The 60948-nt window shown below is 39.1% G+C and overlaps 3 protein-coding genes across 6 annotated transcripts in view; all 3 read left to right on the top strand.

Moving 5' to 3' along the window:
* aqp4 (aquaporin 4) overlaps positions 1 to 8229 on the top strand; it is an 11044-nt gene extending 2815 nt beyond the window's left edge. Inside the window, exons 2-5 of one of the 2 annotated variants that reach the window (XM_084432530.1) lie at positions 883 to 1303; positions 1774 to 1938; positions 3051 to 3131; positions 7297 to 8229. In XM_084432530.1, coding sequence (XP_084288656.1) covers positions 883 to 1303; positions 1774 to 1938; positions 3051 to 3131; positions 7297 to 7569 — 940 coding nt within the window. In that variant the 3' untranslated portion in view covers positions 7570 to 8229. The remainder of the gene's footprint in view (positions 1 to 882; positions 1304 to 1773; positions 1939 to 3050; positions 3132 to 7296) is intronic. The other variant, XM_084432529.1, reaches the window with a different exon arrangement.
* An 11591-nt stretch (positions 8230 to 19820) lies between these two features.
* kctd1 (potassium channel tetramerization domain containing 1) lies at positions 19821 to 41032 on the top strand. 2 transcript variants are annotated; one of them, XM_084431946.1, is made up of 5 exons: positions 19821 to 20288; positions 34373 to 34563; positions 37006 to 37150; positions 37408 to 37713; positions 40059 to 41032. In XM_084431946.1, the coding sequence occupies exons 1-5, from the start codon at positions 20280 to 20282 to the stop codon at positions 40221 to 40223; spliced, it is 816 nt and encodes a 271-aa protein (XP_084288072.1). In that variant the 5' UTR covers positions 19821 to 20279; the 3' UTR covers positions 40224 to 41032. The 2 variants fall into 2 exon arrangements, with proteins under 2 accessions (XP_084288072.1, XP_084288071.1); XM_084431945.1 differs by lacking the exon at positions 19821 to 20288 and adding an exon at positions 28439 to 29160.
* A 719-nt stretch (positions 41033 to 41751) lies between these two features.
* Positions 41752 to 60073, top strand: taf4b (TAF4B RNA polymerase II, TATA box binding protein (TBP)-associated factor). 2 transcript variants are annotated; one of them, XM_084431455.1, is made up of 15 exons: positions 41752 to 42483; positions 42633 to 42772; positions 43449 to 43784; positions 43999 to 44112; positions 46267 to 46389; positions 46476 to 46565; positions 46792 to 46962; positions 47861 to 47984; positions 51024 to 51132; positions 51331 to 51500; positions 54162 to 54292; positions 55129 to 55254; positions 55336 to 55392; positions 55956 to 56072; positions 59745 to 60073. In XM_084431455.1, exons 1-15 carry the CDS (start codon positions 41865 to 41867, stop codon positions 59874 to 59876), a joined length of 2559 nt encoding a protein of 852 aa, XP_084287581.1. In that variant the 5' UTR covers positions 41752 to 41864; the 3' UTR covers positions 59877 to 60073. The 2 variants fall into 2 exon arrangements, with proteins under 2 accessions (XP_084287581.1, XP_084287582.1); XM_084431456.1 differs by having other exon boundaries at positions 47870 to 47984.
* Positions 60074 to 60948: the final 875 nt, after the last annotated feature.

Consider the following 60948-nt stretch of genomic DNA (forward strand, 5'->3'; position numbering starts at 1 on the left):
ACATGAGAAATCAAATTAGAGGTCTTTGTGCCATTAAAACATCTTGCAAGTTTCGTAACTTAAACCGTCCTCCAGAACCTCCAAAAACTACTCATTTTGATATTGAGGGATCTGTGACATCTCATGGGCTATATGTTGCGTATGACTGTGTCCAGAGAGGCATGATACAGTATCCAGATGTGCGTTCAGTTTCTGGCATACTCCACGCACTTTAGTCTCCTGACAACAGGACAAATGGAAGAGTGAAAGAACATTCGATTTGATGCTTCCAGTTTAAACAGCTTGTTTGCGTCTTTGTACAGGCTTCAGAAAGATCCCGGCGTTAGAAACAAGTGGATGGTTTTATTGGTTTATTTTAATGCCCTCCTGGATCTCTTCGGAGTATTATATTGTTTGTTCGGAGCCTATGGTTTTGTCAGTGAGGCACAGTGTAATGGAGAGTTCGCAAACAAACTTTTGTTGAAAGATAAAGCAGCGAACTGTATTGGATCTGACAGCAGAGTAAATGATTTCATAATGTTTTGTCTGTAAATGATGGTTTTATATGGATAATGTTTATGTTTTCAAAACACTTACTCACACATGCAATAGCGAGTGGGTGTTGATACTGTTTCTTATGCAGTGACGTTAGCTAATCATAAAATCAGCCGTTCACTGACAAGCCTTAAATGAGCCATATATATATATATATACTTTTTTAATTTTTTAGTGAACATCAAGGAACATGTTAAAATAATAACCCCTTTAAAGCAAAAGTATGACATTCCAAATTCAGAAAAAATGTACACCAGAAGTGTACTCGTGGTCTTATGGTATGAATGGGTATGAATCACAAATACATATCACTAACATTTTTTCTCTCTCTTATTTTATTCCTTTAAGGAGGTGTGTGTCGTCTTGCTCATGCAATAACCGTGTCATGGCAGCCTTCAAGGGTGTGTGGACTCAGGAATTCTGGCGAGCGGTTTCGGGGGAGTTTTTAGCCATGATAATATTCGTGCTGCTTAGTCTTGGATCCACAATCAACTGGACAGCAAAACAGGAGAACCCTCCACCTGCCGACCTCGTCCTCATCTCTCTCTGCTTTGGCTTATCCATCGCAACCCTCGTCCAGTGTTTCGGGCACATCAGCGGTGCCCACATCAACCCGGCCGTTACAGCGGCGATGGTTGCCACGCGGAAGCTGAGCCTGGCAAAGGGTGTTTTTTATTTGTTGGCACAATGCCTGGGGGCAATAGTGGGGGCGGCCATCTTGTATGGAGTGACACCAGAATCAGTGAGAGGAGGATTGGGAGTGACTTCTGTGAGTATTTTTTAATTAGAGGGATAGTTCACCCAAAAATGACTTGTCTTTTTTTTTTTTTTTGTCCGTGCAATGAAAGTCAATAGGGTCCTGTTTTGTTTTGGACCCCATTGACTTTCATTGTATGAGCAAAAAGCACTCGAGTCATTCTTTAAAATATCTTCCACAAATGTGTTCGGCAGAAGAAAAAGTCATACAGAACAACATGAGGGTGAGTAAATGATGACAGAGTTTTTGGTTTTGGGCAATCGCTTTAAGGCAGTTGATTAGAAGTTTTACACCTGGTTAAACTCATCAGTCATTAGTAGAGTACTCAATAACCTAAATTAGGCATGTCTCATTAATGTGATGTGATCCTTAAAATTTGTATGTGGTAGGGGCCTCCAGGAGAATGATTGAAAAACACTGGTGTCGAGCAAGTATTCGATAAAGCTCACGCTATACAAATATCTCACTGTCGCCCCTTGCAGGTCAATACTGAAATCTCCACTGGTCATGCCATTGTGATAGAGCTCATAATCACTTTTGAGCTTGTCTTCACTGTCTTTGCCACCTGTGACCCCAAGCGCAGTGATCTTAAAGGTTCGGCAGCGCTGGCTATTGGTCTGTCGGTGTGCATCGGCCATCTGTTTGCTGTGAGTATTTCCTGATTTGCACCACTAGAAAACATTCAATTAATTGTGTAAAATTGCATTGCCATTTCATGCGCTTTCCGAAGCATGTTTCTTATGAGCGCTTTAACTTAACTGAAATTTTCAATCCTGCACTGTCAAGCACATTTTTAAGCAGTGCTTGAAGATCTTTATCCTATAAAGATTAGTCTCTTGAGGTGTATCTGCTTAGTTCTCCTTTGGAGAATTTGTAGCCTAGCTACAATCCCAAGTGATAGTGTTATTTCCATGCCAATAATCCCAGCAGAATCTGCAGGTGAGGTGTTTATATGAAAGCTCATCTGTGTTGCTAAGAAAGTTGGCATGAGAGCGGGATGCCCTCTACATGCCCTCATGCATTTAGGTCTGGCACTGAGACAAACTCTACTTAAGACCCTTTAGAGCAGATTTATGATTTAAAGAGCCAAACCACTGTCACTCTGCTCACTCATTCCTCCCATCTCTCACATTGTTTCTTTGCATTTCTTCTGCTCTTCCTTTTAGAGTCTCTTCTCAAAATTCCATGCCAGGCTCATTTGAAATGTGCCTGTGGCGACTTTTCTGCGAAATAATATCATGTTGCTTCTTGCATATTTCACAACCCTCTCAGAGTGAAATGTCCAGTGAGTGGTGCTAAAAGTGTGTTGGTTTTAACATATGAACATGATTCTGGCAAAGTTTTATTATTTTGGTTTATTACGTTGAATGGAGATAAAAGGTCAATGCTCAATTGTGTTTGAAATTAACGTACCACACTAAACCTAAATGATAGTGTTAACAAAAGCAAGCATGAGATAACGTTCTCTGAAGGAACAATGCATTTTAGCCTACTTATTGAGTGTTGAGGAGTGCTGTATCATGTAAGTTGCAAAGCAAGTTTACTACATCAGAAAATCCATACGTATGGAGCTGGTTATGTGATGTAAATGTCAAAATGTATTAGTATACAAATCACGCTGTAGGGTAAAAGTGTTTTGAGGTCATACTCATAATAACATAGTGCTGTGCAAGAAATCGCACAAAATTTCCAATAAACCTTTGTTGCAAAATTCATGCAATTCATAACAAGTGTAACACGTTTTGTCTGTGTGTTTCAGATCCCGTACACTGGAGCCAGTATGAATCCAGCTCGCTCTTTTGGTCCTGTGGTCATCATGGGAAAATGGCAGGACCATTGGGTAAGATTCACACAATATATTCTCTGTGTGTGGAGAAACTATACGAAGACTCATTAAAGGGATAGTTCACCCAAAAATGAAAATTCTGTCATCATTTACTCACCCTCAAGTTGTTCCAAACCTGTATGAATTTCTTTCTTCTGCTGAACACAAAAGAAGATATTTTGAAGAATGTTGGTAACCAAACTGGCCCATTGCCCCATTGACTTCCATAGTATGGAAAAAAATAATACTATGGAGGTCAATGTGGTCCATCAACATTTTGGTTACCGACATTACAACTTGAGGGTGCGTAATTTTTGGGTAAACTATCTCTTTAAGTTCTTTCTAAACCCTACATTGATATTTATGTGCATAAAGATTCAAGGTCAGCAAGGCCTTTGGAACTGTGATTGATAAAAGTGAAGCTGACGAAAATTTGATTCAATGCCAAAAGTTTTTTAAGAAGAGAATTTTGGCTTTGTTTCACTCCTACAAAGGAGCCTGAACTATATCTGGCGCATGAAGACATTTATCTCTGACCTACCACAGACCTTTGGCATGAATCTTGATATACTGGATTCATTCATTTTGAATATCTCAGTGTAGAACTGTTGTATAAAAGCACCATACTCTCAATCCTGCTGTTGTGCTGAATATCAAACGGCTGCAAGGCATACTGCAGCTCTCTTGCTTGTGCGATTTTCAAATGTCATTCTCCTTGAAACATTACAAAGCAATCTTAAAAGCAGACAGATGTGGCATTCAAAATAACACCGGTACATGACACTGGTTGGTGTGCTCCCTACATGCACATATGAGTGTTATGTATCTTCATGAGTGGTGCGTCTGAGTGACTGCTGCTGTCATCAGGGTTGATACAGGGTCTCCCCTGTGGTGCTGTAACATTAGAAAGGTCAAAACATTTCTTTCATGGAGTGTTTACCGCACTTGCAGCATGCTACACACAGTACCCTTTTCAAGTTGTTGGTGTTAGTTTCATCAATGAAAGATTTTAGAGATTATGAATAAAAGCAATGCATCAGGCGTGAAGCCACGAAGGCCACTCTGGTACTGTTACACTAATGAGAGCTGCTGGTGATCATTATACTGTATATATAATCATTTGGAAATAATGAGATAAACAAAATGAACGGCATTTTTGGACATTGTCCAGGGTTTTGCAGGGTAAATGTATCTGGCCTGTGCTATGCAGTCAGTCGCACCCACTTCTATTTCTGTCATCACAGCAGTTAGTAATCCAGTTTTGGCACACTTTTGGAGTCAATATCCTTGTCACACTGATAAAATGCATATGTCAGACACGGATATAAGAGCAGGACAGATTATTTACTCGGCTGAAAATATAATGAAGGAAAGGAAAGGTAAGGGCATACTTCATAACAAAATTGTTTTTTTCACAATATATTCAATCATATACACAAAATGCAAAACATGATTAACACAGTGGGGTCCAAACATCTGAGACCATATGCTATTTCACATTAAATTTTATTAAATTCAATAGATTTTTCTTTTCATTGCAAATTATAATATTAGCATAATAACAATTTGTGTGAAAAGTTTAATATTCATTATATATAGAGAGCTTATTTATTTTAAATGAATTAAAATAAATATTAAATATAATATTGTATATATATATATATATTATTATATTATGTTATTTATCAGTTGTGGTCAGAATTATTGACACCCCTGGTAAATACGATCAAAGATGGCTGTAAAAATAAATCTGCATTTTTGTATCCTTTTGATCTTTCATTCAAAAAATTTGCAAATATCTAACCTTTCATTGATGTAAAATAATTGAAAGTGGGGGGAAATCACATTATGAAATAAATATTTTTCTCCAAAACACGTTGGCCACAATTATTGGCACCCTTAGAATTTGTTATGAGTAAAATATCTCTGAAGCATATTCCCATTAATATTGACTCAGCACACCAGGGTAACTAGGAACATGAAATTGTCTGGCTATGACTTTTTGTTTCACAGGAGTTTAAATATGAGGAAACTCAAAGGCCAAATTCCCTTAATCATCCATAACAATGAGTAAAACCAAAGAATATAGTTGCAAAACATTGTTGAGCTTTACTACATAGAAAGTGGCTGTAAGAAAATAGCTAAAGCATTGAAAATTCCCATTTCCACCAAGTTTCCAAACTTCCAATCAACTAAAGATGTTATGAATCTGCCAGGAAGAGAAGGAGTGTCTATATTGTCTTAATGCACGGCGAGGAGGAGAGTTTGAGTGGCCAAAGACTCTCCAGGGATCGCAGCTGGAGAATTGCAGAGATTACTTCAGTCTTGGGTTCAGAAAGCCTAAAACAAAACAAAAATCAAACAACCCCTACATCACCATATGCTGTTTGGGAGGGTTTCAAGAAAAATACTCTGCTCTCATTCAAAAACAAACTCCAGTATATTCAGTTGTCAAACTTTAACTTCAAAAGGGACTGGATTCTATGGTCAGATGGAACTAAAAAGAATAGATTTTTGGCAGCAGATCCATCAGATGTGTTTGGTGCAAACAGGGATAAAAGTACCCTATGCCTACAGTTAAATATACCGCTGGATCTTTAATGTTGTGGGCCTATTTTTTTGCTGGAGGTCCTGGACATCTTAGAATAGAATAGAATAGAATAGAATAGAATATTTATTTGTCATTGTAACTGGTACAACGAAATTAAGTACAGTCCTTGTCAAGTGCCAAACATCTAAAAATACAAAAATACTACTACTACATTAATACTAAAAACACATAGGAGACACACTCATGCAGACATCCACATTTAAAAACAGGGCACATGGCCCTTTTGACACAGATCAGTGGTGGGGACTATAATTTAGCAGCATTATTTAATGCACTTATGGCTGTTGGATAAAAGCTGTTTTGTAGTCTATTTGTTCTTGTTTTCATGGACCTATATCTCCTGCCTGACGGCAATAGTCTGAACAGTGTGTGACCGGGGTGTGATGAGTCCTGTATGATGGTTTTGGCTTGTATCTGTATCTTGTATCTTGTTCAGATACATGGCATCGTGGATTCTAGCAAATACCAACAGATTAAAAAAAAGCCTCTGCTAGAAATATTATAAAGGCCCGTGGTTGGATCTTCCATCAGGACAACGGTCCAAAACAAACATCAAATTCAACAAAAATGTGTCACTGAGCACAAAAATAAGCTTCTACCATGACCGTCCCAGTTCCCTGACCTGATGAGTGGGCTGAAGAGGAGAAGCACCAACATGGATCTGGGAATGTGAAGGGTCTGGAGAGATTCTGTATGGGGGAATGGTCTCTGATCTCTTGTCAGCTGTTCTCCAAACTCATCAGGCATTATAGGAGAAAACTGTTTCTCTGTTTCTTAAGCTGTTATGTTGGAAAAAGGAGGTTGCAAAAAGTATTTAATAAAAGGGTGCCAATAATTATGGCCAACATGTTTTGGAGAAAAGCATTTATTCATAATGTGATTTCCCCCCCACATTCAATTATTTTACTTCAATGAAAGGTTCGATTTTTGCGAATTTTTTTGAATGAAAGATTAAAAGGATAAACAATGTAAATTACTTTTTACAGCCATCTTTGATCATATTTACAAGGGGTGCCTTTAATTCTGTCCACAACTGCATATAAATGCAGATATATCTATATTAAATATTTCTTATTATTTTTACATAATAAAATGTCTTAATTGTTTTCATTATTTAATTAATTTAATACATTTAAAGTAAATGAATGAAAAGAAACTTAATTGGTGCAGAATCTGAAATATTTCTTATTAATTTTACATAATTTTACATAATAACATTTCTTCATTTTTTTTTCAAAATCCTAAAACTCACAATTTGAGCGAGAAGTTAAATTAATTAATACAACTTAATTAAAAGAAGTGTATTAGAAGAAATCTTAAATATTATACACTGGTGCAGTATCTTTATATATATATATATATATATATATATATATATATATCATTGTATATCTTAATTTTACAGAATAACATTTCTTTAATTCTTTCTAAATCATAAAACTCACAATTTGTGTTAAAAGTTTAATTATTTAATTACATTCAATTAAAAAAAAATACCACAGTATATTTTTGAACAAGATTTATTATTTCTTATTATTTTCTCTCTCTCTCTCTCTCTCTCTCTCTCAGGTATACTGGGTGGGCCCTTTAATAGGGGGCATCCTGGCTGCCGCTGTGTACGAATATCTATTCTGTCCCGACCCTGACCTGAAGCGGCGCTATGCCGACGTCCTCTCCAAGAGCCCCTTCCAAATCGACCCGTATCGGGTTGTGGACACAGAGACGTACCCCAGCGATCAAGCTCAGCTCATGGCCAAGCAGGCAGCGATCCGAGTGCTGGACCTGGAGAGGGCAGAGAAGAAGCGGAGGGAGTCTGCTGGAGAAGTGCTGTCGTCTGTATGACTAGTGAGAGCCACTGAGGAGGAACAGCACAACATTAATGAGCTCAAAGAAACAGATCTGATCTAGAGTCACAGCGTGCTTTTGTGTAGAAATCTTCTACCGAACCACTCCGAACACTTGACTTTAATCATTAAGAATGAGCTAAACCACCTAATGGTCTGTCTTTAAACTCGCTTAAAACGCTCTTCCCTGAATGCCAGTCACAGCCCATAGATCTCATATCCAATAGAATCCACTTTGAAGATTTTAGCCAGTCACTGAACATCCTTTAGCAGATGCACCTCATCAACTACAGAATCAATAACTAAATGGGATTCTCACATCTAAGCAACTGTGACGGTTTTCTTTGGTTTACGGGTTATTACCTGGCAATCAGGGGTTGAGATTAGATCATCACCATAGTAATGCAGACCATTTTCCTTCTCAGTGCACTCTGTATGAATATTAACCCCTTCTGCCCTTTACTTCTGTCCTCACCTTCTCCCTTTTAAATTTAATGTTGTATAGAGAATTTTTATATTTAATTTTTTCCTTAAGGTTATGGATGTTATGTCTTTGAATGTCGCTGTCAGAAATCTGTATAATTGCAACCCTGCATGACTTTTATTTTATTTTTGAGCCTAAAATGCATGACTTTCCCGACACATGCACACAAAACCCGAACACATTGTGTCCCATTGTGTCAGTTCTTTCATATCCAACTCCTAATTGCGTTATTTTAGGCTGATTTATTATCTAGCCATGTGTTGGATGCATACAATTATTTATGTAATCAAGTGATGTATATTAACTGTTTAATAATAATTTGAAAACTGGAGTATTATATTATATTAAAGAAAAATAACGAATTTCTTACGGAAGCCCATTTTACCCACAGAGTTAAAAAATAATAACAATAGGCTTCCATAATAATTCCTTTTTCAACAGGCATTTACATCTCTTTACCAGCAGAGGGCAGCACATCCTTAAACTGCGGCGTAAACCTGAAACTCCAGTTTACCAGATCTTTTTTTTGTACCAGATCTTTTTTTTGTTTGTTTTTTTCTTATGAAATATTGTTTCGGGGACGGTTTAGCTCCTCTTTCCTCTTACATAAATAATTCTCATTTTCAGTTTCACTTTTATACCACTCCCTTCTTTCACTTAGTCAGAATAAGTGTGTATGGTCATGAAAAACCTGGATAGGCCTGTATTGTTTTAATCATTTTAATATTGTTTGATTTCATGGCTTAAAAAAACAGGTAAATTCATAAAAATGTAAAAAGTTGTGTGAGTTACTGTTGAATATAATGATGTTCTAATTATGCTCAGTTAAAAAAAAAAAGTAGTTTGCAATAATTTGTTCTTTACATTTGCAATAAATTTTTGTGATTTATTTTTTAATGTCCTTATCCCATACAACTGAGAAAATAATGGAAAAATCCTGTAAATTCATTGGTTAAAAGCTGCAGCAATCATGGTGTGTATGTGTAGCCTATAAATCAGAATGGGAGGGAGCGAGGAAGTGCAATTTTTTATATTTTTATTTATAATTAAGAAGGTGGTTAATCCCAAGGCTTTTGTTTTGACTGTAACAGAGGCAGCCCTCCACTCTTCAATCCCTCCCTCAGCTATTTATGGAAATTTAAATCTTAATTGCTCCATTTAAATTAATTGGAGAAAGAAAAAACTCAGCAGTTAGTCTGTTAAAATATTTATTTTCCCATGTGACTAAAGGAGATTCTCCATCACAACGCACATAAAGCTGCCCAAACTATACCAGCATCAAAGCTGTGTGTGTGTGTGTGTGTGTGTGTGTGTGTGTGTAAATTATTGTGCATTAATCCAACTTCACAGGCTCAAGTCATTATAGACATTATTTAAACCCCAAAACAAGTGATGAAAATTGCAAAAGCACAGCAAGTCATTTAGACCAATGCACACAGGAAACATACAAAAACATACATGTTTATGCACATACACAAAAGTTGTATGTGACAGTTGAAGCCAGAGGCTAAAAGCAATAAACAATCTGACTATGAATATTCATGCAAGCTCACACTGGGGTTTTGTGTAATATTAAGCAGCCCAATGAATATTCCTGGAGACAAATTAAAGTGATGGGCTGTGTGTGGAAGGTTGTGTCTACATCTTCAAGAATGCCATTCAGATCTGAGAGTGTGACACACATATGGTTTGAGTGGTAAACAGTTTGAGGACTTAAAGAGGCCTTCTTTTACAAAGCTTATTGACGTTTAAGGAAACTGTATGAGTGACTGAAAGCACAAATCACAACCCATTCTCACTCCCAAGGCGTCAAAAACTGAAGCATGGTCAAGCGTCACAATGAAGACGCCAAAGGTGCCCTGCTGCGTCACTCCATGGACGAATTGGGAACTCCATTGCATTCAATGGGAAACCTGTGGCGTCAACAACCCACGTGAATTGTATCAGTAGGAAATCGCGCTGAATAAGTCTCATATTGAACACATCGCGATATTTGGCATCAGTTCCGTGTGCCATATGTTGGTAAGTAGTCATAATATGCTGTCCCAATAATGTTTGATATAATGTCTTTTCTGTTAGTCGATATTAATCAGATTAGCTCCCTCATGTTCAGTCACTGCATTATATCTGTCATTCCACGGAGGCTTTTCGTTTCATTGCTTTCTTACTAAACTACGGTGATTAAACAATGCCTGTCACGTGACGTGCAATTGACCTTCAATCAGTTAAAGTGATGGTTCAGAGTAAAATCAACCTAGGGTCCTTTGCACCATGACCTCGAGCCAAACACCCCCTCAGAAGCTTTTTTTTCCCATTGGTTGAACATTATTAAAGTTAGAGCTTATTTAGAGAAATCAGACGGATGGCTTAGTGCAGGCGCTAATGGATCCAAGGATGTATCTCGTAAATTACCCCACTAATAATGCCCAGAATGGTACCAAACTTCTACAGTAGTACAAATAGGTTCTGTACTCATAAAACGAGGCATTGGAAAGTTTGTAAGTACATCAGGAGTTTATTTAAATAACACTTGCCTGACGGCTCATGCTACTGCTAACCCGGACGTCAACGTCACTTAAGTGGTTTTGGAAAAGCACGTACAGTAAAAGTCGTGGCAGAAAGCGATGCATAAGGATTTAGTGTAATGACGAATTATTCTTTTTTCCGAAGTGTTAACAACTTAGTGTTAACTAATAATTGTTGCAAACTGGCACTACCGACAAAATATTAGTGCATTCCTGGAACTGGGCGTCCAAATGAAGCTCTAAATAAGCTCTAACTTTAATAATGTTCAACCAAGGGGGAAAAAAGCTTCTGGGGCCGGGGGTGTTTGGCTCGAGGTCATGGTGCAAAGGACCCTAGGTTGATTTTACTCCGAACCATCCCTTTAATCATATTCATATCAGGTTCAAAGTAGTACAATTAGTTCCAAAGTGGTATTTGTAGTAGAAGCACAGTAAAAACAACACTTATCATGCTTTTAACCTCAGTAACCTTAGTTTTACTGTGATGGGTGTAGTAAAGGACAGTAATCACAAAACTTACCATGCTTTTACCACATTATTGGTAGTTTTAATGTGACATTTGTTGTAAACGCACAGCAACCACAACACTTACCATGCTTTTACCACAGTAACCTTAGTTGTACTGTGATAGGTGTAGTAAAGGGATAGTAACCACAAGACTTACCATGCTTTTACCTCAGTATTGGTAGTTTAAAAGTGATATTTGTTGTAAATGGATAGTAACCACAACACTTACCATGCTTTTAATGCCTAATGTAAAATCCAATATTTGTTAGGTAAATCAGTACTTTTTCCTTTAAATAATCCTATAGGGGCCTATATTTGACATAATGATATTTTCTTTTCTCTTTTTTCAGCTGAAAAGACCAAAAGGGCCTTTCGGACTTAGTCAACCCATTATTGTTTGAGGAGAAGAAAACGGAGGAGGTGGAAAGCTACAAAGGCAAATATTACCTATGTATGTGTTGGTTTTAACCCTTAATCAAACATTTTATCAAGCATTTGTTGTTTCTTAAAAATGTTCTTACAAAACCCATAGCCCAATCAGTACGAACATAGTCTCAAAGTCTTAATAATTCACAAGATTTAACAAGTTCGTATGATACTAGTACATTTGTACGATACTAGTCAGAGGTGGGACAAAGTCATTGTTATGCAAGTCACAAGTAAGTCTCAAGTCTTTGCCCTCGAGTCCCGAGTCAAGTCGAGTCAAAGATGAGGCAAGTCCCGAGTCGAGTCAAAAGTCAAAGCCAACAAGTCTCAAGTCGAGTCCAAAGTCCTACCATTTTAGTTTCGAGTCATTTCAAGTCCTCTTACCACAGAAATAAAATGTATACAAATCATGTACGTCTGTAAGATTTGTATTTATTTAAACCTCTTTTTATACTTTGATTTATAATCAAATACAGTAAAAAACAGAAAATTTTATTTTCACAAAAAATGCTTGTATTTCAACAGCATATTGCACTAGAACAATGCACAGCATGCAGCTTCAGTCCTGTATTGTATTAACCTCATATTGCAAAACAGTTTAACTTTCAAATAGACATGGGTCGTTTTAGCCTAAACCTTTTTAAACATGTCATCAATAAAATCCTCACTCCTCAAAATTATCACTTCTGAAAAACTGGACCAACCTGATAATATAATTGGAATGTGTGTTGCAGTGCATATGCGGTGCAAGACCAGCACGCGCGATAGTGCTTTCACATATGCTGCGTTTGCAGTGCGTGATCCGCAGCTGTACCACAAATACATACTCACTATTTGTATTTCAAATCCAGAAGTTATTAGCATCTTTTATTTAAAAAAAAAAATTTGTCAGCATTGCGATTCTCTTTGTATACACTCTTTAAAAGACGTATTCACGTTTACTGTAAATACAATTTAAACAACGTATTATTTAATGCATTACTCTTATAGAATTATAGCCTATATTAAGTTGCTCAAACAAGTGGTAAAATATTTAACCATGTACTTATATTAAAATCGCATAGCCTACATTTTAAATAAAAACTTAAAATTGACAAAAACAGCAGACTCATACTCTTTCTTTTGCATAATTTAAATCTTTATACAATAAATCTCGCATGTCACAAAGAACTTGTTTTTCCACCTCCACGAATGAGACGAGTGTTATGTTGCCTTGTTGAAATATGTATTTTCCCTTGATTTAGGCTACCCCGGTCTTACGTCTCAGCATTGCGATTCTCTTTGTACACATATACACTCTTTAATAGACGTATGCACGTTTAAACACAATTTAAACAACGTAGGCCTATTATTCAATGCATTACTTCTACTTATATGAAGTTCCTAAAGCAAGTGGTCAAATATTTAACCATAGGCTACTTATATAAAAAAACAGCCGACTCTCATGTCTTTTATTTTATATTTAAATTAATACAATAAATCTTGCATGTCACAAGGAACATGTTTTTCCACCTCCACGAATGAGACGAGATTTGTTCATTATGTCGCCTTGTTGAGGTAAATTGTAGTTTTCCTTGCTTTACCCTGGTCTTAAAGTGAAAATAGTATTTAATTAAATACAATTATGGTGAGATTACTACATTTTATTTAATTAATCGCATTTATGGTGAAATTACTACATTTTTAGGTCAATCTGTGTTCATGTTGACCACGAAACATGCGCTGTCACTTTAATTCAGCGCGTGCAGCACATGTGCAGCACAGCAGAAATAGACTCGGTGCGGAAACGATCGCGGCACTGCTGTATACGCACCGCACCTGGAACGGATCGACGGACTGCAACCGCGTGCAGTGTGAAAGCTCTAACCTGTTAACATGGGTACGGAAAAAAATACGCACCCGCTGGCGCATACGCACTGCAAACGGAGTATGTGTGAATGTGAAACGGGCGTTAGATGCTGTCGAATCAAAACAACGTGGGACTACAGTGATTGGATGTCGTGCAGGCAGCGCGCGCGCTCGCTGCATGCATACAGGTGGTGCACATTTTTTTCACAGATGCAGATAAACTGAGAGCGGCGCGGCCATGTGGACATTTTTCCCCCCAGTTTTCATGGGAAGTATAGCAAGTCTTCTCGAGTCAAAAGGCGCAAGTCCAAGTGAAGTCACGAGTCATTGATGTTAAAGTCCAAGTCGAGTTGCAAGTCTTTGTACATTTTGTCGAGTCGAGTCTGAAGTCATCAAATTCATGACTCGAGTCTGACTCGAGTCCAAGTCACATGACTCGAGTCCACACCTCTGATACTAGTACAATCCTGCAGCTTTTACTCCTACTGCTGTCATTGGCTACTGCCTCAATTCCTGTACATATTCATCGCGATATTTGTAAATCAGTTGTGCCCCTTCTTGGAAAGTAGTCGGATGTCCCACACACTGTCAGAAGGTTTATATTAATTGCATTGTATTCTCTAAAATTATTACAAATTGGGCCCTGTCTGTTCATGTTCCAATGATACATGATGTCTCAGTCTCCACACCTCATAACCTCTGTTTGCAAGAGTGGAAAAGCTTGTCACATGACATCAGATATTCGATTATTTTGTCATAATCAGAACAGTTACACTGCTGATAACTGTCCTGTTTGCATTTAAATCATGTTATTTTTAAATGATTTCATATGATTATTGCTTGCTATTAAAGACATACTTTTAATCATGCCCACATATCAGTGACCTTATTACATACATGCATTTAAATTTTTTTTACATTTATAATGACAAACAGCACCGCGAATTGGACAAAAAATGCCATAGGCGGATCATTTTGTGTTGTGTGTTGTCATGTTCAAAGCTTCATAAATACATCATTCCACAGTAAAAACTGCTTAAATTTTGGATTTAATTAGAGGAGCAGCTCTACTATAATGGGCTCATGCCCACTTTAACGCACCCTCTGAGGTGACTGAGAAACACCACTGCGAATTGGGCTGAAGGCGCAATAAGCGGTTATTTGTGCTTTGTGTAATGTCAAGTTCAAAGCTTCATAAAAAAAGAATTCTACAGTAAAAACTGCTTAAAATTTGGATTTCGTTGGAGTAGTAGCTCTACTATGATGGGATAATGTCCACTTTAACGCACGCTCTGAGGCTGCTGAGAAACAGTGCCGCGAAATGTGCAGAAAATGCCATTGGCGGATCATTTTGCATTTTGTAATGTGGCAAATTCAAAGCTTCATAAATACATAATTCCACAGTAAAAAATGCTTAAAATTTGGATTTAATTAGAGGAGCAGCTCTACTATAATGGGCTTATGTCCACTTTAACGCACCCTCTGAGGCTGCCGAGAAACAGCACTGCGAATTGACCGCAGTGAATTGGGCTGAAGACGCAATAGAAATGCAGAATGTCTTCATTCATTTCTAACAGAGCTTGGTGCAAGCAATGCCATTCACACAGAAGCGTCGCGTCATTTAAAGGGGAGGTCCACGCGTCAATAAGTAACAAACGAATAAGTAACTGTATTCAGCCTCGTGCATAAGCAGTTGTCCTGCCGATTTTCTCTTTGATACACTAACATTGAGTTACACCCATTTGAAATGTTGGAGTATTTTATCTTTTCCCACCTTTTCTATTCTAACATGGGTATTGTGAGACCATCTGATATGGAAATATTTTAAAGAAATGCTGTAATATAATATAATAATAACAATCATCATTATTTCTTTGCTTTTTGTATGAACACCAATAAATATAATGTATGGCAGTAAAAAAAAATCTATTTATGTATTTACACTATTACTATTACATAAGGATAATGCACCATTCAGTTAAACCCCAAAGAATCAGTGCCAAAATGTCCTCTTCCCACATGCCTGACATCAGTAATGTCTGTGCTTTCATTGTTAATGCAGTAGTAGATGTACTAGATTGATCAACATGGATCATCTTCAATTAAGCTTGAAGTGTTTGTAGCAATATAGCCCACTGCAGCCTCTTGTTATTCACATACCTTCCCTTTAATTCACTGAAAACTGGCATACTTGTCACAACATGCAAGTATGTGCAGCTTTTGGTGCATTGTTGTCCCAAATATCATTAACCAGATCAAAAATGTATATGTCCTAAGTAAAAGAATCATGGTAATTAATTATATGTAGTTATTTTAAAATGATTAAATGAAATTAAAATTTCTCAAATACAATTTTCTATTTACTGTACCAAACACCACTTTCAATACACACTATTCACCATACTTTATTACACAGCACTTTATTGCAGGGCACAGCATAAAGTTGATTAAGTAGCATAAAGACAAATGAGATTCAAGATAAATAAAAATGGGTCTTCAAAAATACATTAACATCATCAATTCACAGCTGCTGAAGCAACAAAAATTAGTGCCACAGAATCATATTCAGTCACCTATGATACAGAAAACAGATTTGATATTGTGTTGGAAAATAATGATTCATTATCATCACAGCTAAACTGGTTTCTTGCTCTTCCCTGCATGTCTCTATCATGTTCATGTTCTTCTTCCTTGTCTAAACAGTTTGTTCAGTTGTACCCTACAGTACAACTGAAGAACAGAAGATGTGACCACTGATATGGTGTAGCTTTTCTCTCAACCAGAGGAAGAAGTCTCAACATCCCATTGTCAGGCGTTCTCCAGTCCTGGTCTGAAAGTAAAACAAAAAACACAAACGATTCAAATTAAGTTGTTTAATGTTCAGCGTATGTTCTGCATGATTTAAAGCCGTGATGGGCTACTGTGGCCCTCAGCGTCCACTCCACTGTCCTGCAGATTTAGCTCCGACCTCAAACCCTCCTGCCTATTGTCTATAAGTAAACCTAAAGACTTTGGTTAAAATTTCCAGGTGTGCTCAATTAGGGTTGGAGGGAAACTCTCCACCTCAAAAAAGGAGAACGCAAAAGAGCCGGAGTTGTCCGTTCCTGATTTAAATTTACAAAGCAGCAGTCAGTACATTATATAATATACACATTGCAGTATTATATACAATAGAAGCACATAATATGTGACCCTGGATCGCAAAACCAGTCACAAGTCGCACGGGTATATTTGTGGCAATAGCCAACAATACATTGTATGGGTCAAAATGATCGATTTTTCTTTTATGCCAAAAATCATTAGGATATTAAGTAAAGATCATGTTCCATGAAGATATTTTGTAAATTTCCTACAGTAAATATTTAAAACATTTATCTTTGTGAGTGAATGCAGCACAATCGCAAACATAAATGGACAACTTTAAAGGCGATTTTCTCAATGTTTAGATTTTTTTGCACCCTCAGATTCCAGATTTTCAAATAGTTATATCTCGGCCAAATGTTGTCCTATCCTAACAGCTTATTTATTCAGCTTTCTGTATAAATCTCAATTTCAAAAAATTGTACACTGGTTTTGTGGTCCAGGGTCACATATAAGCTAAGACCTGAACAAAAACTGTTTTACCCATATCAACAACAACCTGTTTTAAAAGATCTTTTAGAAAGGCATGGTCTCTTTGAGCCTTCACCACTGATGCTTGATTTCTTTCAAGACAACATACTCTTCTGTTACTTGTTTCAAGAGCTTATAACCTGTACAATGTAAAATTGTTATAATACTGCAATACAGATGTCATGGCAATAATGAAGAAATGGGTACAGAGGCACAGGACGTACTATGTTCATAAAGCACCCATGGCCATACTTCTCAGAGACTAGAGACTGGAGTTTTTGCCTCTTGAAAGTTTGTGCATCTTGCCATCCATCTTAAAGCACAAATGCAATGTTTTTGGTCTGTGCAGTATAAGGCCTTGTTTAAGCCAAAGAACTAACCAGATATTACACATAATTCAAAGAACATTTACTATTTGATTCCTAATATATGCCACAACTCAATATCTTCCAAAGCTTCCCAGAACACCAGCATTTATAAAACAATGGAAAAATGTAACCTGTTTATATTAACTAAATGCTTTTTATCACGCTTGTCTAGAAAAATAGAAGGTGCCATTTTTAAGAACTTAATAGTGCTTTGAGAGATCAACATCAAATTATGTACTACATATTACAGCATCGTTTCAATACTAGACATACCAATGGACTCGTACACCTTTCTGTCTTCTTTGGGCACCAGATGTTCCTTCCTCACCCTAAACAAAGGACTTATTCGATTAGCTTGCGTTGATATAAGGACTGGTCTTCCTTCTCTGCTGTAAAACAAGAAGGCTCTACTTACTCTATGCGCAATTACTATTGTTCTTGAAACATATCAATTAAGACAGATATAAATAAGTTAATTTATTCAGGAGAGAGCATTTGATGAGTAAATACTGATTGAAATATAGAAACTTGGCACTTAGAGGCTTTTGCATTTTAACTCTTATAAAGATATATAGGCAGTAAATAGCATGGTTTATTCTTAAAAACAACTTCTCCTTTTTTAACAATATAGCTTGTTTCACTGATAAGCCTAAATGTCAGATAGTATATGTGTGTTATTCCTAAAAAAGATTAAAATGAAAATCCCAGATGTGCTTAAGCATTTAAAATGGCCTGGAATACGGCTCAATCAATCAAAATTTGGTAGAACTTTATTTTGATGGTCCCTTTTGAACATTATGTTGACTGTAGCCTAACTTTGGAACTACATGTCAACTAACTCTCAATAGAGTATTAGAGTATTACTCTTTTTGATGGTAACTTTGCAACTAGCCTATGTCAACTAATCTAACCCTATACTCTTTTAACACTCTAACTCAGAGTTAGTAGATGTAACGTTACCAGCATGTGTTAAGGGACCGTCAAATTAAGTGAAACCCAAAATGTAAATGCGGAAGTAGCAATCCGTTTTATAATTAAGGTTTTAAAACGAAAAGCAATGACATTTTCATTATCACCTTAGCATGTTAACACCAGGGATTCGCGCAAACACTCGTTGTCTGCAGTTGTTCTCGTGCGCACGTGTATGCATCATCAAGCACATCATGCGGAAACTCCGAGAAATAGCCGTTACTTAGGGAATTTTTGAATTTTAAATGGCAAATCTAGCATTTAACACTTTCACCCTCCTAATAATTTATACAATAAACAGGAGCCTAAGTCACTTCCTTAATAATTTAGACATAAGCTAATGTTGATTTATTCAGCAGGGCTAGTGCCAGCAGGAGACCCGGAGGATCTGAAATGTGTATTAAAGTAGGACAGAGGCAGCCGGCGCCATAATAACATTTGGATAATTTTATTATGGCTCACGGCTCAGTTCATTTCCCCTTCTGCTCGCTGCATGAAATTGTTTGATTCTCACAGTGCCTGGAGTGAACTGAGAAGGTGCCACACGCACATAAACATATGCAAACACACTTTTTCGCGCAGTTCGCAGGCAGCACACCTACTCCCTCATACCTTCTCTCTCTTTGCCATGAGTTCCTGACTGACACGTGCTAAAATCTCTCTCAAACACTCAAAGAAGAGAACACAGGCAGATAAATGATGCGTCTCATTACAGGCGATGCGCGAGTGGCAGCACTTTAGATGAGAATGGACTGAGATTAATACCTTCTGTCATACCTTCTTCTGTCAGAAAGAAAGAAAAAGAAAGAAAGAAGGCTGAATTTGTTTAACTAAAAGATAGGATGCTGATGGTAAAGTCTGTCTCCATAGAGAAAGACTGGAACAGTGGAGTCAGCATGCTCCTGCCTCAGGGCTGAGTGTGTGTGTGTGTGTGTGTGTGCAACGATTTGAAATGTCCTGTTGCCATTCACTATCCTACCATCTTTTCCAGTCCCTTATCCTTTTTTCTTAGCATGCGTAATAGCCTAGAATCTCAACATCAATTGTGGATTTTATAAATGTTTTGAATGGCACAGCCTATTCAGTGTGTGAGTGAATAGGCCTATATATTGAATTCATACGCCATTTTATTTAGAGTGATGTTTCCAATGCAATAAACATATTTAGCGAGTCACACCAAAACACTTTGGTTCACAGTTATATTTTGCACAAAAATGACATGCAGAGTTCCCACATATTTTAAACAATGAATATCCATTACCTTTCCAGTTAGATTAAACGGATAAGGATTTTTAGAAATAATTTGATAGAAACTGCACTCAAAATGGCCCTCAAATAGAGCTAAGCAAAATGAGGTAAAAAATAAATAAAAATAAAAAAAATACTATAATGCGTTTAAAAAAAACTCATTTTTTAAAGATTTGGTTCATTTCCACTACGTTTCGATATCTCAATTTTAACAGGTTTTGCATAGTCGTGATATAGGTTTCAATCTGTGTAATGGCCCTCTCCCCCTCTGTGAGCGCGCCCGTGCGCGCACTCACCATCCATTTGCAGGAAGCGCCTACGGCAGCGTTCCATCAAAACTAATCATAACCATTCAAATCTGCCTCCCCGCTGCAAGATGTAGGAAGGAGGACGACTGTTTTACGCAGAAAAATCACCAGACCCCCCTTTTACATCATAGAATAAGATAAACTGCACATTTATGTGTATTACAACTAGCTTCTTGTGATCGGTTAATTCACTAGTTGTTCTGAAGTGAGCAGAGATCTGCAGGGGCGTTTGTTTGAGAGCGCGGCGCTCTCTCTCTCTTTTTCTCTATCCGGGTCTGGCCCAGAGGGGTTGTGAAACCCCTGGAGCGACTCTCTGTGATTTCAGCTTCAGCTGGGCTCCATTCCTCAGCGCTTGAGCAAGGGGCGCGGACAGGAGCCCAAACACGGAGAGGTGACACGTCGCTGGATGTCCCATGTTCCAGGTGAGTAGCGCCAGATTGGGCTTTGTGGGTTTTTTCTACAGAGAGAGGCAGTGGGTCTTCAGAGCGCAGCTGCATGTACGCATGTGCCAGAGGATGAGCGCGTTTGGGACAAAACAAATATTTATCTTCTCCCAGTTTACATCCTGTCGCTTCCCGATATGTGTAATGGCAGCGCAAAAAGACACCTGAAGCAGTTTACGTTGTCACATGTAAAACTGTTCTGTAGCGTAGCCTCGAATAATTGACTGATATTGTAATGGCGTCCTCGATTAGGTTTCGCGATGTGATACGATGTGAAGTCGCAAGCTCCAAATGAGAGGCGATTGTGGAAAGCGATTTTGAAAGTCTTTCTTTAACACAGCGCTGCTTTGATCTTCCCACTTATAAGGGTTTGTGGTTAACGGCTGGCTTGATCGCAACTACAGTGCGTTTTCACGCATTTGCTACACTTTTGAATGTGGCTGAGGATGTTTTATTGTTTTTTTTTTTTGTGTGTGTGTGTTTAGCGGCGATTGCTATTTTTAACCGCGATGTTTAAAGTCGAGCATTCCTTCATTCTCATCTTGTAGCCGAATACCATGCAGCTGCTGCACGCTCAGAGCGCGAGCGAGAGGAACAAGACGCACGTGCGCATGTTACAATGGAATCGCCTTTTACGTGCATTGATTGACGCATGATTCACTTTAAATGTATTCTCTGACCGGTGTATCGTATCTTGTAAGTTATGTTATGTTGGCTTACAGCTGTGATGCCACATGTTACCAGCTCGTGGAATTGGCATTGTTGTCCAAGTGGATGTGTGTGGTACTGTCACCTGACATTTCAGTCTAGATAGACGGTCTAATTAGGTTACCTGGCCAAGGGTTGTCATCAAAACGGGCATAGTGTGCACTAGAGGGGGTATCTATCTATTCATCTACCCATCCATCCATCTATCTATCCTTCTGTCTATCTGTCAGTGCAATATACATGCCGATGAAGACAAAAATAACCCTGAGATTTAATTTATTTTTTCAACTTTTTTTTTTTTATCTCAGGGCTCTTCAGCTCATGTTGCCTTGTGGGATAGCAAAGTGTCCATTGGTACATCATCCTGGGATTGTTCACCTATACTGTGTCATGAAAACGTTTTGTACTTACGTGATTAACAAAACAGAATTCAACATTATTTTCAGAAATTATCATGCTAGTGAATTACTGGTCATGCTCTTAAAAAGAAATCCATTCCATTGCGCAAAAGGTTATTTCTAATGGAAAAAGTGTACTTTAGTTTAGGGTGTGTTCACACTTGTAGTTCGGTTCGCTTGGTTTGTTTGGTCCGGACAAAAAAACAAAACAAAAAGTCCTGGTTCGCTTAGCTTTTACAATTTCACATTAGGCATTTTAACGCCAAACCTAAAGATACCAAACCTAAGGGCATATAGGGATATGTTCACAACCAGATTGGTCGGCTTTCATTATGCATATTTAATTTATCGAATATGCAAAACAATGTGTGCTGGGCTAAATGCACTTAATCTCTGAACTTCCTATGATGGTATTTTGACCAGCTGATAACCTGTGAAGAGCTTATTAAATGTGTAAAGGAGTCAAAACACGCACACAAACGAAGATCTGCTGCGAGGAGACACGCATCTGATGCCTGTACTGGGCTGTGATGAGCAACATTGTGACTACGACGGTAAAAAACAGGTATGCTTGAGCATTCTGTCCTTTTTAGGGTCACATCTTGTGACATCTTGTCCCGTTTTTGGTTCGTTTACATATCTTTGGTGTGTTTTGCGTTCATATTTCATTCGAACCGCACCAGAGTTTGTTTGGGAGTGAACCGAGATCCAATTTTTCAGCGTCTTGATCCGCTTGTTTGATGTGCACCAGGATATAGATGGCAGTGTTCACACTTATTCAAACGAACCGCACTAACAGAGCACTCGCACCAGGGTTGGTCTTAATCGAACCAAACATGCCAAGTGTGAACACACCCTTAGATTATTAAAAATGTTTTTCACAGTTATTTTAAGAACTATTATGTGGTATCACTGCAAAACATGCCTTTTGGAACATTCCCCTGGTTTCACAGACAAGGCTTAACCTTAAAATGCATCTTTGAGCTGTTTTAACTGAAAGTAACTTGCACTGACATATCTTTAAATTTGTCAGTGCCATTGTTTTTTCTCGATGCCCACCAGTAATATTTTTTTCCAAAGGCAAGTTTATAAAAGCTACTTGTCCTAATTAAACTAAGGCCTAATCCTGGCTTAATCTAAGCCCAGTCTGTGAAACCACCAGGCCCTTGTGTGGTGAAATTGCGCATATAGCCAGATTTGACCTGAAGAAATTAAAGGTTGCTGCTTCCTGAGAAAGCTTTGCACAAACAGAATCGGCATGTGGACGGCACAGCCTCATCTGTTAAATCTGGTATAGGAATCTTGTATAACTGTAGGGGATCATAAAGTACAAATGTAATTGGTCTCATAGAGAACACAAGCATTCCTGTACAGAACACCATCACCCACTAAAAACGCACACAATGGATCGCACGCAGCGAGCTGAATTGCTGCCCACGGACAGGGCAGAGTTGCTGAGTTTTCTGACTCATTCTTGTAGAATATTCAACATGTTAATGTGAGCTTGGAATCACCTCAAACACAGGTTACTAATCCTCAGTCTGTCTTCAGCGCTTCTCCGACACATCCATACTTTGCATATGCACCCATGAATATGGATAAGATTAAGAGTAGGATGTCATGCAAGTCTTTCCATCTTTCCGTCTCTCTCTGAGTCCCCTGCGCCACAAACATGTGAAATCAACTGCAGCCTAATGGTCAGACTTAAATGGGAACCAGCCAACACCAGGGTTATTATCATTAACTATAACCATAACAATTTTTTTTTTTTTGAAATAAACTTTAACTTAAAAATAAATCTATAAAATAAAAAACATTTAAACTTATTTTAGTTCAGCTAGTTGCCAAAGCACCATTTCTCATATACATTTAACTTGAAGTAAATGAATAAAAAAACTAGAGGACAAAAACAAACAAAAAAATTACTCAAATTAAAATGAAAAAGGAAATATATAAAACAAATTCAAACGATTAAAAAACTTTAATAGTATATAAAATGATAATAACATTGTCTAGCACACAGACTGTTGAATATATATATATATATATATATATATATATATCAGTGCAATATTGAAGCAGTGGTCAGAGAGGACCGTCATGTACTACAGGTGCTCGATTTGATTTCCATCTCTCCCACACCGGATGGCTCGCCACATTGGCGTGCTCAAAGATGGTTTCTCTCTCTCTCTCTCCGAGCCGTACATACCCAGACACACACTCGCACATTCAGTAGTTACTCTTTTTTTGTCAGCCTCGGGCTCTGGCAGTAAGTTCAGCTATATCGCACCTTGGTGTTCCTCTCTCTCGCTCGCTTTCATTCTCTCCCAAGCCTCGGAGGTAGAGGCGATTTGTGATGCTGCGCTCACACTGTTTTTTAAAAAGTGCTTCCTGTGAACTTCTCTATCTCTTCAGATTAGTCAGGGAACAAATTACCTGCCTGCACATAAAAAGCCCCTCTCCAATCCTCCGCACAGCCATGTAACGAGCCTGATCTCCCTTTTGAAGAGTGGGCATGTTATTTTCCCTCTCGCCTGCAGGCTACCCTGCCATGCAAATGATTATGAAATTAAATTTAAAACTATACATGTATTCAGCCTCTCTCTTATCGCTATCTGCACAAAGCGCATACAAATCAGGCCGGGATCAGGGCCCCGGCTCAGGACTGCACTTTAAAGCTTTGCTAATTGCTAATTGGGTATCTAGGTGTGAAATGGGCTCTGCTAACGAGAATTTAAAATGTGGAAAGGAGGTTTTCTCTTCTTTTTTTTTTTTTTTTTTCCTGTTCTGCTCTCACTCTCGCTCCGTCTTTCTCTCTCTCCTTCTCTTTCCTTTGAGAGATGTCAGAGCTGTTTCTGGTGACATGCCTGTGGGCAGGAATGACAGAATGAGACAAAAGAAGAGAGGTCTCTCATTTCAAAATGGAGGCTCATCCTCACATAGGGATATATGTGTGCTGTGTGGAGGAGAGAAATGAGATACGGGTCCAACGTTACCTCGGCCGTGCGAAAAGAGGGCCGGTGGCTTAACAAATGCTGTTGGTTGAGTTCTAGCGGAGGGTAAACCCGAGGACTCGAGTTACAGAGAACACCGTCCTGTTATATTGGCATTATGGCCTCGGGCGAGAGACTTTATGCCGGGTTTCTCCCAAGGATCTGTGAACCTCGGGAACCTCGGCGCTGCACATTTGAGGTCTTTCTCATTCGACACACCTCTTTCAGGTCATGGAGCTCTCTAATGATGAGCAGAGATTTGAATCTGGTGTGTTAGATGAGGTAGACGTCTACATTTTTCATGCTGGAGGGTTCCAGGAGACTGCTAAAAGTGCGAAAAGCCCAAAAATCTGTGCTGCTTATAGCAAGTGATTAAAACTAACTACAAAACTGAATTTAAAAGACTGAAAGACTCTTCATTGTCATTGTTTATTCTCAAAGTTCTATTCGTGGTACTTGCAATGACATGATTTTTTTCCCCCCTCTGAAATCTATTAATTAATTAATTTTATTTATTTAAAAAAAAAAGAAAATGTAATTCAGACTTACAATCATGACTTGAATATGTAGACTACTGTATTAAAATATAATAATAAGTAATTGTTTTGGGGGAGGGAAGGCATAAAGTCAAAAAAGAAAAGGAAACGCCTCCTAAGGCTCATTTTTGAGTTTAATCACATGGTGCAAACTAGCAGAGAAAAATAAAACAGGAAATTATATCATCATCTCTTTTTACGACAAGGCGAGGTCAAGTCGTAAATGTCATGTGGTGTGAGTCGTGTGACTTCTCCAAACTATATATTTATGAATTAATTCATGATATTTGTAAAAAATAACATTTTAAATATATATATATTTTTTACTTTATAAAATATTAAAAAATTAGTTTTACATATTTATATATTATATTTCATTATATAAATATATTGTATTCAAGGTCTAAGGAAAATTGAATTAGTTTTACTTTTATCGTTTTACTTTGTTACGCCACATGACACGTTATAGAGTCATTATGTAAACTTTCTTTTAAAATAGCATGAACATTTTCAAAACCATCACACTCTTATTTGCTACGGACCCATATCTTTTCCTTAAAGAAATGTTCACAAGACTATGGAAAGACTCTGACCGTATAAAGTTAATGAGTCAGATGATCGCTGTTGATTTGCTGATGGATGAATAGAGCTTTTTTTTCATCCCTCCTCTAGCTTTGAGCCCTACTGAGCTCTAAAATCCGCTTCCTCATGCGTTGCCTCTCTCGGAGGCACAGCGCCGGAGACAAACATCTGCCTTATTCTCCAGAGCCAAACCTCAGCTCTGTGCTGTTCATACTCAGACAGCGGTTGCCTCGGGGTTCTCACAACACACACACTAACACAGGGGAGAGGAGAGAGGCGTGAATGTAGGAGCACTTAGAAATGTGTTCTTGATCAAGGTCACTCATATAGGATGATCTTGTATTAGTCTAATGACTCAAATGAAAACTGGCATATTTTGCCATATAAATTGTATTTAGAGATTAACAGGGCCAAAAGCAATTTCATCCGGAGTACTCTAGAATCATTCATACATAAAAATATCAATGTATAATCGAGTGAGCCCTGATATAAACTATGATGCATTTCAGAGGGGCTCCGTTTACAATTGCCTCTATTGCTATACAGACTATAAGAGAGGAAAATGAAAATCTGCTCCAACCTGAGAAAGTCTGCAGTGAGTTCCAGCTGAGCTGTATTTGCAAATCACACATTCGTGTTTATCAGAACAGCAGAAGTTAAATACAGTCCACTCACACTGTCACATCAGTAGCAAGTCATATGAAAAACTGAAGCCGAGTTCAGCAAAAAATGAAAATTGTCATCATTCATTCACCCTAATCCGTTTCTTGATTCTGTGGAACACAAAAGGCAACATTTTGAATAGTATTCACTCTTTTCCATGCAGTGACAATGAATAGGGACTGGAGATTTGAAGCTTCAAAAAGGATGCAAAAGAACCATAAAAGAGTCAAATGGACCATTTAATGATACAAGTGCTATATTGCAAGATGAGCTCAGCTGGTAGCCATGCACGTTGACTGGATCATTGATCAAAATCAGAATTGACTCTGTTTTGTAAACGACATCAACTGGTTCACTGAAATGCCGCCTTAAACGAATGATTCGTTCACAAACCAGACATTATTCATTCTCTCAAAATGGATCTCAAAATTTTCAGTAAACTTAGATTGTCTTTTTCTGGTATTTATTACTTCTAAAGACTTTAAAGATGTCTATGTGTAACCGGCCCTACTCGACATGCTCCGAGCGAGATTTGAACCGGGGTGTCCGGCGTGGGAGCTGGGCATGTCAACAAGACTGCAGCCTGTAGCGCGCCTGTTGAGGCCAGGAGAGTGAGGTTTACATGCACAGCTCTTACTGGCCTACGTCTGTTTTATGACCACTTTTGATACATTTATGGTGCTAAATTATGTGTAGCTTGACAGTCTCAGTTCTTATTCACTTTTATTAAATTGCAAAAAGTGTGCAGGATATTATTTGAGATAATATTGGGTTGGAGTGAGAAATAAGTTATGACACAATATTCATTTTTAGGTGAACTGTTCCTTTTACATGCAGTTTCACCTGTTTAGAGTAGGGTTGTCTGCCTACTGGCTATCATTGCATACACAGACCAGTGGCTTGCTTTATGCTGTGTCAAAATTATTCTTACCATACACAGAAATATCAATTAGCTCACCACAACTTCAAATCTCTCTCTCCCTCCCATCTGTCACATTCTCTCTTCCTCTCACACATACACAAAAGGCTGTATACACACACACTCGAAAGTATATGGATGGCCTCAGGGTTAGACATGATCACAGCTGCTTCTGGAAACTCCCAAATCAAGTCAGCCTGCCTGAGCTACATAGCCCTTTAATAATTAGCAGGTGTGTGTCTGTGTGGGTGTATTAAAGACATAATTTACTGCTTAATTCAGCTGCAGTCCAATACAGAGTATAGCTGACCGTTTGCTTCTTTCTCTCGCTTTATCTCTCCATCCAAGTTTGAAAGTGTGTGAATGAGAGAGTGCGTTTTAATTATTAGGCAATCTATAGCTCCCTTTCCCTGCACCTTTAAGAGCGCGTGCCTGTTCTGGTAGCTGAAGGTCACTAAAACGCACAAAAAGCTCTCAGCTCTGCGGTCCAATATAGCGCATGCGCAGTGCCTCGGGACTCATACACTGTCAGACTGCAATATGGCGAGAATGCCTGGCAGCGGGGACCAGTGCTGTAGAGATGATGAACCGGACCCGATGTCGGGGGATCGGGAGAGAGACGGAGGCTCGGGCGAGGAAGAAGAGGAAGAGATTCAGGAGATCCAGATCACAGGGGAAGAGGGAGAAGTGTCAGAAGAAGAAGCCGAGTTAGAGTGGGAGGAGTGCGGGGAGCCTGACAGCTGCGCTGCTGCCGTGGAAACGGGGGAAGCGGTCCTTATGCGGAATACGGACCAGCTCGAGTCGGGGGCTGGGGACCCGCTTTTCGCCGCTTTGGACTCGGGACCCGAGGGAGACATGCACCGCTCCAGGCTCAGCGAGAACACGCGCCTGGCCACCCGGTACGCGGTGCGAATCTTCCGGGAATACCTGACGGAGAAGGCGCAAAGTACGGACTTTGAGAGCATGGACAAACACGCGCTATGCAAAGTCCTGCGCTCGTTCTACGCGGAGGCGCGCTCCAAAAGCGGACAGCTGTACAGCAAGTCTTCCCTCATCAGCATCCGGAGCTCCCTCAACCGGTACCTGAACGAGCCCCCCTTTTGCCGCACGCTGGACCTCACCAAGGACCCCGAGCTGCGCAGCGCCAACCTCGCGCTCGCTGCGGTCATACGCAAGCTGGAAGAGCAGGGCGCCGGTCCCGTGGTGCAGAAGCAAGCCATCACGCGCTCCGACCTGAGGAAACTCTACACGTCGGCCGTGTTCAGCGCCAGCTCGCCGTTCGGGCTGCTCAACAAAGTGTGGTTCGAGACTTGCATGTACTTCTGCACGAGGGGGCGGGAGAACCAGCGCGAGCTCGAGGAGGACTCTTTCGGGCTGGCCGTGGACGAGGACGGAAGGAAGTTTGTGTACTTCAAAGCGCTCGGGCCGTACCACAAGTCTCGTTCCGCCTCCTGGACGAAAAAAAGATCCGACACGGACGATGACAATCTTCCCCGCATGTACGAGACCGCCACGGAGTTTTGTCCCTACGCGAGCTTCGTAAAGTACCTCACGAAGCGCAATCCTCTCTGCAAGGCTTTTTTCCAGCGCCCACGGGATCACTGCAGCGAGACCGACACGACCTGGTACGAGAATAAAGCTATCGGCAAGAACCTGCTGGGCACGAGAATGCAGATGCTGTCGCGGGCCGCCAAACTGTCAAAGACCTACACCAACCACTGCATCGGCGCCGTCTCTATAGCAACGCTTAACGGCATTGCGGGCATCGGGTCAAAGTTAGCGCCTCTCCACGTGTCCCCGGAAACGGTCAACAACGGAGCGCACCTGCAGCACGCGCTGCACTGCGAGGACGAGGCCGAGCTCAAACCGCAGAAGGTGATCAAACGCCCGCGGACGCTCGTCTATCCGGTTAGCGTTTCGGGACCGGGGGCATCGCCGAAAAGACTCTGCGCGCGCGCCGCCGTGGAGCGCGCGGACACTCCAACGGTCACCGCGCTAGTCTCCTCTCATTGCGAACTCAACGGAGAGAGCCCTCATATGCTCCCCTCACAGGTAACAGCGATTTCATGTCTTTAGCACATCGGTATAACATAAAGACAAAACGCTTTTGCCGCGTGACACGGTCTTAGAATAGCGCTTAACAATTTAGGACCAGTTTTACTAGCGGCCCTGTTGTCTGTCAATCACATCAGTCAGAGGACAATTGTTTTTTTTCACACCAAGTGTATTTATGCAAATGAACGCATTAAAGCAACAACCGTGGGATGTTCAATTTGACTCATATGTGTGTGTCATTTTGCATGGAACATTTGTCAGCAAATCCCAGATTTACTTCTTCATTATAATGTCAATTTTCTTACGATGTTGTAGCCTACTGTATAACCAGGGCTATCTTGTGAAAGAGTGCTATATAAGTCAGAAACTTTTACTCACCCTCAAGTTGTCCCAAACCTGTATGAGTTTCTTTGTTCTGCTGAACACAAAAGTAGATGTTTTGAAGAATGTTTGTAGTTGTGGGGCACCATTGACTTCCATAGTATGGAGAGAAAAAAAATACAATAGAAGTCAACGGAACAATGTATTGTTCAGCAGAACAAATAGGCCTACATTTATACAGGTTTGGGACAGCTTAATTTTTGGGTGAACTAGCCTATCCCTTTTACTTTGAATTGTGCCACTGCTCCCCAATAATACACTAAGTAGCCTACATGCATAAAAAAAATAAAAAAAAATAAAAATTGGTGTTTTGTGGTCTAGTGTTTCTGGACTAAGATAGTTTTAATACACCTTTAAGTTAGTTGTTAGATATGCATTTGTTCTTTTTTTGTAACTCCCCGTCTTTATAAACCAGTCTATCTCCATTTTTGCTGGGGGGGGGCAGCAGCACATCTGCCAGTGGCGGTCCATTTGGGAATGTGATTAAGATTGATTTCTTTATATGTTGGTGAATATTTATTATTATGCTTTGTAAGTAGGCTGCACTAAAACAGGCACATGATTTCTTCAGCCTTCAGCATGAAAGTGAGTGTGAAAAATAAAAGCATTTGTTGCCTGCAGAGGAATGAGCTAATAACGCATCTGTGCAGGGCTCCAGCAAAAAAAAAAACAATGACTCCTAAATATAATACCTGAGAGATGAGTTGTTTGTAGTGTGTTCTTCAGCTGCATTACATTATATTAATGATCAGAATTAAACAGCCACACTACCTGTACCACACTAAAAGATTCATCTTCAGGAGTTTATACCTGTGGGGTTTTTTTTATAGTACAACCTCAGCTATATTGTCATTATGAATGTTCAAGTATTTGCTGCTGTGAAGTTGCCATGCACTAAAATCACAGCATGTATTTGTCTTTAAAAATAGGTTTGGGGTAAATATTTATTAGCGACCCCTAGAGGGGGAAGAGATTGCTGGAAAAAAAGCATCCTGAAAAAAAAAAAGCCTTTTCAATTATGACACTTTGTAATTTCACATTCACATCCAATTATATACTGTTCCCTCCTTGCTAATTAACTGATGTAAAGTGAGTCTTTGCTGTTTTCTTTCATATCTTCCTTAATACTTGCTGTACATGCTGAGATGTGGGTGAGATGAGTTAACAGTAAAGCGTTTGGGTCAGAGACTTTGAAACTTTGAGAGACTTTTTACCTCATGCATCCATTGAGTCATATGCATTATTTAACTCCACCATTACATTTACGTACACTTCCCTTATGCTTCAACAAAGCTGCATTTATTTGATCAAAAATACTGTAATATTACAATTTAAAATAACTTGTTTATTTGAACCATCACTACTCCAGTCTTCAGTGTCACATGATCCTTCAGAAATCAGTCAAATATGCTGATTTGATGCTAAAGACAAATTTCTTATCATTGTGCAGCTTAATTTTTTTTTTGTGGAAACTCTGATACAATATATTTTATTATGGGATTCTTTAAATAAAATTTTACATTATAAATGTCTTTGTCACTTTTGTTCAATTTAATGCACCCTTGCTGAATAAAAGTATTAATTTCTTTAAAAATATATTTATATTGACCCCTAACTTTTGAATGGTTGTGCCTATTTTTTTTGTCATGAGACTGTCTCAACTGTCTTTGTCTTTATGTCTCAACTGTCATGAGAAATTTAGAAAGCTTGTATGTAGACTAATTAAACCAATATTATAATGGTAGATCCTGACACATGATGCTTATATGGTACTGCATTATAACACTGACTGTTTCTGTTTTCTAGACCTCTATATATATTAACAACCCTCTTTCTGCCTCACACTCTCAAATTACTATTACAGAAATATTCCAAAATGGGCATTTACTGGTCACTGCTCAGCTCTATTTAAACTCACATCAGTACTAATAATTCATCTTCCCTGTTTGTTTATTTGGAGCAACCAAAATTCCAGAGTATATTTTTCTTAAGTTGGTGTCAATGTCTTTCCAGTTAGCTAATGGGAGAGCCAATAACTCAAACTTCTCAGGCTTCCAGCACCATCCATGACTGGAATAAGTTGTTTTTATTCATGTAACACTTATTTTCAATTAATGGGTTGCATTTATTTACTGCACAGTTCACCAGACTAGCTTTGTTCTTTAAGGCATGTGTGTATATAAGTTGACTTTATTTTTGTCAAAAGTCGCTGCCAAATAAATAAAGGCAAACATTTTCCAACCCATCCTCTCATTTCCTCATTGTTTACACTGTGTATATAAAATTACCCAGAAAATAAAAAGGCTTAAAAAAAAATTATGCATGAGAAAATGCCTCTTTGACCCAACTTATTCTCCCCGTAGGCATAACACTCCATTCAGCCACCATCAGAAAACTTCTCCAGCTAAAACGCCCAGTTGTGCCAGAGATGTTTATCATTAGTGATTTAATGTGCTGGCCTGGATACATGTTTACTTGCACGTTCTGTGTATTACCAAGGGTTAATGCTTTTTTTTTTCAGGTCGCTGTATAAAGCCAGTCTGTTGAACTCACTCTCTCCGCATGTTTCATTCTGTAAGACAGTCGACTCGGATAGCATTACTCCACTCTGGGCGAAAAATGCATTGATATTGCACTAAGTACACAAGTATACTTATGTTACCGTTTACTTTTTTCTGTTTTTCATCTTTAAAGGAAATTCTGCCCATGGCTGTTTCATTGTGCCTCGGTAGAGACTGACCATTGAGATTTAGCAAACACTTATTTCCAAGCGCAAGCAGATATTATGTCAGACGAAGCCCATGAAACGAGGCCCTACTGAGGCTAATGAGATTGTGGCTACTGTAATGATGTTTAGTGCTGACAGCGAAATCTTCATTAATGTCATAATGGGTCAATTTAATTTGTTGTAACAGTTGTCAAGGTAGAAGTGATTATCTGTGTTTATGTTGTGAACCATTTAGCACTGCGCTCCCATTCCACGCTCATGACACACACATTAACCAAAATGAAGAGGCTGCTTGAAATTGTTTCTGTTATTCCACTTTAGTGTGCAGAGACCGCTATAAGCAAGCCATTGAAAGGTTGATTCCCAAAAGTGTGTAAAAACTGTTGTCTTGTGGTATTTTTAAAATTACAAACTAGGCTACCTGTTTTCTGACAATAGACAACGAGAGTTTGAGGCAAAAGAGGCTGTAGGTGTTGGTTCTCTTTGGTTTCTGCTAGTGACACTGACACATGAAATCAAAATTGACACCTGTTTACTTACTCAGACTCCTTTTGTGTACAATACATTGACGCATTGTATTCCAAAATTATTATTTTTTTAAACCAGTGGTCCACAATCCTTTTACTTCAAAGGGCCAAAAATCTAACTTGATTAAGGGTCATAAACTGAAAAATGTGAAAATGCATTATATCCAACTATGTTATATTAATGTATTTTTTTTTCTCTACATTTTAATGCAAGAATATAAACGCAAAAATGAAAACTCTGTCAATTATTACTCAGCCTCATGTCGTTCCAAACCCGTAAGACTTTCGTTCATCTTCGGAACACAAATGAAGATCTTTTTAATGAAATCTGAGAGCTTTCTGTCCCTCCATTGACAGCCTCCGCAACTACCACTTTCAATGCCCAAAAAGGTAGTAAAGACATCATTAAAGTAATCCATGTGACTCTGTGAATCCAATGTGAGTGCTCTGTTTGTGCAAAACGAAATAAAAAAACAAAAACAAATCTCCTCAACCACCACCAATGTGCAGCATCCACCTGGATGGTGCGACGGCAGCCATATTGCGCCAGAACGTCCACCACACACCAGCTTATTGATGGAGAGGAGACAGAGTGATGAAGCCTATCAGTATATATGGGGATCATTAGGTGGCCAATGGGCAGATTTGGCCAGGATTCCGGGGTTACACCCCTACCCCTTTTCCGAAGGACATCCTGGGATTTTTAATGGCCACAGAGAGTCAGGACCTCGATTTAATGTCTCATCCGAAGGACGGCGCTTGTTACAGTATAGTGTCCCCATCACTAAACTGGGGCGTTAGGACCCACACAGACCACAGGGTGAGCGCCCCCTACTGGCCTCACTAACACTTCTTCCAGCAGCAACCTGGTTTTTGGGCCTTGGAAGTGGTAGTTGCATAGCTGTCAATGGAGGGTCAGAAAGCTGTCAGATTTCATTAAAACGGTATTAATTTGTGTTCTGAATGTTGGGTTTGGAACGACATGAGGGTGAGTAAGTCATTTTTAGCTGAACGATTCAGAATTTTCATTTTTAGCTGAACGATCCCTTTCAAACAAAAAGATTATTTAATGTTTTAATTTCCTTTTTTCTGCCCTCTTGTGATATGACACAGCGGGCCGAATAAAAGATCTGCACAAGCCAACTTTGGCCCGTGAGCCCTTATTTTGGCATATCTGCTTTAAACAGGCAGTAACAACTTGTTTTGCCTCTGAAATGTCTTTCCTTTTCAATTGACGTTACAAATCCCTGTTACTTTTTCAACCCCTCCTTTTCAACCACCTCCATCCTGGTCCATTCAATGGGCACTTTTCATGATCCAATCAAATCTTGATGGATAAATTCAGTCTCCATGAAAGTATCATAGAAAGTTCATACAATTTCCTAAGAAAATATAGCTCCATAGTTATACTCTCCTACTTCTGGTATGTTAATGTCCACTTTTCACTATCCCGAACGCATAAATCCTTTTTTTTTTTTTTTTTTTTTAAAGAAAGGAAGTAACCTTCTGCTACTGTATGTACATTAATCTTGAAATTGCTGCAATCTTACCTATCTTTTTTTTTTATTCTCAGGAAAATCGCAGCAACAGTGTGGGCATGTCGACCCGGCCTATCCTGGCACATTCGCCGGTCTCCCCGCTGGGCACAGCTGGCATCCCCACACCTGCACAGCTCACAAAGGCCAACGCGCCGGTGCACATTGACGTGGGGGGTCACATGTATACCAGCAGCCTGGCCACATTAACCAAATACCCAGAGTCCAGGTAAATTACACACACACACAGTGGCAGCTTGTCAGGGGAGGCAAGGGAGGCACAGCCTACCCAAAATGTTATGCCTCATAATGTGTATTTCTTGTTTGTAATTTCACCACTGTAAGTGAAACAACCGCACGCTTCTTCCCCGAATGTGCCGAATCTGCGAAACGCGAGTCTGAGGGGATAGAGAAAGGGAGGGGGAAGCAAATTCATAGCCGGAGACTTGTGCCTCTGTTGGTAAAAAAAATTAGCCAATCACCATAATTTATTTCACTTTCAGCGATTAGGAGTGTTGAGAAAAGTAACATGGCAGAGGAGGCTAGCTTCGCTTGGTATATCAACCAATCACTGACAAGACGTAAATGACGTGATATCAGTTTGAACTGCTACAGCTGATGGAGAGTAGAGATATCGAATAATTGATCGCAAACAAATTTACTAAACTACCATTCAAACACCAGCTACAAATTAAAAATGAAGGAAGACCCCATGCCTATTTGGATATAGGCTGCAGCAATCAGCTTCACTAAACGACCGTACATGCTCTTTTAACACGGACATTTAAAAGGACAGAAGGATTTTTTTGCTTCAAGTGATAGGCTAGGACTAGGTGATTGAACTTATATTTATATTGTCTTGATGTCTGTGTCATTTTCTATAAATATTCAGGTCTATAAGTGACCAAAAAATCCATTTTAAAGTATGTGTGCCTCCTCTATTTTAAAACCCACCAGCCGCCACTGCACACACACGGATGCAAAACAAAGAGAGATGGAAAGTGTAATAGATGCAGGGAGGTGTTCAAATTAAAAGGTGTGATTTTTACCCATTTGAATAACATGTATTCCACTGTCATCTAATGCGTTTAGCAGTCAGCCTAATATTTCTAAAAACACATCATCTCTGAACACGTCTGTTCACACACAAGTCCTTCATGATGTGTGTGTGCTCCATATGCGTGTTTTGTGTGTATGTGTATGTGTCTTGTCTGTGCTCATTAGCTCACTGATCGGTATATTTCTGCAATGCCAAAGAGCATTATTGTCTTGTAGCTGCTGACTGAGTCAAACATCAGAGCACAGGCCAAAAGGAGCCTGAAGCGCTTTGAGCCAGACTAGCATCCAATCTCATAACTGCTCACATGTCTCACACGGTCTCCGCCTCCCACTGTCCTTTACAGTGACACAGAAATATGTCTCACACATATTGTCTCATATAGGGTCCACACAGTCTGGTATAATATACAGGCTTTGAAAAGCCTTTGTAATTGTCATATAGATGTTTCAGAGAAAGGCATTGGCATAAGTGACAGATCCATTCACCCCTTGGCTACTTCATCACAAGCAACATCAATATGACAACGCACTCATCAAAGAGAAAGGAACAGGGCGCTGGATGATGACATTTGCGTGGTCAGGAGCAATGATGGCCGCCGCCTCCAGCCATGCCCCTCCGTGATGCTGATGCAGGCTACGGTTTAACCAGACTGTGCTGACCGAATGAACTGTCAAAATCCACTGTCGTGTATTTACATGAGCGCACACGCAGATGATGTTAGATGGTTTTTAATGAACATTTTAGCGAAGTAGTTCTCAATCTTCCAAGTACCAGCTAATCTCAACAATGTTCCCTCAGATTGTTTCTGTCAGGTATTCTGCAAACTTGACATCTCTTTAGATGCATGAAAAATGCACTATATTGGTGATTTCAATATTACTGTAGGGATGAGAAATCAGTCCATTGACTGGTCTTTATAAAAAACATTATATATTAATTTCACATGACAACATTTGTAGTGCATTTCAAACAAATTTAACTTTTAAAAGTTATACAAGATTCAATTCATTTTTGAAGTCAGTTTAAGGTAATTTAAGTTGAAATGACTTAAAACCTCCAAGTTGATTGTACTTAAAAATGTAAGTAAGAAACTTTTTTTTACAGTTTACAGTTTTTAAAAAAAAAACTTTTATTCAGCAAAGATGCATTAAGTTGATCAAAAGTCACAGTAAATACATTTACAATGTTATAAAAGATTTAGATAAGAAAAAATGCTGTTCTTTTGATTCTTCTATTAATCAAAGAATCCTGAATTCAAATTCACATTTTCCACAAAAATATTTAGCAGCTTAACTGTTTTCAACTATAATAAGAAATGTTTCTTGAGCAGCAATTCAGCATATTAGAATGATTTCTGAAGGATCATGTGACTCTGTTATGATGCTGAAAATTCAGCTTTGCCATCACATTTATTTTAAATTGTAAGAATATTTCACATTATAACCGTTTTTACAGTATTTTGATAACATAAATGCAGCCTTGGTGAGTATAAGAGATTTCCAATCTTTTGAACAGTAGTGGTTTATGGGCGTTTTCACAAGAGAAAAACCTAGGAAAGCAAGTTGTTGTTTTGGTTACATCTAAATATTCCAATATCTGTTCCTCTCTCAGGATTGGCCGTTTGTTTGATGGCACAGAGCCGATCGTTTTGGACAGCCTGAAGCAGCATTATTTTATAGATCGGGATGGACACATGTTCCGCTACATATTAAACTTCCTCAGGACCTCAAAATTGCTCATCCCAGATGAATTTAAGGTAGGACTTTAAATCTGATGATGCATCAATATTATGAGGTTTTTAAAGAGTAAAGGAATAGGTCATTCAAAAGTCAGTAATCACCATTGTGTTGTTCTGAACCAATATGCTGTTTTGTTCATGAAACTAGTAAAAAGATATACTTTGAAGAATCACTACACAATAAAAGTATCGTAACAGCCATAAATATAGATTTAATTTTCATGTTTAGGTGAACCGTTCCTTAAATATCCGTGTCTCTGTGCATCTGTGTGTAGGACTACTCTCTGCTGTACGAGGAGGCCCGATATTTCCAGCTGCAGCCTCTGCAGGCCGAGCTGGAGCGCTGGCGTTCTGAGAAGGACTCTAGGTACACATCACGCATGTGTGAGTGTGTGGTAGTGCGTGTGGCCCCCGAGCTGGGAGAGAGGATAACGCTCAGCGGCGATAAAGCCCTCATCGAGGACATCTTCCCAGAGATAGGAGACGTCATGTGCAACTCTGTCAACGCAGGCTGGAACCACGATTCCAATCACGTCATACGCTTCCCTCTAAACGGATACTGCCACCTCAACTCTGTACAGGTGCGGAACACCTTATACACGCCTGGCAATAGCATTTATTTATTTGTTTGTTCGTACATTTGTTTATTATTGTTTTTTTAATTCAATAATTTTTATGAAGCATTTATCTTTTTTTTTTTTTTTTTACTGTTTGAGGACTCATGAGTGTTGCAAGTTGAGAACTTTTAGGAGATCGTTCACTCAAAAATGAAAATTCTGTCATTAATTACTCACCCTCATGTCGTTCCAAACCCGTAAGACTTTCGTTCATTTTCGGAACACAAATGAAGATATTTTTGTTGAAATCTGAGAGCTTTCTGCCCTATCAGTTTTCATTTTTGGGAGAATTAACCCTTTATAGACTTTATAGTTGTTTGGCATAATCTTTTATTATTTCTTTAAAAAAGAACTAACCTGCTTCACTGCTTAATAATAAATGTTAAACTTTTTTCCGCCAATCAAAGTCATGTAGTGCAACTAACATGCAGGAAAAAATATATAAAACTATTATATATACATATACAAATTATTATCACAGAGGGGACCCTTACAAGACTGCAAATAAGTCTCTTAAAATATCTGATCATTTACACTTTTTATGGCAAGGCAAAGTTAGTTCAGGTTGTCATGTGGTATGACTGCCCAAAAGCATAATAATATTTTAAAAAGAATCATATTAATTTGATATGTAATTGATATATTAATAATAATAATTTATTTATAAAAAAACAATATATATATATATAATGATTAAGATGTGTATACTCAAATTTATCTACAGTATTTTACTTTAAATTAAATCTGCAATCTGCAAACGGTTCCATCCAGGAGCTTTAGCTGATAGCATTATAAACTACACACACTGACCAATAATTCGTGTCAGGTATGAATGTACAATATGAGCTAAATTTTTCCTATACTGTTCTCTGTAACCATTTAATACTGTTTTTATAAGTATGTGTGTGTGTGTGTGTGTGTGTGTGTGTGTGTGTGTGTGTGTGTGTGTGTGTGTGTGTGTGTGTGTGTGTGTGTGTGCGTGTGCGTGTGTGTGTGAGAGAGAGAGTGCGTGTGTGTGTATGTGTGTGTGTCTAGAGGCTGTCTAATCCTGTTTGCTTATTAAATCTTTTGGCCCCTGGCACTTGCCGTCACACTAATGGAAGCAGGAGATTGAGAAAAGCAGAGGCAGAAGACAGGAAAGAAAAATGAGAGAAAAAGAGAGTTGAAGGACAAAAGCATGATGGAAAGTCACTAAGAACAGACAGACAGAAACTTTGACCTGTAAATGGGGGAAAAGGGGAAAGACCAAGAAAGAGAAGGATGGTGGAAAACTGTAGATGGAGGGAGAGAGTGAAGGGAAATTTAGTGACGCAGCGCTGGAGAGCAAAAGAGGAAGGCACATCCTGAAGGCACACTAATGGAATGTGATCTCACAGTTCTGTGGAGCGAAGATCTGCAGGACTGGAAGAAACGGCGCGAGAGGGAGAAACAGACAGACAGAAAGAAAGACGGAATAAGAAAGTGGTTTAAGTATCTCATTTGATTCAGTTGAGAGAGCTGCTGGACAGATGGTTTGTAACACTTTTGCTGTGTTGTGTTTCTAACTGAAGACGGCAGTGATTCTGTGCCAGGGGTGTTCAATTAAAGGGATAGTTCACACAAACATGAAAACGCTGTCACTATTTACTCATGTCGTTCCAAACCTCTATGCTGTTGTTTTTCCCTCTGTGGAACACAAAAGCAGAATCGTCACAGTTTTTTTAATTTTTTTTTTTTTTTTTATACAATGATCATTTTCAAGCTTCAAAAAGATTAAAAACATCTAAGTAGCTCATACAGGGGTTCATTTATTTGCATATTATTTAGGGATTAATTCAAGATATTCTCTGAAAACAAGGCTTAATCTCATCCAGTTTTAGGGCACATTAAATTGATCGAGTGAAGTGATAGTAAAGACAATTATAATGGTACAAAATATTTCTATATCAAATAAATGCTGTTCTTTTGAACTTTATATTCGTCAATATACAACATTTTTTACAAACATATTAGCACAACCGACTGTTTTCAACACTGATAATAATTTTGAGCACATCAGCATATTGAAATGATTTCTGGAGGATCATGTGAGCAATGCAGCTGAAAATTCAGTTTTGAACTACATAACTACAGTAAAAACAGGTACATTTTGATCAAATAAATGCAGCCTGGGTGAGTTTAAGAGACTTCTTTCAAAACCATTATAAATTGTACCGACCCCAGTAGTGTATATTAATTCTTTGGACTGTTGATATATGATTGGTATATGATATATTGACTATGAAAAGATAACGATTTGGTGTGTGTTTGGTCATTTTTGTGCTCATCAGGTTCTGGAGCGGCTGCAGCAAAGAGGCTTTGAGATTGTTGCTTCTTGTGGAGGTGGTGTGGACTCAACCCAGTTCAGTGAGTACGTTCTGAGGAGAGAGCTCAAACGAAGTCACCGTGGGGTCACGACCTCCGTCATTCGAATCAAACAGGAACCGCTGGATTAGCTGCCCGCTCTGACAAACAATAAACTGGATATGGTATTTTTAACTGAATATAAGGGATGTTTTGATTTATGTTGTAATCCTAAGAGACATTTTTTCATTGGTACTGTCCCTAAATAAACACTTTCAAATAAGGAAAAATATTGCTTAAAAATCACATAAGAACAGTTTCTGAACTTCTCTGGCCATACTGAGTGATATATTTGATTCTCTTTATGAGAGTTTGTTTTAAAACTTCAAGACTGCCAGATTGCACTTTTGCTGGATTTGTCTTCACCATGACAGCTGAGTGGAAGAGGCTAATGTTAGACTCTATGACATCTTGTAAAGAATTTTCATCTGCCATACTTATGTAATACGTTTTTTGATTAATGGTTTATGTTGCTGATCTTCAAGTGTTTCTCTCATAAATAGCATATCACACCAGAGAGGAATAGCAGCTCTAATTAGAAAAATACATGAACACACATAAAGGTTAACACAGCTGTGGGTTTCTGGAGGATCAAATGACTAGATGAACCCTCATTTTGTCAAACACAGTAATGAAACTGAATGATCTGAAAGATTTAATTAAAAAGTATATTTCTTTCCACCACTGTTCTTCATTCTTAACATTTTAGCAGACAGGTTCAAATAGAAAAACTGTAAGCCAGTCAGAAGAATTTATCTTTTAATCTTACACACACACAAAGATTTTCTTTTTTTAGTTTGTCCATAAATTTACAGTGTCTGGCTACACTTAAAACTGGTTGATAATCCATGAGATTAAAGTTTGAGAAGAATGTAATGTGATATTGTTAATAAAAGTTTTTAAAAATCACCAAGACTTGTTTATTAACATCTGGAAAATATGTCTAAAACATATAGGCCTACAAGATTCAAAGGTAGGCCTATGTCTTTTCAGTTAAATTTAAATGCAGAGGTAAATGCACAGGTATATCTAGCCTAGTACTGGCATGACTTCGTTCGTGAATCATTCCAAGCGTAATGGCCAAATGGCGTTCGAGTGAGCGTTTCATTGGTTAGAGATGATAGATCTTAACGAATAGCCTACGGAATGACTGACGAGTCGGCTTGTTCCGGTTCAAGCCTTATGAATGGCTTTTGAATCTAAATGGCAATTAACAAATTAAGCATCTCATTCATAAATGTGAATCTGATTATGTTCGTTCAGTTCACAAAAAGAAAAGTGCGGCAGAAGAATTTTGAATGCTACACAAATTAAAAAAATCTTTTTTTTTTTTTTTGCAGTGACAAGAGTTTTGTAATTTCTGGTTGAATAAGTGCGCAAAAGTTTTACTTCATTAACGACTCACAATCAATGAATCACTCACTATCAAAAACATCACTTGTTGGTGTTGGCACACTAACTTACTGGCCTAACTGTGTAGGCCTAACGTGCAGAAAGAGTCACTGAACCATGAATAGTTTTGATGAATTCAAAAGATTCGAATCCTTGGGATGAATCACAATTCCGTCACGAACTTTTGAGATGGCCAAAGCTGAAAATCCGTCGAGTCTTCAGCGCGTTTGTACATATAAAATTGATTATCCGAGCACGTAGATGGAAAAATCGTTTCAGGGTGATCTTTTGTACCAATTTATTCAATTTGTGTTTAATATACCGTAAACGTAGGCTTAATAATGTCGGAAACATCGGGCTCAGATAAAATAAACAATGATCAGTCTCGTGCGCCAACAGAGAAAAGAGGAAGCAACAGCGACGTTCAAACAAGCAACACTGAAGAGTCTTTAGAAACCGCATTAGACAATAAAAGACTCAAAGACTTAGACTCAAATGCTAATGTTAACACCTCTGAAAACAGCAACCCAGATTCAGCTTCCCTTAATGAGGAAGGAGATCAGCTAAAAACAAAGACAGATTCATCAAACTCTGCATCTCAACGTCCTGTAACAGTTGCTGTGAATGCCAGTGCACCAGCCTCCTCTGTACCTGCTCCAAAGATCATAGCAGGCCCTACACACATCAGATCCACCACGCCAGTGGTCGTAGGGGCCAGGGTTGTGACATCCAGCGTTCAGGGACCAGGGGCCACCAGTTTGGCACTGGTTCCTCAGCCTGGAAGGGTGTCTGTGAGCTCTGTGACCATAAGCCAGCCCAGGGTCGTCACCACATTGACTACTGCCAAAGGGGCGGTCGTGACATTGCCAAGGATTTCCACCCCATCACAAAGTGTACCAATGACTCGCACCCCTCAGACTGTGCCACTGCAGCTGCCTGCCAACTTCCAGGTCCCACAAGGTGTGTTGTTTCAGGATCTAATGTTGTTTCATGTCTTGGTCTATCTGGTGCACTCTAGCTGTAATACTATACTTAACCATCAAGCCTTATCAGTCTTCTTGGCAATGTCTTGCTCTCTCTCTCTCTCTCTTTCTACCCTGCCTGTGAAGGAATGGTGTTAATCCGCAGTGACAGCGGGCAGTTGATGTTGGTATCTCAGCAGGCTCTGGCCCAGGCACAGGCTCAGGGAATGCTGCCAAAACCAGCCAGTGCTAATGCCTCTGCTATGGTTAGACCCCCATCCGCACAGGTGTGTTATTTTGGTCACTCTTTTTGACTGCTGGGTATAGAAACAAAAGTGAGATGATTTAGGATGTGGTTTTCCAACTGGGGTCTACAGATCATCAGGGAAGGGGGTCCATAGACAATTTAAAAAAAGAAGGGAAAAAAAGGTAAAATATGTTTTAACAGTAATTTAAAAAAAATCTTGAATGTTGTGTGAAAATAAATCTGAAAACTTACAATTTTCTGATTTTATGTATGCTTATTTTATTTATGAAAAGCATCATACAAATAAATGAGAATTTATTAAAAGGTTATATATTACATTATAATTTATTAATATTAAAATATATCTTAAATTGTGTATAATAATATAAACATTTGATACAAATTAAATATTTTTAAATAATGTATTTTATCTCTAATTAAATTACAAATAAAAGCTAAGGAAGTAATGTTGGGGGGAAAAAAACATCTCATTTCAATATCATGTTCACTATTTTTCACAGCTCAGTACACATGGTTCTGCATATAGGAAAACCTGAAGCAGCCTTTATATATTAGAAAGAGGGTCCCTTGCAAGAGGGATAATCATATTTGGCCATCCCTGGCATTAAAGTAGAGAATTAAAATCTTTTTTTTATTTTTGTTTTTTACGAAATTGCAGAAATGCACCGATTTATTTCATATATCTCTTTTCACAGGCAACTGTAACCACTACACCAATCATCAGAGTTTCTCTCCCACCTGCAAGTGCATCAGCTACTACCAATATTAAACCTAACCCCACTCCCGGGACTGCCGTTCAGAAACCACCCACTGCTACAGGGACTGCTATTTTCACACCATCATGTACAACAGGAACTACCATCATTAAACCAGCCAGTGTTATTGGGACAGCCGTCAGAAAGCCCAGTTCTACCATGGGGCCTGTTATCAAAGCCAGTCAAATGACTCCAAACAGCAGCACATCAGGGAGCTTTAACCAGAGGACTAATTCTGTCACTGCAACTACCATAATTAATACCACTGCTGTAAAGGTATTACTCACGTTGGCTGCATCAATTATTGATCCAAACAACAAAACAAAAAAAAAACAAAAAAAACTAAAAAAAATGATTCATACTCTTACTTCAGGGCAAGATGTTGACTGAAATGCATTGTTAGCTTTCCCTCAGTGATTTAAATAGAAATGTAGGTCATTCTGTGTTGCATTCATCTACCTGATCATGTCTCTGCTTCATTTGTCTGCAGTCTGTGGGTAAAGGTGCTCTCTCAACCCAGGGTAATGCCCCACGTATGGTGTCTCCTAATGTACCAACCAGATCCTGCACAAACACATCGTCAACCCCAGTCACTGTTACAGCTGTAAGTTCATGTGTGTAGGGATGCACTGATATTAAAATTTGCCCGATACAGAAAAGCCGATAATTATTTTCATGTAATGTTCAATAAATGGCTGAAATTATCATTTTGGTAACACTTTACAAACTAACAATGAAAATTATTCTATTTATTAATTCATAAATAGATTATTAATCTTAGCATTTATTAATCTTAGTTCAAATTAATTTCAACATTTATTATAAATATATATATATATATATACATAAAAAAAATATTATTGAAAAAGTTGTATTTGTTAATATTAACTAAGGTTAACAAAGATGAATAAATACTGTAACGAATTTATTGCTCATTGTTAGTTAATTTTAGTTAATGCATTAACTAACATTAACTAATGGGACCTTATTATAAAGTGCTACCACATTTTTTTATTAATAATCTAAAAATAAAACAGCAAGTTACAAGTATATTTTTATATCACAGCATTATAATAACTATGTTATGAAATAACATTAGTTTTATTTATTATTAGTTACAGTTATTGAAAAGTTCTTAAATTAACATTAGAAAATAAAATTAGAGGAAATGACTGCACAAAAAATTATTTTTTAATTATAATTATTAACTATTTTAAAATATTGTATTCATTTAAAAAACATAGTAATTATATATATATATAGAGAGAGAGAGAGAGAGAGATACAGATATATATATATGTGTGTGTGTGTGTGTGTGTGTATATATACACTCACCTAAAGGATTATTAGGAACACCTGTTCAATTTCTCATTAATGCAATTATCTAATCAACCAATCACATGGCAGTTGCTTCAATGCATTTAGGGGTGTGGTCCTGGTCAAGACAATCTCCTGAACTCCAAACTGAATGTCAGAATGGGAAAGAAAGGTGATTTAAGCAATTTTGAGCGTGGCATGGTTGTTGGTGCCAGACGGGCCGGTCTGAGTATTTCACAATCTGCTCAGTTACTGGGATTTTCACGCACAACCATTTCTAGGGTTTACAAAGAATGGTGTGAAAAGGGAAAAACATCCAGTATGCGGCAGTCCTGTGGGCGAAAATGCCTTGTTGATGCTAGAGGTCAGAGGAGAATGGGCCGACTGATTCAAGCTGATAGAAGAGCAACTTTGACTGAAATAACCACTCGTTACAACCGAGGTATGCAGCAAAACATTTGTAAAGCCACAACACGCACAACCTTGAGGCGGATGGGCTACAACAGTAGAAGACCCCACCGGGTACCACTCATCTCCACTACAAATAGGAAAAAGAGGCTACAATTTGCACGAGCTCACCAAAATTGGACAGTTGAAGACTGGAAAAATGTTGCCTGGTCTGATGAGTCTCATTTTCTGTTGAGACATTCAGATGGTAGAGTCAGAATTTGGCGTAAACAAAATGAGAACATGGATCCATCATGCCTTGTTACCACTGTGCAGGCTGGTGGTGGTGGTGTAATGGTGTGGGGGATGTTTTCTTGGCACACTTTAGGCCCCTTAGTGCCAGTTGGGCATCGTTTAAATGCCACGGCCTACCTGAGCATTGTTTCTGACCATGTCCATCCTTTTATGACCACCATGTACCCATCCTCTGATGGCTACTTCCAGCAGGATAATGCACCATGTCACAAAGCTCCAATCATTTCAAATTGGTTTCTTGAACATGACAATGAGTTCACTGTACTAAAATGGCCCCCACAGTCACCAGATCTCAACCCAATAGAGCATCTTTGGGATGTGGTGGAACGGGAGCTTCGTGCCCTGGATGTGCATCCCACAAATCTCCATCAACTGCAAGATGCTATCCTATCAATATGGGCCAACATTTCTAAAGAATGCTTTCAGCACCTTGTTGAATCAATGCCACGCAGAATTAAGGCAGTTCTGAAGGCGAAAGGGGGTCAAACACAGTATTAGTTGGTGTTCCTAATAATCCTTTAGGTGAGTGTGTATATATATATATATATATATATACACACACACATATATATATATATATATATATATATATATATATATATGTGTATATAAAATATATATGTATATATATATTATATACACACACACACACACACAGTATATGGTATCGATATGAATATTGTCTTATATTACATATGAATATACTCATTGAATATTTCATTTGAATCTCTATCATCAGGAGACCTTGGAGAATGTGAAGAAGTGTAAGAACTTCTTGGTCACTCTTATGAAGCTAGCATCAAGCGGCACTCGCTCGGCCGACATGGCCCAAAACGTCCGAGCTCTTGTCAAAGGCCTGCTGGTATGTCACTTATCGCTGGTATATCACAAATATATCTCAATACATTATTTGTTTGAAAAGGCTTTTGTTTTCTTCTCTGCATGTAGGATGGGAAACTAGAGGCAGAGGAGTTCACTGAAAAACTCTACATGGAGCTCAAATCGTCCCCTCAGCCATATCTAGTGCCTTTCCTGAAGGTGATTGCCACTTCACTTATAAAACCCATTTAGATGTCATCAGCAACTTCAACAAAGTCAGATGGGTACATATGAGGGTGCTGACCTCATTTTTGACCTGATTTTAAGATGAAATCTATTATCAGACCTTTACAGCTCATGTATGAATGAGGCGCAACCTCTTTGGTTTAAGCTAAATTAGAGACACTTAGTATAACTAGAAATGCTGATGCGTTAATTTTTTCAGAGGAGCTTGCCAGCTGTCCGTCAGCTCACCCCAAACTCGCAGCTCTTCATTCAGCAGTGCGCACAACTCAAGCCCTCTGATTCAGCATCGACCAAGGCCACAAACCAGAAGCCCACTGCATCCATCAGCTCCACCCTCAAACCCAACCAGCCAACCAGAACTGCTCATCTGGTAAACCCCAGCCCATTTTTAGTCCCAGCAATTGTCATTTATCATGATGATTTCAGGAGTTCGCCTATATGAAACAACGGAAGAGTAATTCGATAATAAAGAAAACAAATGATCATTCACTGTTGGTGTTTTCACCACGGAAACAAACCTGGATGTGCATAATTGTAATGTTAATATGCAGATATGATTTCTCTATCAATAGTTAGAGTACCATATGGTGTCTGGAATTCAGGTATGTGTGTTTGGGGATCCTGAATACACCGTTTTGATGTTTTATGTAATAGTAGACTCAGTAGACTGTGTGTATGTGTGTGTGTTTGTGTGAGAGAGAAACACTCTAATTTCACACTGCCTCCTTCCCAGCGCACTGGTTCATTTTTATGACAGCCTCTCTTCACTTTGTCTTCATTTCCTGGTTAACTCACCACCGCCCACGGTGTACAGGCTAATTCACTTAAAACCACCAGTACCCCACAAGCCCAAGCAGAGGCAAATTAGTTTTACACCAGAGACAAAGATGCATGAGTCTTACCCCATTTCGTACCAGGAATGTCATGTTATCATATTCAAATAATGTCATGATTTGTTTTCCTGTAATCTAATATCAGCATTTTATTGGACGTCTTGATGGATTTCCACTGAAATACAGAAGCTCATTTCCCATATACCTGAATAGACTTTAGAGGTTTTGATTACTTCACAATCAGAAAGTGCTCTGAGGGTTTGCAGGAAGTGCTTCCTGTCTAAAAATGGCTTGCGCAATGTCCTCAAGGTGGACCAAACCCAGCATACCTTCTTTGAATATTTTCATATGCTTCATTTTTGCATCTTTGCTGTATTTATTTAGGAATATTATTTGCATGCTGACTTCCTAATGCCTTTGTTTTTACTTTGTGAGGTGATCCAGCAGCCTAAAGGACTAATCGTCAAACATTCTTTGACATCAGCTCAGGTGGGCTTACCTGCACAGAAGCAAACTCAACCCAAACAGATGGTCCTTCAAACCAAACCTTGCCCAACAGGTAGAAACTATGCTTTTACTGAATTTAAAAAAAAAAAGTTTTTGAAAGACATCTCTTATGCTCGCAAAGGCTGCATGTATTTGATAAAAAAAATAGTAAAACAGTAATATTGTGTCATATTGCATCAAAATAATGTTTTTCTGTATTAATATATTTAAAAATGTATTCCTTTAATCAAAGCTGAATTTTCAACATTATTACTCCAGACTTCAGTGTCACATGATCCCTCTAATCATTCTAATATGCTGATTTGCTGCTCAAGAAACATTTCTTTTTATTATCAATGTTGAAAACGGTTGTGCTGCTTAATATTTTTCTGGAAACAGTGATACTTTTATTTCAGAATTCTTTGGTGAATAGAATGTTCAAAAGAAAATAATTTATTTGAAATAGAAGTTGTAACAATGTAAAAGTATTTAGTCACATTTGATGAATTTAATGCATCCTTATGAATCAAAGTATTTATTTAAATATTTCGAACGGTGGTGTGTGTATTTATATACACTCACCAGCCACTTTATTAGCTACACCTTGCTAGTACTGGGTTGGAAAAAACTGAATTAATTCTTCATGGCATAGATTCATCAAGGTGCTGGAAACATTCCTCAGAGATTTTGGTCCATATTAACATGATAGCATTACGTCGTAGTTGCTGCAGATTTGTCGGCTGCACATCCATGATGTGAATCTCCTGTTCCACCACATCCAAAGGTGTTCTATTGGACTGAGTTCTGGTGACTGTGGAGGCCATTCGAGTAAAGTGAACTCATTGTCATGTGCAACCAGAGATAGATGATTTGAGTTTTGTGACATGGTGCATTATCCTGCTACAAGTAGCCATCAGAAGATGGGTACACTGTGGTCATAAAGGGATGGACATGTTCAGTAACAATACTCAGGAAGGCTGTGGCATTTAAACGATTGGTAATTGGTATTAAGGGGCCCAAAGTGTGCCAAGAAAATATCCCTCCCCATTACACCAGCAGCAGCCTGAACTGTTCATACAAGGAGGGATGTATCCATGCTTTCATGTTGTTTACACCAAATGCTGACCCTACCATTAGAATGTCGCAGCAGAAATTGAGACTTATCAGACCAGGCAACGTTTTTCCAATCTTCTGTTGTCCGATTTTGATGAGCCCTTGCAAATTGAAGCCTTAGATTCATGTTTTTAGCTGACAGGAGAGGCACCCAGTATGTCTTCTGCTGCTGTAGTCCATCTGCTTGAAGGTTTGACGTGACATCTTTTAGAGATGCTTTTTTTTGCATGCCCCAGTTATAACGAGTGGTTATTTAAGTTACTCTTGCCTTTCTATCAGCTCGAACCAGACTGGCCATTCACCTCTGATTTCTGACATTTTTGCCCAAAGAACTGGATATTTTGTCCTTGAAAATCCCAGTAGATCAGCCGTTTCTGAAATACTGAAAATACCTGTCTGGCACCAACAATCATGCCACATTCAAAGTCACTTAAATCACCTTTCTTCCCGATTCTGATGCTCAGTTTTAACTTCAGCAAACTTGACCATGTCTACATTCCTAAATGCATTGAGTTGCTGCCAAGTGATTGGCTGATTAGAAACCCAGCAAACACATTTACGTTGTGGCAACGTCTGTGGCACGTTGCATTTCTGCAATGGCAACGTCGCTGTCTGCGTGCTCGCAACATTGTAACAATGTAGAATTGTAAGACGCGACAGGCCTGTAGCAACGTTGTTGCGCAACATTCAGCAACTGAGAGACGACATTCTGACAAATATTTTTTTTATGCTAGATATAGATATCCCCCATTTAGCATGTTATGTTTTGCGGTTAATTTTTAAATAGTAAGATAATAGATAATTATATATATTTTAAATATTGTTTGTCCTTATTATTATTGATGGGCCTAACAGTAAATTAATTATAATCAACACCTGCAAGTGAAGTAAAAATGACATAGAAGATTAGCTAATTCAACTTAATTAAAACTGAGCAGACATGATAGGCTAGCATAAATAGCAGACAAATCAAAGGAAAAAATAAACAGGTCTGCGAGCGGTTACAAACAATTTTTTCCTCTCTGTGCGTTTTCAAAAAAGGAAAAAACATTAACGTGCAACAAGTAACGTTACGCACTTAAGTCGCTGTCTGTTCAAGGAGTGCTGAAATGTCAAGTACTCATCATTAAAGTCATTTTGGTTTCATTGTGGCTTATAACTTTTGGCATAAAGGTAAAATATTTGTCATACCTGACCAGAAGATGTTCAACTCTTTTCCTAACGGTAAAAATGAAAGGATGAATACTAAAAGAAATATAGTTAGCATACACTAGTAGCTACTGTAATTTACACAAGATCGCATTATCAGCTAACGTTATTCTGTCCCTTCAGTTAGACTGAACAAATAAATGTCACATTAGACAAGGAAGTTGTAGGTTGTGTTTGAATAATTACTTATCTTATTTAGCTGAGGTAAATTAAATGCAATTCTCTTGTATCATTGCTCGATGAAGAATGAGACAACACAATGAGCCCAATGGTCGACTGAAATTTAAAAGGCTGATTTTCGCACTTCAGGGCAGTGACGAGTACATATGTCGTCCAGTGGTTGTCCAGACACCCTCGGCACAGCCTTAAGCACTGGCCCTGAATGGTGGTTCAATGTCAACGTTGTGACAACGCTATAACAACCTTCAACACACAACGTAGTTATAGAAACCTTTTGGCCATGTTGTTAAAACGTTGTTAGAAGGTTGGGTACGTTGTGCCAACGTTCTGTGTTTGCTGGGTATTTGCATTAACAAGCAGTTGAACATGTACCTAATAAAGAGGCCTGTGTGTGTGTGTGTGTATGTGTGTATATACTGTGTATATATATATATATATATATATATATATATATATATATATATATAAAGGCTTACATGAAAGTTTTATTGATTAAAATACCCTGAAAGACTAGGTGAGCTTTTATTACTTTTATGCTTCTTTCACCTCCAAGTGTCCCAATTCATTTTGAGCTGATAAAAATATCTGTATTTTTATTCTGTCCCCACAGGTGCTGTTGTGCGGCAGTCCATCCTTCAGGCGTCTAAAACTCACTTTTCACAGCCGCCCCTTCCAGCACAGGCACACGGCTTCAAGGACAGCACCTCGGGCTCTTTCCGGTAATAGCTCTGACTTGCGGCCATTCCCTGCTGCACAGTGGGTGAATGTGCATATTGGTTCTTTATAGGATAAATGTGAAAGAAGGCAGTCACTTCGCTGCAGATTAAGATTTCCAGATGAGCTACACTGTTAGCATATTCATTTTAAGACAAACAGTGAAGTCCTATTCTTTCATTTATTGTGTGACCTTCATTCAGAGATGACGATGACATAAATGATGTGGCCTCCATGGCCGGAGTGAACCTGAGTGAGGAGAGCGCTCGTATTTTGGCCTCTGGCTCTGAGCTCGTGGGATCAGTGATCCGCTCCTGTCAAGAGGAGCCCTTTTTATTCCCATCAGCCCTCCAGACAAGAGTGCTGCACATTGGTAACTTTACCAAACCCATTCAATTACACCTACACACACATTTTTTTATATAAAATACTTAATGTGTGCACTTGTACAGTTTAACTGTAAGTTTTACTATATTTATAGAAGACAGAATAACCAAATTCATTTGCGGTTAGCTGTTGTCATGACAACTAGAGTCTTGTTGTCTGTTAAGGCCAATTCACACTGCACTGACAGACACAGACCAACGGCGACAGTCACCAGATTAAAGCACGTCACTTATTAGACATTCTAATTCGAAAACAAAGCTCCGACAGAAGCCAACAGACTCCGACAGGGGTAACACTGATCTGGCAAAACTAGTTGAAGTGTCTGTTGGTGCGGTGTAAATTAGCTTTCAGTTGAGTGTAACCGGTCCTACTCGACCCACTCCAGGCAGGATTCAAACTGGGAGGCGGGAGTGCTAACAAGGACTCTAAAGACTGCAGCTTCTAGCATAAGTCGCTAGCGTGCCTCTTTAGGACAGGGGAGTGATGTTTACATGCACAGCTCTTACGGGCCTACGTTCATTACACTCACCTCCTACACCTCATCCTACCCCTTTCTGGGTCACGGCACCAAATGTAACCGGTCCTGCTCGACATTCTCTAGCGAGTAGAACCGCATCCTCTAGCACCCCTCTTGAGATCAAGGGAGTGATGTTTACACGCACAGCTCTTACTGGCCTACGACAGTTACACTCACCCCCCTAAACCTCTATCACATCTGGGTCATGGCACCAAATGTAACCGGTCCTACTCAACCTGCTCCAAGCGGGATTCGAACTGGTGTCTCCGGCGTGGGAGGCGGGCGCTCTAACGAAGAGGCTAAGCTCTTACTGGCCTATGTCCGTTAGCATGATAATAATAATTTTTGGGGGGTTCTGGTGCATAATACTCCTTCAATTGTGAATTCTGCATTAAAAGGCCACATTAAAAAATCCCAGTTACCAACTTTATGTAGCAAATATGTCATTGCCACCCACCCAAAACCAGGGGGGGTTCACTTTTCAGCACTTTTCAGCTGTTCAGGCTGGGGGTAAAACTTGCAGACCAACTAAACCAATTTCAAAACTGGAAGAGTAGCTGAAGACCATCTTAAATCTGCTATGACCAGCTTAAACCTGCTAAGACTATAAACCAGCTAATTTAAGGTGTTTTTAGGACTCTGAATGTAAAACCAACCCTGCAAGCTAGGCAGAGCACTTCCAGTCTGGAGAAAAGAGAGTTGAACAGTGAGGAAAAAGAAACACGAAAGATTCTTAACACATTACTTTTCATATAGCATACTTAGTTACTTTTCAAATGAGTAATTTGCACAATTGCAATATGTTTTAAAAGTTGACAGACTTTTATCATCTTTATCAGAGAGCTCAAACAGTGGCTTAAATCGGGCCAAAGTTGTTCCCATGTGTAAAATGTGCCTTGTCTTGTTTAACAGTGTGTTTTTATCTGTTGTAAAAGCCCCCTATGGACAGGTGTTGAAAATTAGCACATAACACTTTAAACAATGCACCTGGTTCGTCCAATGTTATTGCTATGTCCATATTAAATAAATATTAAAAAAAAACACATTCCTGAACTCCTCCATGTTCCACTGACCTCACTCAGCTATTAGCGATCACTGTTTTTATTGTACATGAGTGTATCTTTACTCAAAGTGATATTGCATTTCCCCCCATCTCTGTTTGTCAAAGTCTATTCACCTCCCTCAGCTCTGCCTCTACGGCATGCATCCTGTCTGTGTTTTTTTTGGGCATATGTTGTGCTGTGTTGTGACACACGAGTGCAGTCTCTGTCTTTGATCAGTGGTATCTCTGACGAGCCTGTTCTGCTTAATCAGTATGCTAATGACTGCCGAGCCGCGCAAAGTTGCCAGAGTGGCAGGAATCCACTCTGCTGCACTGATCAAAAAAGCATCGGAACAAGGGAGAGAAAGGACGACAGAGGCGGAGGGAGGGAGAGAGGGAGATAGCCAGGAGGTAGGGGGAGTCGTGCGGAGGAGGAGGAGACGAAAAGAGAGAATGTGGAAATGAAAGAGACAGGCTTGGCCTCGCAGGAACTCAGTCCGCATCAGCAGAAAGGGCAAAAATTAGATGGAATTGGAGTGTTTGCAGATGTCTGTCTACTCGGCAAGCCTAACAGAACAACAGGAACAAAGCATGTCTGACATTATGGAAATGTGAATACAATATAAACAGCAGAGGAAAACAACAAAATCACTGGATTCCAGCTCGATGAAGACAAGACGACGAATTCTATACAATTTCCATTTCTGTCAGGCAGTAAATAGGAATCTTACTCTAATTCAGCATTTTAACAGGACTGTGATTCCTTGAGGAACTGTGATTAATCAGGCCCACAACTTGTTTTAAATCATTCCACAGCACTTTTTTTTTTTCTTTTCTTTTTTTGCAGATTCCGTCTGGGCCTGGTAATTACTGGAGTAAGATTTATTGACTGAAATTTTCTAATGAGTTTTAGGAATGTTTAGATGCAGTCCTGAAATGTATAACTGACTCAAATTGGGTGGGTGAAAATACTGATTCATCTTGATTCTTTCTCAATCAAATCTAGGTTGAAAACATTCAGATAAAGTAAGTTAATAGAGTGAGTGCTTCTCCCATGCTAAAATGTGTGTGATTGTGTTTGTGCATAGGTGGTTCTTTGAGTATCACAGAGGTCTGTCCTGATGTACTTGAATTGCTCTCTCTGGCAACACAAGAGAGACTTCGGGACCTGCTGGAGAAGCTAACCGTTGTGGCACAACATCGACAGATCTCTTATAAGGTATAAACATGCCTATAACACACAGTAGACAAAATAAAATAAAAACTTACAGAATTTCTAAGTAAAGCTTGTTTCATAATAAAGATTTTGGTTCAGAGATGTCAAAATGAAATCAAACCTGATCCTTTTCGTTCAACATTGATTGGTGCTCTTTATTCCACGGGAACTTTTTTTTGGTCTTCAGAATATTATATCAATCTTTCTAGAACAACTTTCCTTTTTGGATGAAATCACCGAGGCCACATGGGTGGGAATAATGATTCCAACCAATAGTCAAATACCTATTTACGCTATGGCTGCATCCGAAATCGCACACTTCCCTATTATGTAGTAGATGGGGGGGGAAAAAGTGTATGAAAATAGTATGTCAGAATTCGTAGTATTCATAAAACTGTAGGCGAAAAGTACCCATATGACTTACTGCTTCCGGCAAAATTCTGAAGTGTGCATACCATGAACACTTTACTTTCCCATGAGGCCACAGGAGAGATTTTTTGAATGCCAGTGAAGCAACGCAACTGACGCCGTAGGTCACATGACCATGACAGATGCAGTACGTTCAGATTACATTCACTACACACATTCATACTATATAGAACATACTTTTTTAACATTGTCAGGTAATTATTCAAAAGTACCTACTCAAAAAATACACGATTTCGGATTCAGCCATTGTTTTAGGCAACTATTGTGCATCCTGTTTTTTCCCTGAATTGCATCGCAGTATGGAAGTAAAATAGGTTGTTAATGCTATTTAATGTTGACTAAACTGATGTGTCGAATTGTGTCTGGTTGGGTGCTAATGTGATGCTGTGGTGTGTGTTGTCTATGTTGAGGATGATTGGCGCTACAGTCAGACCAATGACGCGCGCTCTCAGCTGAAGTTCCTGGAGCAACTGGAAAGACTGGAGAAACAGAGGAGGGAGGAAGAGGAGCGAGAAGCACTGCTCCGCATTGCCAGAGTAACTAGCAAACTCAACAAAAGAGAGGAAAAACACCAGTAATCTGTCTCCATTTGAAATGTACTGTTTTTTTGTGTGTAGAGTCGCTCAAACAGCGAAGACCCAGAGCAACAGCGTCTCAAACAGCGAGCCAAAGAGGTAGAGGGATTTCTGTGTGTTTGTTTTTAATAAAAATAGATATGTCCCTCCTCCACAACCTGTTTTTCATTCCTTCTGCTCCCTTGTATAGCAATGAGGACGATCAATACTCTTCATAAAGTCCCATTTGTGCCCCACATAGACAAATCCACACACATACATACACATACCCTGGAGACAAGGCTCTCTAATTGGGGGCTCATTTTAATTGAGTCTAATATTGGGTCTGGAATTGAAGCTTGGGGCTAAACAGGGAACAGAATGTAATGAAAGCCCTCTGGATGAGTTGTGTGTCTGTTTACAAGGTAACGCTCATCTACTCATGTGTTAGAGAGCACGTAACATATTTGTGTGTTTTCTCAGGCTCAGACCTTTCACTTGGGTTCTTTGTCATAGGCTATCGGTAAAATCAATAGTGCTAAAATGAAAGATTCATCACCAATAACAGCTTTCCGTTTTTGTTTTTTTTACATTCCATGTGGATTTGGGTGAGCCAATGGAAATATTGATTTTATTTTTGAGTGCCTGTCAAACGCACATTCTCTCTTTTTCCTCTTTTTTAGATGCAGCAGTTGGAGTTGGCACAGATGGAGCACAGAGATGCAAATTTGGCAGCGCTGGCAGCCCTTGGGCCCCGTAAGAGGAAACCTCTGGAGGCTCCCGGCTCAGGGGCCAACCAGGTACCTGCACGTGTCCATACAACCACCCCTCTGTGTTTGTGACTTTTCTTCATCCTTCACTCTGTGCAGATGTGGAGGAAATGTTTACATACGTGTTCAAAATCACTTGCATGCATCACTCGCATGCATAAACAGTCAAGTCATTTTTGAATTTCTGTCTGGATTGAGACAAGCTGTGGCATTTATCAAGTACACATTTAAGTCTTCCTGTGTGGCCATATGAAATTGCAATTGCAAGAGAATTGGTGTATTATGTTTCTTCTTAAGCTTTTACAGTGTTACAAAAGTGATGAAGAATCATCAATCGCATATATCACAATTGTCAAAAAAATTATATTTTAAGCAGCATAACTGTTTTCAATATTGATAATAATAATAAGAGCAAATCAGCATATTAGAATCATGATTATGTGACACTGAAGACTGGAGTAATGATACTGAAAATTCAGCTGTGCCATCACAGGAATAAATTACATTTTAAAATATATTTCAATAGAGAATATTTTATTTATTTTAATAAAATATTTTATTTCAATAACATTTCATAATAACTATTTTCTCTCTGTATTTTTGATCAAATAAATTTGGTGTGCATAAGAGACTTCTTAAAAAAAAAAAAAAAAAGTCTTGCTCACCCCAAACTTTTGAATGGTATTGTATATGACTAAAGGGGAAGGACTTAATTCAATCTGTAATATACCATGTGTTATTGTTCGTGATTTATGAGATTTATGGAAAAAAAGGACAAGGAAAGACTTAACAAAAGACCAGAGGATTGTATGTTAGTTTAGTTTAATTAGTTTTTACATTTGTGAATTCCTTTTCCTTTAGGCAGAGGGGAATGCTAATAAGTGAAAAGATGGTTTTGAGTTTTTGTGTGTTTAAATTACACAGGCCTTTTAGAACAAAAGCCCCCTGTGCCTAGGGAAGTTTAGTATTTGCCTCTTTTTGAGGTTTCATCTCTGTAGTAGAATAAGCATCTCTATCAAGAGCAAGTGCAAGAGCAAGAAAACAGGGAGGTTAAAAGACTCCAACCGTGTTTCAAAAGTTAAATTATACTGAACAAAATTATAAACGCAACACTTTTGTTTTTGCCCCCATTTTGCATGAGCTGAACTCAAAGATCTAAGACTTTTTCTATGTACACAAAAGGCCTATTTCTCTCAAATATTGTTCACAAATCTGTCTAAATCTGTGTTAGTGAGCACTTCTCCTTTGCCGAGATAATCCATCCACCTCACAGGTGTGGCTTATCAAGATGCTGATTAGACAGCATGATTATTGCACAGGTGTGCCTTATGCTGCGTTCACACCAAACGCGAATATGCGTCAAAATTCGCGCCTGCCGCGTCTAGTTATACGCGTGACCACTTTGTGTGCATTCGCGCGTCAGAGCGAAATTGACGCGCGTAAAATCAAAAGTTTGAAGCAAAATTTACGCGCGTCAAAGGCGAATTCCGGGGGCGAGAGTTTCGAAACCTGTTGGCGGCCATCTTTTTTAGATGTTTATCGAGCATTAGCAATAGCATTAATCGAGAGAGTCACCGCTCGTATATGCTCTGGAGAGCAGAAACAGCTGCGTAGGGGACATCGTGGCTGTACTCGGGTCCACCAAACCCTCCGGAGGGTTTCAGGAGTTTCACAATTTGCTTCAGGAGGTAGGTTTGGTGGACCTAACGGTGAGGACGCTGACGAGGACAGCGTAGGCCGTATAAAGCCTCGGCCTCGAGTGGTCTCTGCATGACGAGCCCGCGCTGTACAGCCCGGCGCGAGGTTCACCCTCTCCCGCACCTAATCTGTCATTTATTTTTGTTTTGATAATAAATGGAGCCAGCCTCCAAAAGTGAAACCTGTCCTGTGATTTTTTGAAAAGTTTTTATATTGTGTTTGTTGTCTTTACATTAGATTAATAAAGTTTCATATAATCTAGAATAGATATGAAATAAATAGCATTCATTACAAAATGAGTATCTCTCATTGAAATCGAGTTTTTATGTGAAAGATTATTTGCTTTGTTGTGCATTTTAGTCATTATTACAAAATAATTTATTGAGGCCAAACATAAAATAACATTATAAACTGTCAGTTCACCACGTGACAGCAGCAAGCAGGCTCCTGATTGGTTAACGCGGCGCGAATTGACGCAGAAGTTCAGATTTTTCAACTCGGGCGGCAGACGCGGATTCGCGTCAAACGCGTGAATGCACAAATAGCACTAATAAATTTCGCGCGTAACCAAACGCTCAATTCGCGCGAATGAGGCGAATTCGCGTCTACCGCGCCGCGCTAAACGCCTCATTCGCGCCGCAAGACCTCCAGACGCGCGTAAACGCGTCTTACCATTGACTTAACATTGAAATCACTCGCGCCAGACGCATATTCGCGTTTGGTGTGAACGCACCATTAGGCTGGCCACAATAAAAGGCCACTCTAAAATGTGCAGTTTTACTGTATTGGGGGGGTCCGGGGGGGACCCTCCCAAAAAAAAAGGTTGTTGATTGTGGCCTGTGGAATGTTGGTCCACTCCTCTTCAATGGCTGTGCGAAGTTGCTGGATATTGGCAGGACCTGGAATACGCTGTCGTATACGCCGATCCAGAACATCCCAAACACATTAATTCATGCTGAATGCAGGAATGTCCACCAGAGCAGTTGCCTGTGAATTGAATGTTCATTTCTCTACCATAAGCAGTCTCCAAAGGCGTTTCAGAGAATTTTGCAGTACATCCAACCGGCCTCACAACCGCAGACCACGGGTAACCACACCAGCCCAGGACCTCCACATCCAGCATCTTCACCTCCAAGATCGTCTGAGACCAGCCACCAGGACATCTGCTGCAACAATCGGTTTGCATAACCAAAGAATTTCTGCACAAACTGTCAGAAACCATCTCAGGGAAGCTCATTTGCATGCTCGTTGTCCTTATCGGGATCTCAACCTGACTGCAGTTCGTCATCGTAACCGACTTGAGTGGGCAATTGCTCACATTCGATGGCGTCTGGCACTTTGGAGAGGTGTTCTCTTCACGGATGAATCCCGGTTTTCACTGTACAGGGCAGATGGCAGACAGCGAGTATGGCATTGTGTGGGTGAGCGGTTTGCTGATGTCAACGTTGTGGATCGAGTGGCCCGTGGTGGTGGTGGGGTTATGGTATGGGCACACGGGTGCATTTTATCGATGGCATTTTGAATGCACAGAGATACCGTGACGAGATCCTGAGGCCCATTGTTGTGCCATTCATCCACGACCATCACCTCATGTTGCAGCATGATAATGCATGGCCCCATGTTGCAAGGATCTGTACACAATTCCTGGAAGCTGAAAACATCCCAGTTCTTGCATGGCCAGCATACTCACCGGACATGTCACCCATTGAGCATGTTTGGGATGCTCTGGATCTCGGCGTATACGACAGCGTGTTCCAGGTCCTGCCAATATCCAGCAACTTCGCACAGCCTTTGAAGAGGAGTGGACCAACATTCCACATCCCAAACCTGATCAACTCTATGCGAAGGAGATGTGTTGCACTGCGTGAGGTAAATAGTGGTCACACCAGATACTGACTGGTTTTCGGTAATACTTTATTACCCATTTCTAGACTTAATTTCATGAGAAAAACCATGTAGGCCAATGTGGCTCAAGAAACTCATTGCTTTTGTCTGTCTGCTCAGTTGTTAGGTTCGTACGGGCAGTTTGCTACTCGAGCACCAATTCGAGTCACTATGAAAGATCTGACCTTCTGCATGGAGCAGGACCCCACATTCAGACACACTCTCATGCTGTATAAATCGTTTCTAGGCTAGATAACCACACACAACCTTTGAGGTATGTTCTGTGTTTGAGCAAGTTCTTGAGATTATTTAATACTTTCTCTTTTTTTTTTTTCTTTTTTTTTTATAATTCTATGTTCCTGTTCTTGTTTTGAATATTGAATAAACTGTACAGACATATTGGCTGGAAAGGAAGCACAAATTAATTAATTAAACACTATTAGCAGCAACCGTTTGTGTGGATCTTTAATGTTTGTGTAACTTCCCAATATTAAAATTTTTACTCAGATTTTTTTTTTTTTTTTTTTTTTTTTGCTGTTACAATCATGCTGAACTATTGTTGCATTTCAATTGGGGATTGTACAGAGGTCTGTGTATACACTCCAGGGCAGTGGATGCCCTGAACAAAGCACGACTAACCAATCACACAAATGCTGCCTTAGGCAACAACATCCACCAATCATAGCGAGAGAGAGGCCGAGACAACAATACTGACCAATCAAAGCAGGATATTGCATCAGAGCCCAAATCAGCTTGAGACTGACCAACCAATCAGAACATGACAAAAGAACTAGAGCAGACCAATAGGAAGTACAAACAGCCAGAGGGTTTGAAGCTGAAAGAAACAGGACAATACATACCCTGAAGGATTTTTCTGCAACAAGATCAAGATAACAAGAGCCAAAATCAACAGATCAGGGGCAGGATGTCTCTCATGATCCACTGCTGACCGATCATCTCTCTTAAATGATTTAAACCGAGGTTAACTAAAGGGTAACTAACAATGACATAATTGACCAGGGTTTAGCTCTCTTCATTAGCATTGCCATTCTTCCTCAACTGTCATGTCTTTGCATTAGAAAGTTGAATGGAAGTTCTCAAAAGGTGTCGATTTAATGTATGCTTCGCCTCAGCCTCAGAAACTTAAATACTCTGTGTGCTTGCCTGAGGTACAGGATTCTAAAATATTCCATTACCTCTGAATAATCATGAATGAGAAGCTGGGAGCTAAATATTGATATGCCTGCAGCATTCACAGTCCCCTCAGAGAGTGTGAGCGTATGCTATTCAGAGGTACACAGCCTCGCATGCCAATACAGGCTTA

Source organism: Rutilus rutilus (assembly GCF_951802725.1).
Source record: "Rutilus rutilus genome assembly, chromosome: 15".
Classification (NCBI taxonomy): domain Eukaryota; kingdom Metazoa; phylum Chordata; class Actinopteri; order Cypriniformes; family Leuciscidae; genus Rutilus; species Rutilus rutilus.

Coding starts and splice junctions, on each gene's coding strand:
- kctd1 (XM_084431945.1), top strand. CDS start 28,606: ATGTACGAGACCGCCACGGAGTTTTGTCCCTACGCGAGCTTCGTAAAG. Junction 29,161..34,372: donor CTCATATGCTCCCCTCACAG/GTAACAGCGATT, acceptor TTTTATTCTCAG/GAAAATCGCAGCAACAGTGT. Junction 37,714..40,058: donor GCCACCTCAACTCTGTACAG/GTGCGGAACACC, acceptor TGTGCTCATCAG/GTTCTGGAGCGGCTGCAGCA.
- taf4b (XM_084431455.1), top strand. CDS start 41,865: ATGTCGGAAACATCGGGCTCAGATAAAATAAACAATGATCAGTCTCGT. Junction 43,785..43,998: donor TTAATACCACTGCTGTAAAG/GTATTACTCACG, acceptor ATTTGTCTGCAG/TCTGTGGGTAAAGGTGCTCT. Junction 55,255..55,335: donor CACTGCTCCGCATTGCCAGA/GTAACTAGCAAA, acceptor TTTTGTGTGTAG/AGTCGCTCAAACAGCGAAGA.